General features: G+C 38.8%; 1 long non-coding RNA gene across 1 annotated transcript; it reads right to left on the bottom strand.

Annotated features, from left to right (window-relative positions):
* Positions 1-12,389: 12,389 nt before the first annotated feature.
* Positions 12,390-47,183, bottom strand: LOC122185497. Its single transcript, XR_006180891.1, has 4 exons — positions 47,122-47,183; positions 17,805-17,901; positions 14,924-15,046; positions 12,390-12,441 (listed from the first exon to the last, which is right to left on the bottom strand). It is a non-coding gene; the product is annotated as an uncharacterized LOC122185497 (long non-coding RNA).
* Positions 47,184-72,089: the final 24,906 nt, after the last annotated feature.

Consider the following 72,089-nt stretch of genomic DNA (forward strand, 5'->3'; position numbering starts at 1 on the left):
TGCTTTATTGTTGTTAATTTTTGCTTGTAAAAATCTACAATGTTTGCTAGGTTATAAAATACTGATTTATTTTGGTGATTTACTTTGCAGCAAATTGAGGCTATATGAAAGCTGAAAACAGCTTCACTTAAGCTAATTATGATGGTGGCTATAATGACTCAGATAATTGTATTTGTTTGACATGTACACTGTAAGTCAGAAATAAACCCCTCTTCTGCTACACATCCTCTCTATGGAGAGTAAATGTAATTTAAACCTTGTTAAGAGCTGCCACTTCTCTGCTTACGAAAGCTGTAAGGTGATATGTGCGTGAGTCAATGCCTTGGAAATCGAAGAATCACAAGATTGCAGGGGTTGGAAGGGACCTCTAGAGGCCATCAAGTCCAACCCCCCTGCTAAAGCAGATCCCCTAGAACAGGATGTACAGGTAGGCATCCAGACAGATCTTGAATAGCTCCATGGAAGGAGACTCTACTACCTCTCTGTGCAGCCTATTCCAGTGCTCTGACACCCTTATTGTAAAGTTCTTCCACATGTTTATATGGAACTTTCTGTGTTCATATTTTAGGCCATTACAAGTGTTTTGGGCAATCCTAGCTTGCTTATAAGGGATTTAAACCAGTAAATGGGAACACCATCACATCCTGTGTTTTTCCACAGAAAGTCAAAACAAAATTAGTAGTGCTTGTCATAATAAAACACTGACTGAATTATTTTCCTTTTTCTGTACCTGTTGAAGCCATGGATGCTCCTAGCAAAACCTGCTTCTGAAGAGACAAGCATCTGAGCAGAATGTCCAGAAGTCTGACTCCAGTCTTGCAGTGTGGCATGGAATATAGACAGCAGTCACAGACCTGACCTATGCCTCAATTCAGGCTAAGTTCATGTCTTGCAGCTTCAAGGCTGTTCTCGTGGCTTTCCCAGAGAGAGAATTCGACTCCTGGCATGCACTGTCTGGAGATGAAAGTATACTGCTGCTTATTTTTATCTCAGGATCAAATGATGAGTGGTCACATCTGGAGCAGGATGCAGAAGATCTGAATAGAAGCCCAAGTTCTGTCACAGATGCACAACAGATTTTGGCATGATAGCTCCTGATGTAAATACATTCTGGCTAACTTTCAAGCTAACCAGGTGGGATACCTATAGATGGAAGTCCTTGGGTAGGATTCCCAGTCCCCAGCCTTCTGTACTTTTAAATCTGTGCTGCTCATGGTATCCAGCCTCGTCAGCTCCAAAACTAGGCAAAATGAGCCAGAATCATGGCATCTGCAATTTCATATTCCTGCATTCTGGACAGACCATGTGGGTGAGCTCTGGGAGCCAGAGACCTCAAAGTGCCAGAGAGCAACCATGTCTCTTGGTGTTTCCTATGAAACTGAGGACTTGAAATCCCCAACTTTAACTTCAATACAGATCCTTCCACCTTAAGCCCTTTCCTAGTGCAATCAATATTCTGGTCAGCTCTACCACTAAGAAAAACAGCTGCAGCATGCAGGGGAACATATTTTGTTTTCCCAGGTCCCTGCGCTGATGTTTCCCAAATGAAATTTTCGCTGACGTTCAGGCATAAAATCTTGAAATTAAAATGAAATGTAATTGCTAATGAATGGAAAGCATTACTTTCTGGCAAGCTCTATTTGTACATACAAAATGTACTAGACACCTCAAAGTTTCTTTCATGCCATCTCAGATTATTTTCTTTTATTGTTTTACCAAGATCTCCAAAGCCAGCTGCTTAGGGGTTTTCACTGCCCAAATTCCCACGCGTTATTCCATTTGACGCTCAGATCCCTTGAGCAGCACTGAAAAATTACTAAGCCTTAATAACTGCAAGAATTCCAAACAATAGCTACAGCGAAGGAACTGGTCCTGGCACTAAAAACCCATGAATATGTAAGACAAATTGTATCTGGAGAGATAACGGGCGACCAGAATCGTCTTTCAAAAGATATACAGTGTAAGCTGCATACTCCTCAACAGCTCAAGGGGCTCACAGTCAATAAATTTAACAGGCTGCAACCTAAAAAGTCAAAGCTAAAGTACAGTATGCAAATACAAGCTAGACTGGACTCTTCTTTTCTACCTTAGGACACTGTTAATAGAGGGAAAATGACAAAATAAATAAACAGGAATACACGGGATTTGACAGAGTATGTTTTTTTTTTCCTTTTAACTTCAAGGCAAACTATCAGACTATTTTGGTTTACAAATAAATCTAACAAAGAACTTTTATCAGTTTGCATAAAAGTCCCATTTTCAGCACTAGAAAGATTAAGCTTCAGAGCCTTTATCTGTGTGTGTATGTGAGGGATTACAAAGGAAGTTGTGTAAATAATGACCTTGCTGAAAACAGATTAGCTTCAATGATTATATAGTAAAATAGTAACATTTTCTTCACTTACGGATTAAAATATCAATTGACAGTTTCCATAAACAAGTAAAGCTCATGGTTATTCAGAGTAATAGGATAATGACAGTAGCAGTATCTGACAGCCCCATTTCTGCCTCTTGACATTATTTATGGTATTCTGATGCTCAGTCTAGGGAGCTGGATCCTCAGCTTTGCCAGATATGTTTGCTGTGGTTTAGTGTTTATGTGACAAAACATTTCCTTTAGGAATTTCCTTTATTTTACAGTTATGTGGTCACATTAAATACAAATGTATTGGACCCATCATGTTCTTATGGTTATATTCTTTTAAAGTCAACTTTTCAAGACCTACCCCTACTACTCTCAGGTGACTAAGAGCACATGCAGGCTGATTTCTCACTAGCTTACCCCTCATACTGACATTTACACTTAGTTTAAAATGTCGGTCAAAACTGAAACAGCTGGACTATTCCCACTGAAACTCTGCTTTTTTTTTTTTTCTTTCCTCTTTCTTTGCTGTTTCTAAAAGCACTTGTGATGATGGAAACAGCATACATGGGATGGATACGGTGTTGGATACGGCAGGCCAGGTCTCTGCTCTGACTCAAAAGGGACTCTTAGGACAGAAAAATCCAGCTTTGAGAGAGGCAGAGCAGAAGGAGGCTCTTGTAGTCCAAGTTAGTATCTTAATGCAGAAAGCAACAAGCAAATATTTCTTCTCTTTGTGAGCAGGTCAGTGTTTATGGGCACACTCTAGTTTGCTTGCCATTCCCAAACAAGATGGAAACAAATCAACCAAGAAATTGTCAGTTATTTGTCACAGTGCCCATAAAATTGTCAGCCTTCAAAAAATTCTGCTTAACCCAGTGATATCATTTCAAAGTCACGTGCATTGGTAGCTGCACGTAGTGAAAAACAGGGAAAAAAGCAGCTCAGTTTTCTTACCTCCATTGTAAAGTCAGTGGATGAAAGAGTGGAGTCAATCTGGTTCACAAGAGAAATGTTCCTATGTAAGGAACAGCACAGCACAAACTCATCGCAGGAGTCTTGGCTTGTAGCACACCTGGGTTCTTCATACAAAGCAAAGTGCAGTTTGTCTAGCATACATCCTGGCGGAGAAACCAGGGCTTTAAAGCCGCCTATAAAAATTATGCTACATCAGCAGAATTGGTTTAATTATGTTCAATGGAGAAAGACTTAAAAGCCTGAAATTCTGACTTCCTAAGTTGTCAATCATCTCAAAGCTGCAGTGAGTTACCATTTTTCTTGAACAATACCTTCTATTAAATTTATTAAGGTGTATGACATAGAGCCTGGGTTTCTGCTTTAATTTCATGCCAATGGAAAGGAAGATAAGCAGACAAAAAGGGGGGGACTGTGCCATAGATTTGAGGTGCTGGACTTTTTTTTTTTTAATTCTATCACAAAACTTGTTTTAGGCAGATCTATGAAAAATGTTTTTCCCAGATCTGGTCAATGCATCTTCAAAAAGGCTGTTAATCCTAACCGTGTGTATTTGTACTCACGCCATTTCTTAGCCTGTGTCTGTACAACAGTTTGCGAGTGCTGCGGAACAGGGCTGTAGGCAAACACTATGTAAAGCAGTCACATCCAGAAATGGTAGCAGTCTGTCTTCAGAAGCACAGAGCACAGTTCAAGCTACAAAATCCATTCAGAATGTCGAAAAAAATCAAGGAGATTAACTTATGTTGCACTCAGTGCTGCTCTAGTTGGTTTAAAACCTCAGCCATATTTACACTGAAGGGTCAAAATGGTAGAAACAAACAAAACAAATGAGCCTCAGCACCTGTGGTACATGCAGGTAATTGGGAAGAAAAAAAAAAGGCCTTAAAAAACAGGCTGCCTACCCTTGATCAATGGAGAAAGTGTCTGGACATCGCACAAGATATGACAGAGGAGCTCTCAATGTAGAAAGGCAATAGTAAGAATCCACCCAGCGAAAGCAACAAACTAATCTCGAGTCCAGTTAAAGCAGAAATCTTTCAACAGACAAAATCAATCCCTTCCACGTTTTCTCTGTAGTTAAGCTGAGGATACTATCCCACCTAGAGAGTGAAAAATACACACCCAGGGTGATAAATTTGCATCTTCGTATGTCTAGTAATTCACTTTTTTCTTATAATTACCTTTTCTCCCTGTTAGTTCCTCTTGTTTCTTTGCAGTCAATCCATGGATATTTTCATGAAGATGATCTTGAGAATAGAGACTGCACCGTCTTGTAAAGAGAAGAGAAAACAAAAGGTTTCTGAGGGTTATATTCACCGTACCATGCCCAAGGGACTTCACATACCATCTAACTGTACTGATCGTAGCAGGAAAAAGCAACAGACAGATGTAAATCCACAAACTAGAAAGCTGTTGAGCTTTTAGACTGCATAAGAAAGTGAAAGTCTAAATGTTTTTGCTTTTGTTCACTGCTGCTTAGAAGTCTTTGAGGAAAGACTGATGTTGCTTTTCCTTTACTTTTCCCAAAGTTTTATTTTCCAGGTTTTGGGCCTGCAAAGAGCTGTTTTTAAGAACTCTGGTGAGAATTTTACATTCTGAAAGGATGTTGAACATTTTCACTTGCTCCAAAATATATCTACTTGCATGGCTTATATAACAAATATAGCTTATCATTAAAAAATATGGTGCCACTACATTTATAAAACCAAAACCCTAAATTCTTCAGTATAAACTCCTTTACCTGTCAAATCTATTTCAATATAGAAAAATAATTTTAAGTATGATTATCATAATTTCCTTATGACATACCTTTAATGAAGGTCCAGGAAAGAAGTCAGTAGTATTCTGAGTATTAGCTAAACATAAGTTGATGGCTACATTACCTAGACAGTGTATTTGAAGTAGATGGGACTTGTCTCTGCTTTGTCCATCTCTGACCAATAAAAAAGCAATTACCAGAGAAAATGATAAAGTTAATATTCAGTAAGTTTGTAAACTGCTCAGTCAAATGATATCATACAGGTAAGAAAGGTCAAATAGAATTGAAACAGCATATTTAAGAAGAGTCACGAAGACCAGCTCTATCTACAAACAAACAGTGAAGAGTAAGATTTTCAACAGCCCCACTGAAGTTGAAGGGCATCCCCCACCGACTCAAGGCAGTCACAGCCTAAGCAGTATGGAATACTTTAACCAACCCAATTTCAAAATTCATGTGTTTGTTGTTCAAAATTATGTGACAGTAAATAATTTTTGTTACAGCAAATACTTATCCATTTTCATATTGCATAACAAAAGGATACAATCTCACTCTGTAAGATGCTCTAAACAGTGAATTATTTGTGAAGCAGTTCTATCATTACTTTAGTGGCCATTTGTAGTTCTTGAGTCCATGTCCTTTTTGTGTCACTGGTTCTGTTAAATTGCAGTGTTTCTTTTTCCTAATTGTTTTTCTATTTTTCTGAACAAACACGTAAATATAAATGCTAAGTTAGTGGTTAAAGTTTGTCTTCCCTTTTCTTCTGAACAGTCAGGATCTTTACAGTCTCTGTAAACTTTGGAGTATTCACTCAGTTGTGGTGGCCAGACCAGCAGTAACCAATCACTGACTAAAAATACAACAGTGCTGACATACAGCTATTGCCCCCAGGCCCACCATGGACACAACACCCTGCCCAGACATTCGGTCCTGAGCAAGCAGCAGCGGTTGAACCAAAATATCATGCAGCTACTCTTGCATGGAGTGCCTGGACAAGCATCTCAATTTCCTTGAGCCCAGAGGTCTTCAGCACCATGACATGGTAACAGCTTTATGAGAAAGCACTATTTCACAAGTGATGGGGTATAAACCTATTTTCAGAGAGCTGCTTGCAGTGCCATAAGTCTGTGCCATCGGCCCTTCCATCAAACTCATGTACATTCAAAGGGCCATGAGATTCATTCAAATCTTGGAGGCTTCTCTTATCAAACAACAATAAATGAAGCTCTGCAGGTCAAATCTTGATTACAAATTGCATCCAAGTACCTTCTAAACTATAAAACACTTGGGAAAGCTGAGAATCACCATTATCATTACATGCCACCCTTAAAAACACATAACACTTGTTCTAGGGAGGAAGTTACTGTTATGGAGACGTTACCATTACCAAGTACTTTTTACATCCTTTAAGGAGTGCATTTATCTTAATTGTTGTAAAACTAGATTCTGTTGATTTCATAATTACCAGGAAAACTACAAAATAAAATACACGTTTTGGGGGAGACTGAGAATTTGATGTAGTTTATAATCAACAACATTGTTCACAATGACAGATCTGAGTATACAGAAATTATTTCACGTCACAGCACTGGTGCTAACACTTGCTTTTCCACTTGCTTTTCATTACCATTGCAAAGTAGTTTTCATAGACAGTGCTTATTTTAGTCATGGCAGAAACTAATGAATTTTTCAGACTTGTGTCTGGGTTTTATTATACTCCTATACAATCTTTTATTATACTCCTACAAAATCTGGTTTTTATGTATTGTACTATCAAAGAGTGGGCTGAGGACGCCCTTACTTCCCTTTGAATCTTTTTTACAACTTTATAATTCAGAAATTTAAACTTCTCTTTACCTATTATGAACTGCTAACCTCTGCGTCTGGCCTTGGTTGTCCTGTTGGGAGACCGTCTGCATGACGGTCACATCCAGAGCCTCTCTTGTTTGGGCCCTGCTCTACTAAACAGCGTGAAAACAAGGCTGTAAATAATTCCCCGTCCCAGAGCCTGTAGTCTGCTATGTTTACGGTACAGATTTCAGGGAAGTAAAAGGACAGTTGAGTTAATTCATCTCAAGCTAACATTCATGTGCCTGCTCCGTACCGGAGTGTAATCACGACCTAAGTAGGTAAGACAAGAGAGAACAGATCGGGTACTAAATAAGTGATAGGAAAAGGGAGACTCATAATTCCTCCCTCCATACAGCTGACATGAACGTGGTATTCACAGCAAGAGATCCAGCAGAGAAGACAAGGCATCGAGTGCGAGAAGATGTCAGTCTGAACATCATTCTACCCTTCCTGAGAAATCCTTCTTCAAAGAGACAGGACCACCACAGAGCGATTCCCAGCCCTGCTGGATGTGGAAGCTGCTGGAGGATGTTGCCATAAGGCAGAACATGTGGCTGCCCTGGTGCCCAGGGAAGACAGCAGCACTGACTGGCTTTGTGCTGTTTGCTAGTAAAATAGAAAGGTAAGACATATGAAAGGGAAGTTTGTCTAGTAGATGCGACAGCGTATTAGCACCCAGCAAAAACTGAACACTGCTCTGTTTCTTCTGCTGCTTTCACTTAGTCAGTTCATAAATCACATTTCTTATTCAAAAAGAAAAAAAAAAGGCAAAAGAAGACAAAAATATTTCTTACCTTTCCTTATACGGATAACGAGAACTGAGCTGGCAGACACTGGCATGGAAGTGGTCTGACATAAAAGTGTGGAGAGAGCAGCATTAAGGAGAATACGCTGTGCACGCCCTGTTTGCTGTTTCTTCCTTGACCAGATGGGGTTTGAGTGAATGCCACCTAATCAGAAGAGAGGGAGAAAAGTAAAGACGTTGTAATGAAAGGTAGATACTGTGGGGACGAAGAGCTTAAAAAAAACCACCTTTGAAATAGTATAAAATTGATACTTTCACACAAACAATTATTTCCCCTCGCACCATCTATTGCTACAGATAAACACTCCTTGCCAACTCTGCACTCACACACCCACTCTCCTGGCCACGTCCCCTGGAAATGCTGCAGTGATAACAGCAGAAAGAAGATAATGCTGGCATTTAAATTTGCAGTTACTCAAATTAGCTGAGCTGCTACTTGCAATAGAGCAATAAATACTTCAATGGTCTTATTTTGGGAAGGAATTTCTTGGGACTGTGACAGCTCAGTGCTGCTCTCGGGGCAGGGAGAAGCAGAAATAATCACGTGGTCACTGCTGATCTTCTGCAGGATGCACACTCCTGGGTCCCCAGGACAAGCACGTGCATGGAGGAACCCGCCTTTTTTCATTACATTTCTATGACAGCCACCACTATAGCACCAGAAAACACACATAAGCTGGGTTTAAGGTACCAGCTTGGGTACAGCCAAGATAAAACTCGTTGGGGCCGCAACGTTCACATGAAAAGCTGGGTAAACCATGAGGAAATTCTTCACTGAGCTCCATGCTGGGGCAGAGTCACTGTCAGCAGCATGTGAACAAGCTAGCATGAAGGCAGCGTAAGTATATTGTGGCAGTCAAAAGGGATCCTCAGATATCAAGCACTGTGGGACTGGCAATGACAAGGCTGCATGGTCTCTTGTAAAACCGTACATCTAAACTGGTCGTACTGTGTATGACATGATAACAAGGAGCAGATGTAGTTTAAGCATTTATATTTTAACTTGAGGGTGGATAAACCTCACAACTGAGAGCCACATACTGACAGTCATAAGAAATGGACTGCGTATCTCAGAATACTGAAGGAAAAACTGTGGTTCCCTAGCGGAAGATAGTATGAAAGGCAGCAATGCACTGCGTGATTCCAGGTTTCCTTCAGAGTAGCGTCAGTGAGCAGCACTGTCCCCAGACCACTAACAGGTGGGAGAGCAGAGGGACCACATACATATCCCCATTGCAAACACAAAGAGGAACCACTTGCTGCTGCTTCTGTTGGTAAGCTGGCAAATACCCAATAAACACACAGACCTTGTCAGCTTTCCCCCAGGTTTTCTGGGGGAAAAAGTAACAAACGGACAATGGTGGATACAAAACATAACGGCAGTTCTACATGTGAACATTTTTGCTCCATCAATTAGGTAAAATTGATGCATGCTTTATGACACGTTGAAGTATTGTGACAACTCAGACAACACTGCAGAGCACAGATAACTTCAGGGTCTGTAAAATGGTTTGCATATGCATAGCTTAAGACCATACTTCAAGCAGCGTAATAGAAAATTATAAAGTGATTTTTAATAGCATAACCTGTAATTTATATTTCATTAACTACTCAAGTTGAATTTTGATACTGTAAAAGTACATTTTTTTCAGCTTTTACTTTCAGCAATCATCAATTTTTTTCTGACAAGTGGCACGTCTTATTCAATGGCTTTGGTCCTCTGTTTTTAAATAATATTGTTTTCCAGAATATCAGTATGACTGTATGTAGACATTTTTTAAAACAACCTAGTGACAGCAATTTCAATCAAAAATGAGAAAAAAAATAGAAAACTTTTTTTTTTTTTTTTTTTTTTTAAGCACTATGAATAACAGTAACTGCCGCAAGTCAGAAACAAGAAAGGCAAAGCCAGTACTGGGGTACTTTGGCTTCATTCATCCTGAAGTTTGTTACTTGCAGAAGAATTACATGGGCCCTATGTATAGAAGTTAATACTGCAGTAGATCACCATTGCCATCTCCTGGTAAATAAACCATATAACTGTATTCTGAGGCTTTTTCTAAACAGCCATATATTGTACAACTGTAGAGAGATTACACCATAAATAGGCAATAAAGGATTTAGGGTATTTATTGTGAGCCTTTCATTGCATTTTTATTCTTTGCTCACATAAGACCTTTACAAAGAACTGCATTACAGCTGATAAATAGTGGCATTTGTTCCAATGCACTCTTTATGCTGGAAAGAAATACCACTAGTTATGACTCTGTAAATTAAGGAGACGATGGGTATTGTTGAGATTGAAACAAATATCAGGGCTGTTTAAGAAAAATGCACCATAACCAGAACAGATACACTCTCAGAGAAGAGGCATTAGTTTCCAGTGTATTTTGATGAGAAACAAATATGGGACTGTGATGTGGTAGTCACAGCCAAGGCAATGTCAAACAACGCCAAGTCACATCATGAAGTGACAGTAGGGACAATGATAATCTGTCATTTGTTATGGTATTTTTAATCCTTTTATTTTCTCACTGTTTTCATTGTCCTACCCATTGTTATTCTCTATTCTGCTCCTTCCCACTTGTCTATGCTCCCTTTTGTCTTTCTGCTGCTAAGTGAAACTGTGTGTGTGTGTATATATATATATAAATACATACATTAATGTACGCATATAAATAATATCTCCTTTCCTGCTGGGAGAGGTCAGGAGTAGGCTGACCCCAAAGACAGTCTGACAACCCCCCAGAAGTGCTGCTCTGCCCCTCAGCAGCAATAGGTCCTCCCCTTGCTGTGCAATCACTCACAAGCACAGGAGGAAGGACAAGGAGATGTGTCTACAACCCATTACCCCTCAGAGCAGAGGGCAGTTTTCAATGTGATGTTGAGCCTTGGTAAATCATCCTTTCAATCAAATCAGTAAACAGAGAGAAATGATATCTAACCAGCAATAAATTTCAGACAAATTCAGCAAGAAGTGACAGACTAGTCAAATGTCTATGCTTTATACTGCGGTGCTTCTCTCTGCAACAAAGTGATATCCTTTATTTGCAGATGCGTACATACTGTCAGCATTGCCACTTAATAGGACATTGGACAACCCCTTTAACAAGTGTTTGCTTTTTCCCATAGAACAGCAATGAACTTTTTGAAGGCAAGGATGCATCGTGAATCATAAAGGTGGGAAAAGACCTCTAAGATCACCAAGTTCAACCAGCAACCCATCCCCACCATGGCCACTGACCTTGGCCCTCAGTGCCACATGTCCATGGTTCTTAACCACCCCCAAGGATGGTGACTGCACCACCTCCCTGGGGAGGCTGTGACAGTGCCTTGATAGCCTTTTTGAGAAGAAATGTTTCCTAATATGCAGCCTGCAGGAAGAGTGTCTACCTCAGAGCAGCCTCTGCAGTGGTAACAATCCTGTTGTTTTTTCTCCCACCCATCAGCTACACACCCAACACTCCAGTAGATGAGGTCAACTGCCAACCTGAACACAAGGATGATAGATGATAGATAGGGCAGAGGTAATTTAGAGCTGCCACAGTGTCAGAAAGAGTGAAGATTAACTGAAGCTCATAAACAGCTGTGACAAGTGGCAGGGTGTGGGACACCTGGAGGAAAAAGAATAGCTTGGAATGAGAGTGAGAAAAGGGTCTTGACAGGATTAAAGAGTGGTCTATTTTCTCATCAGCTGCGTACCCTCATAAGAGGACTCAAGCTTGGAATCACAAAGGCATTACAATCTGGAGTCCCTAGCAGATTACATTTAATGATCTTAATAGCTATTAAGACCAAAAGAAACTAGAAGATACAAGCTGAATATTAGACTGTCCCAGGGGATGTGGAATCAACACGCAGTGCTAATGGCATCCACAGTCGTTCCTATTAGACTGTGCCTAGAAACTTCTCCCTGAAGCACCACTTCAATTATGTATTTATTAATTTATTTTTATTTGCTTTAGCTGTTCTCCACTCTTTATAAACACACGTGCTTCCTACTGAAAATAATAAAATCATCTCAGTGAGTAAATGGGTACAAAATCTGAGCTCTAATAATGAATGGGTAGAATTGGTAGCATCCTTTAAAAATGGCAGGGAAAAATACAAATGCCCATACTGTGGAGAAGGAGAAGATGAATACAAACTAGAAACTGAGATATATTATACTTCATACAACTGCAGCTGAAAAAGAACAGCCAAGTATTTGCTGAGAAGAGTACACATATCTTAAGGAAATCTGGGACTAAAACACACTAGCAATAAGTGGAAAATGTGATTCCCACCCCCCTCACCTGTGATGGTGATACCCCCAACCCCACTTCACTTGTTACGTCCACAGAGCCATTTACTCATCCATCACCATCAAAGAAAAGTCATTTTACAATATCCAACCAGGCAAGAGTAGGCAATGTGGACACTGCCATCATGGGCTGGCAAACTTCGGACTTGAAAAATGAAAGTTCAGTGATCCTGCACATCAAGTGCGTGTAGTATAAGAGTAGTGAGTGTTGCAGTTAATTGCTGCTGGTGCTGGTTCATGAACTTTTTGATCTCTGCTTACTTGACAGCACACACATTGACGAATAATGCTTGCTTGTTATCAGCACGTGTTGTAATCAGTAAAAGGGGATCAACTGAAGGCAGACTCAAGTATCATTTGCACTGCTTCCAGCACTAAATTTCCTGTCAAGAAGGAAATAAACTTTGACTACTGTCTTATATTTACGTTGGCTATTTCCTTTCAGGAAACCGTTTGACTTGACATGCTAGAGTCATTAACAGCAGCTTGACTGGCATCAGTTCCTACAAATCACCCAGCTATAAAACGTAAAGCGCGGGGATTCCAAGAGTCATGACGTTTGCAGCGGTGTGAGAAGAAACATGGATATCCTCAGCTCTTCAGGGATTATACATGCTGATACATTACAGATATACATATATACGAGAGAGAGGTGCACACTGCAGTCTACACTAATTATCACTTTCCATTTCCAAGGCTATCCATGCATCAAGAAAGGAGAGAAACTCTCTGATCTTTTTTTAATGGTTTTAAGCTCTAAAAATCAGAAGGTGGAAAATATCCCTAAGCAAGTTCTTTGCACAATTCAAGTGAGGGCTGCAAGACTGACCTCCCCCTTTCCCTTGAGACTGCATTTTCAGTAATTGTGCTTAAAATATTTCTGAAAGAAAAAGAGGGGGCAGTGAGAGAGGCAATGAAGATAAAATAGTATTTCAAAGACTTACTGAAACACACAGATCAGTGCTGACTGTTCCTCTTATCTTTCTATTTCACATTTTTGAGGATTGGGAGTTTACTATTATGCACTGCATATTTTCTTTAATGTGCATGGATGGGAAGACAAAGATTCAAGCCTTTACTTTCCAAAAGGAGGACATTTTAATACAGTCTTTGGGACAGATAAGTCAAAGGTACATATGAGAAATGCAGAAAAACAGAATTGACTCTACTATCTAACAAGACCTATATAGCAGGATTATACTCCATGGCTTACAAGAGTATCGATCTGTGTGTACTCCTCAGTGGTGTTACATTCATTTTAACATTGATCTCCATTTCATTATACCACTGCATCATGCACTCTCAGTGTCATCTGAGTGCCACTCTAAAACTGAGTGTCTTCTGTTGCTGTCAAGTTCTACAAATACGTAGTGCAGCTTGCAATTCAAAATATCAATTCCAAAGCCTATTTGTTCACACACATACTCCACATTTAAAGTAATACCAAGGACCTACCACATCTTAACCTCCAAAGAAAGTTAAATATATAGTGAAGAAGACATCTGTAAATGATTTTGCTTGGAGGAATTTTTTTTTATTATTATTATTATTTTTTTTTTTTTACTCAGAGCATTGTTTGTGTTGCCTTTCAGAGAAGCTTGAAAATACCATTTCTTTCCCTAACGGCTTCTTTCTATTCCATTTGGAAAACATTGATTTTGCTTTCCCTTGTGATTCTTATGCAGCAGAAGTAAACATGGCTCTGTTTAATATATGTTCAAGTCTGTGCAACGCCATCAAATTCACTATAGCTCTGGGAAGTAAACCAGTCCCTTTGTTGGCTCCTAGTATTGCTACCACACAATGCAAAATACCACCATTCCTACATGCCCAGAGAAGCTACTGGCTTTGTGGATTTGCTCGTGCATGCTTTATTCCTCAAAGCACATGGCTGGGCACCAGGGCCTCATAAATCCTGATGTCAGCTTTAATAACGTGCTGTTGCTCAGTTGGAGTACAGTTACAAGGATACATGGTCCAAAAGCTAATTGCACAAACTGTAGTGCATATATACAAGAAAAAATAGCCATTATACATAATGTATTAACAAATCAATACACACACGATCCTGGGCTTATCACCAAAACCTCTGCTCCATGTTATGCTTACCATTCTGCCACTCTAAGCTCTGCTGTCCTCAGGCTTACAATTATGAGGACACAAGCCCATAAAAACCTGCAGCAGCTGCCTGCAGGGATTGTCTCCTTCCCTGCTGAATGTGTTTTCAAGATCATGTGCAGACTTGTTAGTCCCATAATTCTGGACAAAAGACAACTGATCTTGCAGCCAGATAATAATGCCTTCCTGGGGAGCAGGACATCTCCACACTCATACCTCAGCCATTCCACAATAATCAGCCTTGATTTCATTGTGAGATGTAATTCTGAGTCCTACCCTTTGTACTGTTGAAAAAAGGACAATATTTACCCATCAGTGTGGAGGAAAACGGCTAGTTTTACCCTCCTGTATGTGTCACAGGAGATGTGAACTTGGGAAAAAAAAAAAACACACCTATTATACTCTTCATGGTTCTCAATTTTTTTTCCTCTACAAATTACCTTATTCTGCCTTCATACGAGTCTCCCTTTTTCTTGTCAGTATTTCTACAGTCAACCTATGTTCTCCCAGTCATTCTTCTGCTTTAAAAACAGCAGTGCCACATTTTACTGCTGCCAATCCAAGCCTCAGCACTTCAGCTACTGCATTGTGGACCTTGATCCAATGTATAAAGATGGGAATCTTTCCAAGGACATCCTTAGGCACTGGCACTAGATCTGACACTATATGGAGGGACGAATTTCTCATATCCTTAGGTTAACTTCTAAAAGAAAAAGGCTCTATCCAGCGGGAGAGTTACTTACCAACCTGATATTTTATGCATTGAGCTCCAGAGTGTCGCAAGATGATTTTAAGTATCGCAGCAGACAGCATCATTTCGTATAGTGAGTTAGTTCTTTTAAATTGTTACCTCACTTACCACTGAAGCACCTAATCAGGAAAAGAACAAAAAAACACTGTTTATGCACTGCTGTACCACAATGCACTGCTGCTCGCATCTCAAATTCCTTTTCTTTTCTTACAAAGATTAGACCTCAAGAAAAACGGAGCGCTTTTGTTTGCATTCACTGCCCTTTTTAATTGAATAGAATAGGAGCTGACAGACTAACACTGCAGGAGACGTTATTTCACTGAAACTGCACATAAAAGATTCAGTAGCTGTGTAAATGTAAACATGGAATTTATGGAAAGGTGTCCATCTTTTTAAAAAGGAATGGACGTGCAATTCTGCCCTGCAGTTTTACAGCATTAACCAAAAAGCTTCATTCCACCTGCAGCAGTTACTGTTGTGGGCATTGGCTCACCATGGATACATCGTCCCAAGCAAAAGCAAATGCTGGCCAATTCCAAAGACACTACTTCAGACACATTCAGTATTTCCTCATTGAGTCTGAAAATGTGTGCAAGGCTACCCGCATAAGGATGGGGGCTTGTGGTGGCTGCATGTTCTGCATTAAGATACTGAATCTGCTAATGCCAATCCTACGTCAAACAACTTGGTCACCTCTGCTGGTTAGCAGAGCATCCTTTTCTCTAGGTTGTGCCTAAATGATGGTGGAACTGAAGAGGAGGAAGAGAAAAAAGGAGATGTCATTTCACAAATGATTCAGTTACAGCATTCTTCTCTCTCTTCCCACTTATTTCTCTGAGTATCTGACAATCGAGAAAGGTGCAATTATCTAAAAATGAAGAAACTGCAATATTAAAAGAAATAGACTTTTAGTGGAGAGATTGAACATGAAATTTCAAAGGATCATTCATCAATGTGTTGCTTACATACTAGAGGTAATCTCTGAAAATCACTAGAGTTATACTACTGGGAAAAGACAGTGATTAATGAGATCCTGCCTCTGAAGGACACATTTTAGGTGAAAAGAAAAAAGTAAAACAGACAAGTGGCACGAGCAAATGAGACTTTCTCTTAATTGTGGTCATTGTGGACTAGATCACAGATGGGTTATGGGACCACACAGTGCTGAAAAAACATTCTGGGATTTCATGCTCTTTCAGTTTGTGAATACAGCAAAGAAATGACCAGGCTACACGGTCGTCATAGCAATGTAAACATTTATTTAAAACACAGGTCTAATGCTGGGGAAAATTGCATTGCCAAGGCTCTAAGCAACAGTATATTGCACAACTAGGTCCTCCCATTCCTACTTTTTAGAAGTCTTAAGTTCTGCTGAAGAAATATAACCGCTTTCTTTCCATCAGCATACAGCTTTTGTGTGTGCCTCAACATTTCAACACTTCTTTGAATTTGCAATCTGCCTTCATTTTACTTTTATTACCACTTGTCATCCAACTTAATCCATGGATATCTTATTTCCCCTGACTCCACTATTTCAGTTTCAGAACTCTGCAATTGAGAGAGCTGTCTGAGGAGCTCCAACTGAGCCCTGGAGAAACATACACTCATGTCCCACAATTATGGACTTCATTAAGAACATATTTAAGTGCAGAAATGAAGGTAGGGTGCACATATCCACAAAGATGATCACTGCAAATGAATTAAATCAGTGAAAGCAGCAACAAATCTTTACCAAAATAGTTGCCAGGCTCCATTATGGTACACTCTTCCATTACATTCACAGCTCCCCAGAACCAAAATGACTTTCAAAAGTTAACTCATTAACAGTTATCTTAATAACAACTTTTGGACAATAATGACTGTACAGGATTGCCTGGGTGGACATGGACATCTGCTGCACGTTCAGAATCAATGGCTGATGAACTCTCAGCTCTATGTTTGGATGTGTGACACTCTATTATAATAGACAGTCAAGTAGCATTAATTTAACTAATTACCTACTCTTCCACTCTAGCATTCAGCCAAATTAGCTCATGACAGAAGGAAGATGCACAAAGACGAGAGGAGGGAAAGGAGATGTGTAGGAGAACAAACTGAGGGGAAGCTTTCAGCATTTACAAAGCCCTTCCCCAGTGCACCACTAACACTTGTCACCAGAAGAGAGGGAAAGCTCTTTTCTTTTTCTGTGAAACCAGGGGTCTCCGGTAGTCCTTTGTTTGGGTGCAAACAAGAAGCAATTCAAGTCAACTGATTGGAATTTCCTAGCTATAAGGCCAAATAAAGAAAGCGAGCATTTCCTCCCATGATAACTGCATCCCATCCCTTGGATTGTTGCTTTCCCTTTCCCTCGCAGCAGGTACTGAGAACAATTCTCACCTCCAGCACTGAAGGAAGCAGAGCTTGTTTGGAGAAAGAATTAAAACCAAAGCAAAGAATATCATTACAGCAGTGCTCACTGCTCCTGCTCTTTTTAATGTGGTGCTGGCATTTTCATTATAAACTCATATTTTCAGTTTTTATAACTCAATAATAAAAAGTTGCTGAGGGCTAAATATTGGCAAGCAGCTCTGCTTGCCAAAAATGAAGCATTTCCACAGCATGGAGGGAGGGCAAGAGTCTCCATCTCTGCTTATTTCACTGGGAAAGCAACTCTAACATCATCAGTTCTATACCAACAAGCAGCCCCTACCAGAGCCTTTGCACAATGTGCCAGAAGGCTCATAACCACATGCAGTTGCAAGCACAGCTCGCAGCTCCTAAGTCCAGAAGAAATCAAAAGATCAAATTTCCCCCAAGCGTCAGGTATGATATTTTCTTTTTGTCTTAGATTTTGAACCAAAAAAAAGAAAAAATATATACCCCATTGATACAACTCACCATAGCCCTCCAGGTGTTAAATGGCACTTGTACGAAGCAGAGCCAGTTCTCTGCAGGATGGATGGATCACAGTGCAGGACTGGGAGCTGAGTGCTGCCTGTAACAGAAGGAAGAAAAGCGAGGAATACTGCTAAAGTGACATACACTCTTGTGTAGGGAATAGGAAAAGTTTCATTAAAAAAGAGACAAATAGAACAGCCTCCACTTTTTTCACATTTTCAGATGGAAAGTGTAACTATACATATCCATATATTTTTTAAGAACCCAACTCTGCGACCTTGCTATGACCTTATCACTCCACTGTGATAAAAAATGAAATACAGCGAAATAACATCTAGCAGAAATAACACAAAGACAGAACCAGAAACTGCTGTCACCTCACACCCATTCCCTCTCTTTTCTTACAGCTCAGTGCTCACATCTGCATGAACGGCTCTCCAAGTTAACAGCTTTATATCAGAACTGTGCTATTTTAGACACGCTATTTATAAGCTGCTTTTTAATGTAAAATTAGAATTTCACCAAAAACAAACAAACAAACAAACCACCAAAAACAACAAATCAAGATTTTACTAAGAAGAATATCATGCCAGGAAAAAAATAAGACAACAAATGCAGGCTATACTTCATTCAAGGCTCTGTCTTGTTAAAGATCTAAGTGGTGTATACATGGCTTTGTGGTGTGATGCAGTGGTTACCAAGGAAATCCTTATTTTTTTAAAAGTTTAGTGAAGACAATGCAGTCACACACATAAATAACCTGAGTCCCTGGCAGGCTAAATTGTACAGTGGCAGACCTGAACACGTTTACATGTTGGTTTGTTTGTTTGTTTCTTGTAAGCAGATATTCTTCTCTAGTAAGTCTTCATGAAGAAAATTTCGTTAGATAGTGATTGTAGTTTTTAATTGCACGTGCTGCCGGCTGATATTAAATTACATAACCTTTAAAGTGTCATAATCTATGATTCCTGAAAGAGTGACCCAAGTTGGGGTAGATGAGAGTTTCCTGAAGCATTTCTTGTGCTAAAAGTTGAGGTTTTTTTTTATTTATTTTTTATTTTTTTTTAAGTTTTGCAGGAACATCACTGGAGATGTTTATACCACAAAGATTCTTAACAGCTTCAATAACACAATCAGAAATTTAGCTTGGAAAAAGCATCAGCCATAGGCCTGCCTGATGGATCTCATACATATGTGCAAGCCTGGAAACCAGAAAATTCACTTATGTCTTGATTAAGGGGGAAAAAAAAAAAAAAAGAAAAAATAATATTCTTAAATTTGATATATTAATATTGATATATTATTGATAAATATATATATATATTTTGTGAGAAGTGCTCGATAGCATACAAGTGCCTGCACTGGGCCTGACCAAAGCTCCAGGTAATGCAGTATCTTGTCTCCAGCAATGGACAAAACAAGACAGCCATGAAAGAGTCTCAGCACTGGGCAGACAGGGATGAAATACTCCAGCCAGGCGCTCCCCAGCCTCCAGCCATTTACACTTCACAGACATCCTGGGCAGGCAGTTTCTACTCTGCTCAGCAGCCTCACTGGATTTATTTCCATAAGCTTGTCCTTGAAGCCCAATAACCTTTCAGCTTTCTCAGCATCCCAGGGCAAGAAGTCATAGGACTGAGCCTCTGCAGTAGTCGTTACAATATTGTAATAAATGTAATGCTGCTTTGATGAAAGGCTAAATGACTAACTCGGCTAATGACTGAACAGAAATAATATGCTATGTACAGTCAAAGGTGGGTTTAAAATGCTTGAACAAAATGAATGGAGGAAGTCAGTGAAAGGGCATATTTAGCTGAGTGGCTTTTAGAGGCTCCTCTCTAGGGTAATAGATCATACCTTATGAGCAAGTTCTTGGAGAAACCAGCGACACAGCTCTCAATAAAGCTAATAAACTGAAGCTACTTTCCCTAGCCCTCTTGCTTTGTCATGAACAGAGATTACGACTTGGAATTTTGCAGTGAAAGAATATCATCTCATGTCTTAATTTGCCTTATACTGGACAAACAGGATCTCTCCACAATGATGTTAAGCTCATAAGGATGAATATGGCACTCCCAAGCTCCCACTTATCGTTTAATCCAGTGCACATAGGTGCTGCTCTATTGATGAACAAAAAGACTGTCCCCACTTGAAGATCTGACCACTTTCAATTCGTAAAGGTTTGAAAATGAATTTGAAAGTAACACATCTTTCAACATTATGTAACTGAATTTCTATGCAAGCTGTGTGAAATACAGGAAGACAGCCTTTTTTCTGTCCTCACAACGCCTGTCGCCCTGACTGCTGTGTGAGAGATTTTTAAAGAAACAGACCAGCAGAGAACATCTCACTGTTCCGTATTTTACAGGGAGAATAACACATTCCTTCCAGCTGTCCTTATTAATTTATAAACAGCCATGATCCTAGGTTGTTCTGGTCATTCCAATTTATGATCAGAATAAAATTACTCTCAATTGAGAGAAAAAAATACCTCTGCTCCAAAGCTTCATAGTAAGTGATAAGTGTTCACTGGACCGTAATTATGTCTTTCAATTTTTCCTATGCCGTTCCAGTGTTTTATTTTTTTTTTTTTTAATATAAGCTTTTTAATTAAGCTTTAATCTTCACAGCACTAAACTAAATTAAAGTATCTTTATAGCGTTGCTTTGGTAACTAGTAGAAGGAGGAAAATTACCTTATCTGTTTTTTCACCATGTTGCAACTGTAAACATCTCAGTTGTGGTCTTTAATCTGCTCACTTTCACTCAAAAATAAAAATTAAAAAAGCAGTCACACCGAAACCAGTTATCACTGCTGGAGCCATAAATGGCCCACAGTCCTCCAGCGGGATCTCACTGTGCAGCCAGGAACACTTTGCTCAAGGAGATTTAAATACAAACTAATTAAGCAGGACACAAATAAGGCAGACCTGAGTGAAACAGCAGTATCCATCAAAGGAAGTTCCCACCTCTTCTTACCCTCCGGTTCCTTCAGCAAAGAAGCTGTAATATGGCAAGTTATATATATAACCTCCATATGAGGTTCTGGAAGCTTCCTGCATATACACACACATCTTTAAAATCTATCTGCTACTCTTCTGCAAAGTCATTGCCCCGTTTTCTATCTGGACAAAATATCACACAACAAATAGAACTGACCCAATTCATTGCCTAAATATGACCTCATGTTATAACAGAAATCGGCTTGAGACATGAAAACACCTGCAATAACTGAAAAGCCCATGCAGCTCAAGTATTGAGTTGTGGAATGGGTAAGAGGAAACAAGTTATTAGACCTTTCTTTTAGTATGATCAGAACTGTGGTAAGCACTCCTCACTTTCAGAAAGAAAAAAAAAGTTTCAGAAGATCACCTTACAAAATGTTACAAGCCCACAGGGCACTGTCGACAGCAGCCCAAGCTTCTGCTGCCTCTTTGGGAGCAGCCCTCTGGACTGAGCAGCAAACAGCCATGTCACCACACTGATGTGTGCATCAGCATCATCTGAAGGCACAGCAGGACATTGCGCATCTGTACAGATAGGCTTATCCAGCCACAGGACATAAAACAGCACACATCCCATTGCCCTGGCTCGGCTGCTGATGCAAATCCTTCCCAGCCAAAATCCTTTCCTCCAGTTCTCATTTGCAAGGAACAAACATCCAGAGCCTGACAGCTTTGGAGAGAGGACAGACTGCAGGCAAAGCACTACGGAAAAACCCATGCACGTGCACAGCTGGCTTTATTAATGCTTAAAAAAATAGAAAAAGGTTCAGGTAATGAAAGGGCTAAAATGTGCAGAAGTCCCCCCAAAAAGCCATTCTACAGCTCTGATTGCAACTTGTTTTGAATTTTCTGCTTATTTCCCACTAAATCAACATGAAACATCAAAGCCCATAAACCTAAGGCATATAATAAAACCTTGTCTAACAGTGACAAAGTCAGCATTCACCGAAGGTACATCTCCCACTTAGAGATCCTAAATCTGAGTCTGAGCTGAGAATGACAGAACAGGCAGCACTGAAATCAAGTTGGCAATTGGTTAAATTTCTGTTTTCCCACTCTGATAGACAACAAAATGGTTGAGTTTCAATTCATTTAGAGACGTAAGAAGGATGTCAGAAAAGAGAATATACAGATTAAAGACCTAAGAACTGTCAGCCATTGAGCGTAAAAGAAGAAAGAAAAGATATTTTATTTTGCACCACCTTTCTTACAATGTGCTGGAAAAACCTTTTCGCTCAAGTCCCGTGCATTGCATACCTATCTTAATCTTTCCCAAGCAAACCAAGGAAAAACAGATTCTTAAACTAAGATTAAATGTTGGCCTCGTAGCATAGTAATTAAGTATGAACTAATTAAGAAAAAAGAAGTCCAGTCATACAGTAATCACAAAGAGGACTTTTCCCCAGTGTACATTACCCCACACATCCTACTTAGAGCCATGTAAGCACATGAGCTTATCGATCTCGCTGAGAACAAATGCAATCTCTTTCTCACGTAATGACTTTTTCCCCTAAGGAACATTTGAATGTAAGGTATATTTAAGCAGCACTTGAGCAAAATAAAATTACTCTGTTCAGCACACAGATTATTTCAACAACATACCTGCGTCTGTAATCAAGCCAGAGGCTGTTTGCTGATTGCTAATTGTTGCCATCATTTTTTTTTTTTTCACATAGGAAGAAACAACAGTCCTATAAGCAAGTGCCAACAATGGTCTCAATGGGTTGGGGTAGAGTGGCCATCAGAAATCAGTCAGGGCAATGGCTGGGTGCCACTGAGTGTGTACTTAGCAAACATAATTATTTAGAACCTCAGTGTGCTTCCATGTGTCCTGGTTATTGCTGCCACTGCGTAAACAGCAAACATAACTCTCGCTGAGCAGGGACCCGGGCTGCAGACTGAGGGCAATACATTAACCTACAACTAAAGTGCTTTCCATCAAGAGCATCCCACAGGATTTGATATGATCCATGAATTATAAGAGCAACAGTGGCAGCAGCTGGATTCCAGCTGTTCACCCACTCTGACAGATGTTCAGGGCCTAAGTTTGCAGCACACTGTATTTAAGCAAGATCCTTTTCCCATCCAATAGAACAGTGATTTCAGAGAGGACAGCCTCGTCTGAGAGAAAGCTGAAAAGGCAGAAGTACAGCAACTCAGTGGTTAAGGCAGCTCCCCAGATATTTCTTCTATAGCATACACTCAGCAATTAGACATCCCCATGAAAGGCAGAAAACTAACACTGGCATTGGCCTTCATGGAGAAGCATCTCTCTTCTGCTGTATGTTAGCATCCCGCAAAACATGCTTACAATTTTAAAATACTAACCATTGAAAAAAAAAAAAACAGATTTCATATTAATATTTGACAGCCAGACTGTATAGGGAAAGGTTTTCTCTATAATAAATGTCACCTTTGTAATATTGTCCTGAAAAACTATCCAAGGAAGTGTGTATTTAATACAGTGAGCTCTACTGCATTCTCCCTATTTTCAATCTTTCCCATATATCTAATTATCACCTTTTCAGTAATTGAAGAAAATTACTACGCCAATAATATTGCTTTTCCTTTGCTGAAATAATAGAAATCAAGAAGCAAATTCAGGAGAATCCCATTCCTAAGGGTACTGGATTACCTCTGTCTACCAAGAACTCCTGGACCATGGCCATTAAAAGCTATTCTGTAGATGTTCCATGGTGATGCAAACAAGTCTGGCTATTTGAAACCCCTTGTTCTTTTGCTGCAGATTCTCATTCAGAACATTGTGCTTCCCCTATCCTTAGTTCCCATTTTCTTCTTCTATCCTTCTATTCATAATGCACTTAAGTTTATTTTTAGCCCCAATAAAGAAGTCTCTCAACATCATACTTTCATAATTTTTCTCTTCCCAGCTGCTGTATTGTAGGGGAGGTCCTATTAGAAACTCAAGGGTAGCAGTTCAGTCTCCCTGCAACCTCAAACAACTGTTCCACAAATGTGATACTTTGCCTAGTAAATTATAATGTGATTTTCCTGTTAAATACATTTATTCTGTGAGATAATTGTCAGAAATGTAAGATGGTCAAACTCCCCCTTGTAGTTAAGGAGTTTCCAGGCAGAATCACAGATTATTTTGTTGCTGCTGCAGTTATTGTTTTTGCAGTAAAGATGGGACCATCTGTTCTTTTGAAGATGTGCCAAATCAGTTGAAAATAATTCATTCAGGTAGTCAGTGAACCGCAAAAGCTGATGGTTTAAGGATTCAGGGAGGTTTCAACAGGGAACACCAAAGCACTTTGCCCAGCTTAGCTTAGATTTTATTTAAACAGGGGCCTCTATGGAGTTCAGAAATGTAAAAGCTACACAAGAACAATCCTCTCATTCTATCTACCTCATTCTCATACAAACCTATTGCAACAAGAATTAACAGCTATATATCATAACTAGCTTACACTACTCAAAGGATAACTATAATAACAATGACCTTAATATTGTCCTGCATGTCAGAAATATGCTGAATGTCCAAGTCATGGCTGTTTCATAGTTGTTTTATTTCACCATTTGTTCCTCTTTTGGCAAAGACCTGCACTGATAGCCATATGTAGCATGAGTATTGATAGCAAACATCTCACTGCTGGGGACAGCTGGGTAGAGCAGTTGTAGTGCATCAGAAGCAGAACAAGCAGAGAGCAGGAAGGAAAGACGTGTAGAGATGGGATTGGAGCTCTTACGCGTATCTAGAACTCCTTGGTCAGTTTAGACAAGATGGCAACATGCCTGGGAAGTCCTGAGAACACACACACACAAAAATCTCACCTGAGCCCTCCTCACCCATCATCATTTGTTATGGCCTTCTGAATAAAGAACTGTAAGTTAATATTAGAAGGTATCTGACAAAGAAGAATTTCTGGGGATTTCTCTGCTATGGGTCTTATAATGACAAAGAAAAGTCCACATGAATTTATGATGTAGTCAGTTAACTTAATATTACTCCCAGCACTGTGAAAGAAACAATAATAGCTAAATACAGTTTATTTCCTCACCTTTTAAACAGATCATGATCGTACTTCTTAAGTAACAAAAAGTAACATGGCAGTGTTTTTTATGTAATAGATTGAAAATAACTGAGCACAAACATAACTGATATTAAACAGTGCTTAAAAGTAACAATGAGAAAAGCAAAGAAATAACATGGCATACAACCAAACTGCATTACACCTTCCCAAGCTGTGACAACAGAACATTCATTACGATGTTGTTAAATAGCTATTCTATCAGTAGTGGTAGCATTACAATGCAGTAGCTTAATTAAATGAAGTTTCTTTCATCCTTTATTTATTAGATTTTCAGGCCACACAAATGAAAAAAAAAAAAAGATTTGCAGCTCTAATAAAGTACCGTAATTCCCATATTTCTTTCATATATTAGTAATCTGTTAGCTAATGTGCATTTGCATTTTCTATATTTTAGTCCTGATAGATTGGTATGTCACTGCAAAACACAAAAACAGAGAGCAAATCAAAATATTTACAACATACTATAGTTTCCTGTACAGCTTAATGTCATAATTAAGTAACAGCTACGCTTATGAATTAATTTGGTATGTTTGCAGGTCATGTGGACTTGTGGTTTATTTAAACTACAATTTTCACAAGAGTTATTAGCCACTGTTACAATCCTACATGCTAAAAAAGATTTCAAATAACTTCTCTGTATAACATACTGGATTTGAAAGTTGCTTTGTCTCAGAATTTAGATACAAATGCCTTTTCCTGATGAATAAAGAACACCAGATTCTTACTTCAGGAACTGTGATTCAGCAGATATCCTAAATAAAGCCTGTCGATGGTGAAGTACACACAGTTATCTCTACATTATCCTCTCTGCACTTTAAACTATTCTTTTTTAATTAAAAAAAAAAAAAATCTAGATTTCTCTGTATATTTATACTTTGGTTGGTTATCTTTAGGCAGATTGGGATTTGTGTTGTGTGAAATAATCCCACTGAATACAGATAAAGAGGACAAAGGAAGCAGAAGGGCAGAATTCAGCTCATCCCCACTTCCTGCAGCACGATGTGGGGCCACATGCCGTATGTTCTCTGTAGAGTGCTGCTTCAGCAAGGCTTTCCTGGGGCTTTCCCCTTTCAGATTTGGGATATGAGTCTCCCACACTGAGCCAGCCCCTGTGCTGTGTGCCACCTCTTCCTTTTACACTGCTGCTCAGCCTTTACCTGTTCACCCAAGATACTGATCACCCACCATGGATGCAAAGGGAAAAGCATGCACATTGCTTTTCATATTGATCTTGAGACAAGATGCTTGCCCACTAATAGCAAGGATAATGCACACACCTACAGTGCAGTATTTTGTGGTTTAGAAGTCAAGAAAACTATTTGAGCTTGGCTAGGGCACAAGCTCAGCACAGTCTGAACAGAAGCCTGTTCCAATGTAGAATTTGGCATTACTTTAGGACTGGCAACTTAAAAATACTTAAATACTCACTGGCAGCAAACTTCTGTTTGAAAGAAGTGGCTCCTCAAGGTACTTGTGGCAGGAAACTAACTACAGAAAACATACAATTTCCTGCTTGAGTGAAGAAAAGATGAGCAATGTATAGGCTGGTGTATTAAGTTAGACTGCCTATAAGTTAGTTGAGTTGGTCTCTGGCCTCAGGCAATGCAACACTCAGGTTAGGAGAGAAGAATAACAATCCCTGGTTAACACTGGAGAGACGTACTTGAAGGTTTTACGGATCCAACCCCCACTGATTTTTATTCAGATAACTGTTTCAATAGCAGACAGCTTAGTTGTGATCAAGCCCAGGTCTTATGCACTGTAACCATGACTGAGGGCTACAGTCCTTTAACTAAAACTGGAGTCATCAGCAGCATCTTAAAAGAAATGGATTCATTTCCAGCCCGCATCAATTCCAGTTAAATAAGATTGTCAGCATAACAACTTCCTGGCTGCATGTAGCCCACAGTTGGCAACGTCAGAGGGTTAATAGGCATTTAATTTCAGTTCAAAAGCATAGTCCAGTAAATGACTTCATCGGGCAACTCTCATTAGTAAAAAATCTACAGCCACACATTCTAAGCAGTAGAACTGATGCCGCATTCCAGCATTCTGGAAGTGAGTATGGAATGCCTACACCTCTTTGTATACGAATTGGACATCTCTATTCACAGTAACTCAATGCAAATGCACACACGTGCAAATCAAGGGAACTTTTAACTGAATAGATAATTATGCCATAGGGAAAAATTTAAATTCGTCTTGTAATTTGTAACAGTTGCACTTACACAAAATTGACAGCTCTGGCGTAGCAATGACACAAATCAGCATCGATAAAATCATTTAGTTTCAAGAGCGCAAGCAAATACTTAAGGCAGATCTAATCAGCCTTTCTCAGAGGACAAATTCCCTTCAAATGCCTTGGGATGTCTTCAAAAGGCATTGAAAATCCATGCCTTTGGAGAAGAGGATAGCAGGAAAAGCTTTTCAGTAAACGAGAGTGTCTGCTGAAAAAGTATGGGCAGCCTCAGTCAGATGTTCTGCAACAATACAAGAAGCGCAACCATGGGACAGACCCCACATGGATTTAAGAGGTTGTTGCTCAGCCATCTGCTAAGCAAATGTTCCAAAAACACATTCATCCATCCCAGCGCAGAAGGGAGCAAGATTGCAGAGAGCTTTTCCACATACGCGAGGAGCAAGCAGGCACGTACCACGGGAGTGCCTTGTGCTTTCCAGAGCACCGAGGTTGATTAAGCCTTGTTGGAAACAGAGCTAAAACAGGATAATGGAATCTTATGTGCTTTAGTTCCTTACTATTTTCTGTTTGCCAGAGGCTCAGTGTAAATAGCAAGCTTTGTTACTTTTTTATTTTACTTTTGGAAAAGAAAAAACACCGGTTGCAAAAACATACACTGCATTTTAACCTTAATGATGTTGAGCCCAACACTTTAAAGCGTTCATTTCGCTACCAGTTACCTGTTTTGACCCAACACCTACCTATCACAAGTGCAATTTAGAAAAATACATTATTTAATTAATGTCGTCCATTTGTATGCACAATAACTCCCATTTGTATGCATACAATTCACTCGGTCTGTGGTCTCTAGCTGGCAAATAACACCACTTAACAGCTGTTAAATAGGGTAATCACCTGTTGTTATCCGCAGGTAGCTTTAATTCAAATGTTAATTGCTCTCAGCGCTCTACTTACAAACCTGCCCCAATGTCAAATACCGAGTGTGCTGCACCAGATGGATGGAGGGCTCAAATGGATTGCATTTGTCCCTCTGTAGGAAAAAAGCAGAATTATATAGAACTCTGCTACCCCAGAGTGCCACGAGGAAAGGATGGCACAAGAACTGAACAGCGATTGTCTTTCGGATAGCAAGAATTGTTGGGAAAAGGAATGAATGAAAGGACTGCAAACAGGACGTTAAGAGATTGCCTGAGCTGGTGCTTCAGCTTGCTTACTACTGGAATGGGTTAACGTTCACTGTCTGTGAAATCAAACTGAGAAAATTCAGAAGCAGCTGTTGCAGATGTACACCAAGGTCAGCCTAAGCAGATAGGAAATGAAAAATAAACTGCCTGAACAGTTCAGATATTTGCAAAAACTCCAACTGGAAATAACAAAGTCTGATACAGGTAAGCTCATTTTTGAGAGAATTCTTCACAAGAACACGCTCAAACGTTGCTCTCTTTAGCACAGATACCTCAAAAGTGCACTGTGCTACTTACTCCTCACAGCAAGGAACTTCCAATTATTTTTTTCTAATTTGTCTCCAGTTTACCCAAGCTCTCTGAAGGCACAGTTTCATGTTGTGCTTAATTTCATCAAGCTGCATGTAGCTGCTAAAAGTGATGGCTTAATTCTGTTTCCTTTCCCCTCTTAACTCCATTGACATGTCCCTCACCCTTTCCCCGTATTAGATTTAATCATTCATCGTGGCTATAGAATGTGACTCACCGATCCGATGGGAAACTAATTTATTTGGAGGCAAGATATATGGGTGACAGTCCACTGTCAGACTGGATTAAGCCTGGCGTGGAACAGTGCCCTGAATTGTCCTGTGTTTTTTGCTGCTATACAGAGAAGTTCCTGGTTGCACAGCTGTAGGCTTTATTTTAGATCCCACGACTGTAAAAGGGCCATTCATTCAGTAATTCTGTCGGATTTTCACACTGTACTAGAATGACTTTCCTGTGGTGCTCACTGAAGGCATGCTTTTTGTAGGGAATAAGGCAATCCATCAGTTGTTTAATAGCAGAATCTCTTTGCTCAGTTTCTACCCTTTGATCTGCTCAGTTTAAATAATTCCGTTAGGTGCCAAAACTCCAGCCCCAACAGCCCACATCTCTGGAGGGTGTATGTCTTGCCACTGAAGTCAAGTGTCAACCTCTGGGAGACATTACTAGCACAGGGCTACTTTTCCTGCCCCCAGTGTATTTCCTAATTAAATAAGTGATAAACATCAATATAGATGAAATCTGGCTCTGAGAAAGGAATTAAAGCATATAAAAATCAGGTATTAGATTTGTAAGAGGCACGGATTTCTTTCTAAGCTCACTCCAAAGGGCAGCCCTGACCTTGGAGAAAAGGAGCTGTTCAGAATCCCCAAGCATAAATCTCAAAAGAAACGTATGAGGTAGTGCCCAGTTCTCTGATATTGTGCTCATGCTAAAGTGAGGGAGAGATGAAAACTGTGACCTATTAAACCCAGTTGACTTCATGCTTTGGTGCATTTCTTTAGTGTCGTAATTGAGCTGAACTTTCAGTAACAACACCTCTGTGAATATTCATTTTATCAAAATCAATTATTTCAAACATCAGGAGGAAAGAACTCTTTGAATAGTTACGACTCAATTTAACGTATATTTCATTTCGAGGACTGTTTTTTTTGTTTTGCTTTCTATCTCTTGCTTGCAGGAAAGGGAAAAAAGGGACAGTTTCATCCTCACAGCAAGTGCTAATGTATGGATTATTCTTCCTTCCAGATTTTTCTAGAAATGAGTCATGACAATGCACAAGTGTAAACACAAACTTTTTCAAGAGAGGAAACGAAAGTACATATCCCACTGTCTGGGTAGTTTTCTCCTTTCTGTTATTGCACGTTCAAAATATCGGCGGGCACCACGCAATCCCAACCTGCGTGACAACTGCATGATGTCTGATTCTCTTTCAGATGGAGAATAGAAAAATAAAGGAGGAAAACATAGCTGTAAAGTTTTGCATAAAAATAGTTATGTGTAAAAGCATATTTTAAATATAAAAAATATATATGCTTACTCAATCTTGCATGACAAAACATCCAAAAAGCTGAGCGGATAAATAAATGCAACTCTTAGTCTGCAAGTTCAAAACCAATCCACATTACCATGTTATTTCATCAAAACTTGAAAACATAATAGTCTACTTATTTCTTTAATTTAATATTGACTGTATTACCAAAAAGAAGCCAAAAATCCTAGAGATGTCTTTTTTGTTCTTTTTCATGAAAAGGTACATAACTTTGTTTTTCTTCCCAAAGATCACACCAAAGGTATCATTAAGTACATTCCACTCTGAAACCATGAAATAGAACAATTTAGTCTTCCATCACTAATACTAAAAGATTAAAGATGGCTTAAAGTAAAGATATGAAGAGATGGGAAAAGTGAAACCTCTGGGACAAACCATGGCTTTTAGTCAATTCCTGAAGTCACAACTCATTTTATTATGATTTACATGAAGCTTCTTCTATCATTTGTATTACTGTACAAATTAAGATCCTTACTCATACCCTTCCTTTTCTCCTACAGGTTAAGTTCAATGATTACTTTGGCTTATACTGAAGTCATGTAGTTAGTATAATTCATTCAGGACATAAGCTCATTGGAGAACCCAATGCTTTGAAAATCTGTTGATGGTAATTTTAATTCCAGAAAGCATCAAGCTGTGTCATGCAGAATGTAACACAACTATTAAACAACGAAGACCGTTTCTCTATACTATCAATCAGACCCATATTTTGTTTCCCTAGAGTCACACAAGGAAGAATGCATCAACTTTCAGAAAATCTGACAGAAAGATGAAAAATGGAAGTTTCAAAAGCAGGCTTCTCTCAGGATCCTCTATTTTTCATGCTACTAGAGATTAATTAACACTCACCGGGCTTAGGGTCGTTCTTGACAAGAAAACAATGGTGAAATGCAGAATACAAAACTACCCTGAAACAGCAGACTGGACCTCCACCTTAACCAAGATCTGATACTCTGTGTAGAAATGAGGCTATGGGCACAGGTGTTAGGTCAAATGATTATTTTCCATTTACCCACACATTTGCAGAATGCTAATATGAAGTTGAAAGATGATTAAATACATAAATAGGAAAGCACAACCTGAGAGCTCTATACTGATGTTCCCTAAGAATATTGAGGGCGATGAAAGACATTTCAGGGTGAAACATCATTCTGCCTGCTTTTCAACATCTACAGCACATATAGTCCTTAAAGAACACCTCTCCTATTAGTTCAGAATTGGTAGCAAGCCTATTCTATTACTTTTAATTTCAAACTTTAAATTTATACTGCAAAATGAAGTAGGGTTTTCTCTTTCTCTGTCATTTAGTTTGGGAAAAAACAGACTGAGATGTAGGAAGATCCTGACGCAGAACTTTGTTATTTTCATAGCTATCACTGACCTCAAAAACTCTTCTGAAGTAAATGGCAAAGCACAGAACAAAAGAAAATTCCCTAGTTGCCATCAAACATAGCAGAGGCAACGCAGTACGAACAAGGCAAATCTCAAACACAATCATGAAGTACCCATGCAATGGGATTACCAAGGCAACAGCCAATGTTAAAACACTGGGAACAGGTTGGTTTTTTTTTTTGTACAGTAGATTCCTGATATGAGGAACCCAAGGTAAATGAACAACCGACAATGAGAGGCATACAACCATAAGAAAAATTGATTTGGGGAATAAAATTAAGGATTAATTATGTAATTTAATATACAAGTATACTATTAGACCTCAGAAGATTTCAGGTTTCAGATTAAAAGGCATCCTGATTTGCAATTTTATCTAGTTGCATTTAATAATCTACTGATGTCAATGAATGTGGAATAAGCACAACTTTAAAGCCAATTCAGTTAACAGAGGTGAGTTAAGCCATTTCCACTAGTTTTGTTCAAAAATTCTGACAGAAGATAGGAGCAGTAGTTGATAAAGAAGAGAGACATGACAGCAGTTCTGAAGACTAAGACAGCACAAAGAGATGAAAAGAGAGCAGAGAAGAAATAAAAAAAAACAGAACAGGACATAAAAGGGCAGGAATCATGAGATGGATGTTTAGAAAGGATGTGCATCTGTTGAGCCATCTCATACAGGAGAGTGGGAAAGCAAGTAGATGACAGCAGAAATTAACTGAAAAGTTTTTTTTAAGAGGATTAGGTGGTTGGTGGGAAGAATCTACCTACTTTACATTCAAATCAAACACTTCATTAAACTCATAATCCTCCACTTGATTGTGGTCTGCAAGTAGTCAAAAGCTTTCATCACATTTCCAAAGCTGCTCCATCTCCTCTAGTCAGGAATAGCTCAAGGTAAACTGCTCACATTCTCCCCTCCTGGAAGTGCATGGAGCTGTTCCTGAGCTGTACTTTGGGAGATGGACACTAAATATTAAGAGGTCTGGTCCTAGGGAGCAATAGGCCTGCCAATTAATTTGCCTTGTATTGGGCACAACTTCTTTAACATTTATTGTATCTGCAGACTTCTATTGAAACAATTTTATTGTTCATTGTTGGCTAAACTGAAATACGAAAAACAGCACAGATGCATAATTCAGTAAGAAGACCAGAATGAGACTCAAATATCCCATGTCTGATCACTCTTAACACTGCTATTCTAAAATGGGCTCCTAAGCCATGACCTTACCGGCGATCACTTTCACAAAAAGTGATCAATTAACCTCAGTATCACCATTCCCATTTGACATTATTAATGTTTAAACTCACGCCCCCCCAAAATTCAGTCTGTTTCTTGAGGTTTCAGTGTAGTCTGCAAAAAAACGTGTAGACAAACAATTGGCTTGGTACAAACAACTGCAGAGAGGAGGTAGATCTGAACTTTATGTTATTGCTTCTAACAGGCTAAAAACTAACAAACTTTTCCTCATACCTAGAGAAGTAGTAAACTCCTCTTTCTCAAGGCGCTACCTAATTTTACAAGTAGCCCTTAATGTTCTTGAGTTGACACTCTTCTTTAACAAGTGTTACTGAATTATAAAATTATCCACACTACTGTAGCTCTGTGTTAGGGGGGAAGCAAGCACATGCATGTACACTACCTCAGAAAATACGTGAAGGAGGAGAAGGTACTCATGACCAACAGAATCATAGCATCATAAGGCTGGAAAAGACCACTTAGATCACTAAGTCCAACCCCAAGCCATCCCCACCATGGCCAGTGAACACGTCCCTCAGTGCCACATCTCCAAATTCCTGAATGGAACCCTCCTCCAGGAATGGTGACTACACCACCTCCTTTGGCAGCCTGCAGCAATGCCTCAACACTTTTTCTGAGAAATTTTTTCTAAAATTCAATCTGATTCTTCCCTGGTGCAACTTAAGGCCATCAATGTCACAAGTATGCCATGCTGTAGCCAAAGCTGGCCGCACCAGCATGTTCATTACTCAGGCCAGAGGGATGCAGATAGGCTGGCTCTAAATACTGTACAGCATGAACATGTGCAACCACCACCCTGCATTGCTATCAGCTGCTAAGTTTAAGTTCAACTGATTCAGTTATTAACATTTTCAGCAATAGCTGCAAGTTTCCAAGATCAGGAGTCCCTGGTCTAAATATTCTTTAAAATTATAGTTTAACATAGAAGTTTAGAACTATAAAACACCAAAGAGAGAATCATGTTTGGAGGCAGGAAGAAGTTGAGGGGAAGACTCCTTTTTCCTTTAAATGACAAAATTAAAGCTATTATTAGTCTTCCAACATGAACAAATACTTCTAGCTCCTGAACCAGCTAAGAACTTATTACCTGTCAGAGCATTAACAGACACACCAAATACACTTTACAGACAGCAATTGCTGATAAACGCTCATAGAATAAAGCGCTCAAGGAGACATGATGTGAATCTGGCCATGTCCGTCAAACATTCTGGCAAATGAAATATTAAGAAATGAATCACATTTTAATCTACAAGCACAGAATCTTTGGAGTACAAGAGTAAAAATTGGTTCCCTTTCCTCATTCCCGCAGAAAGAGTTATATTTTCCAGAACAAAACACCAGAGATTTTTGATATATATTTTTTTTAATAGAACAAGAGGTTTTCTTTTTTCTTCCAAGATTATATAGCTTTTCAAATTGAGATCTCCCCACAGTTTTATTTCTTTCAAAATTTTGCAGTGTCACAGACTGTGACGGCATGACACCAGTTTTGCTTACTGTTGTTTGCAATTTACCTGTTTCAGATTAGGCAGCACTCTCATAGAGCAGAAAAAAAATTCCAACCCAGCTAGTTTAAACTTAAGGAGATTTGATCAGCAGGGGATATTCTTTCTGGAGTAAGTCTACCGCGATAGAAAGAATCTTTTTTGTGCTACAACAACAACAACAAAAAAGGTATATATAATAAAAGATTTCAGAAGCATTGTAGCATGATCTTTGCCAGTAAAATTTACTTTCTAAGGAACAAGAACAATAAAGAGGCAATCTTCAGCATCACTCCCTCTAACCTGCCATTTCTGATGACAGCACACGCATCCTGCTCTACAGAAGGGAACTGCTCTTCAAACGCTCACAGATGTAAGCAATTATTAGGCTGCACTGCCCACATTTAAAATCTGGTACGACAGACACATGTGCCCAATAGGGCTCCATCAGCAAAGTACACAAATAATGCTGTCTACTGTCCTGCCCATGTTGTGCTCGCCTGTTTATCATATCCTGCTTGGGTATTTGCATCTTCCCATATACTACTGTTACTACAGTTTAAGATCTCAGTGGTAGACATTTAAGAAATTAAACTGCTAGCGGTTCTTTATAACAACAAATAACTGTGGAGTTTAACACACTATTTCTCCTGAAACTCTCACATCTTGAAATATATGAGCTGAAGTGTTTCGGCACTCATCCACAAAGGGCCCAATGTTTAAAACACCTAGCTGTAATACATCAATTATGGGAATTTCTTATAAATAGAAGCGTGAATTTAAATTGTGAATCATATTCATTATGAGACTACAGTTAATTCTGCCATCAAAGTGAAAGGCATAGTATTTCCCCATTCACCAACAGCAAGACTTCCTCTAAGCCATATCTTTCTGTTCCTCAAGAAAAATTCTGAATCTTTTCAAGTTAAAATAGTGATGGAAATTCAACTATGCTGGGAATAAAATCCATATTGCTCTTTTCTAAGGAGGGATAAGCCATATATTTAACATTAATCACCTGTTAAAGAATAAGAGATAAATAAAGAGGAATGTGCAATTCAAAAATGAGACCTGCTCCCTAATGGTAAGGACTTGATTAAATAGGTCAGGAAATCCTAAAAATAATTATTACTTCTCTACTTACAATAATATCCAGTACTAAATGGGAACTTGTTGCCTGGATTCCCTTCAGTTGCAAAAAATTAATTACAAATCTTTTAATTCTTAAAGGCTTAAATTGACCAAAAGAGAAGCGTAGAATGAGGATGTCATTAGCCATTGTGAAATTGAACCGATGATCTATGGGAACTCCTATACTTTTGCTGTGGAAGGTAATTCTTGTCAACTTTCACTGGAATTAAGCACAAAGTGTTTGTGCTAGATGTAAAATAAAAAAACAAAAAAAGTAACAGCCCCCCACAGACACACAAATATTATAGTGTGATAATCTGGTTTCATTATTCCTTCCCATGAGAATAAGTTATCAGAGAATTACGTTTTATATGTTTCCCTTCACAAAACAATTATTCATATATCAAGACATTAACTTACTATAACAATCTCTAGCATCCAAAACTGTACGTCCTCCTCAGCTGGGAGATAAAGGAATGCTCGACCCTGGTATCTACCTGCACATGTCTGTCTTTACACTTGAAAGAATACACATTCAGACACTTGGTCATATATTGAAATGGAACTTATTGTTGCAACCTGTTGATTTTCAGTCTCCAGCAAAGCATCTTGAAATGTTTGTATGAACATCTGCACAAAACAAAGTCTACAAAATGCAAAACTTATTAAAAAAAATAAGTCAACACAAAAGTAATTGTTTCAAAATGCTAAATCAAGGTAGATGAGGGCAGAGCGGAGAGGCACTGGCACAGGCTGCCCATAGGAACTGTGGATGCCCCCATCCCTGGAGGGGCTCAGAACCAGGTTGAATGGGGCCCCGGGGCAGCCTGTTCCAGCGTGGAGCAATCAGCCCAGAGCAAGGGGGGTAGAACTGTATTATCTTTAAGGTCCCTTCCACCCTAAGCCATTTTATGGTTCTATGTTAGGCTCAAATAAATTCACTGCCATTGAAATTTGGTTCCGACTTTGCCATGTATGGGTTTCTTAAGGTCTTTTTCACATGTAGAAACTTCCCATTTCCTTTCAAAGAAAACGAGTTTCAGGATGTCAGCTCTTCGTACAGAGAAAGCATTTGTTTCTAAAGAAAGCTGAAGTTTTTCAGTATTTTTTTTGTTTGTTTGTTTGTTTTTTTCCCACCGAAATCTGAATTCTGGCTTATATTTTAAGGTCAACCAAAAAGCCCAGTCAGTAAAGAAGAACAGAACAAAACATATGAGCAGTGAGATGTATAAGAGTTCAAAGGGAACAGCACAGCATAAAACTGACTGTATTTCCATGAAATTTCTCCCAAAATGCTTTTTACTTTACAGCACAGGATTCAAGTCCACACTGCAGAAATGTTCCTTTTTTAATAGAAATGAGCCTTAAATCTTCTGAATGTATATAATCTAATTTAATCAACTGTCACAGGCAATTACTGAACTTAACCGTGATATGAGTTTCTTTCATGGAATTATAGAATGTCTTCGGTTGGAAGGAATCTCCAAAATATTATCCAGTTCCAATCCCTCTTTAACAGCACAAGGCCCACATTCATATAAGAATAGTGCTCTGAAGTGATCTTACTACACTAAAAGTGACAACACAGATATTCAGCTGGTACAGTTTAAGAAGAATTATGTCAGTTTGCCAATGTGGGGTCCAGTCACTGCCAGGCACATAGAGCAGTTGCTCCTTTAGGGATTGCTCTCAGCAGTGCTTAATAAGAAAGCAGTCAAAAAGGAGTGGTAACACAAAGAAGTGTTAAGGCAATTTATGTAATGATGGCAAGAAACGCCATTTAATATACATAACGGTTATCAGCCACAAGTTACTAAATGCAATGAAAGAGACACTGAATGCAGTTATTTGCACACAGACAAATCACATAGAAACAGAGGCAGTCCATTATATACATTTGAAATTTAAACTAAAGGTCTCTAGCTTTCCCTCTTCTGTTAAATCTAGAGGATAATTTGTAATTATAAATCTGGATAAAGTCAGCATTTATCATTAGAATAGAGTGAAACACCACTGCATTTTGGACTGGGCTGTAATACAGGTGTTGACAAAGCAGATTCTTTGAAACTATGAGTTATCACCTGGACTTATCTAGACTTAGCATCTCATCACAGTTAAGATTTAAAGGCCAAACTACCAAAGCTGCATCAAAGGTGTTAAAGACAGCCCGAAAGACTTCTGATGGCTAATCTGTTGCATTGTTGTCACCCAGATATCAGGTATCTTTTTCAGCCTTTCCGCATCTGAATGCAGTTAGGAAATACAAGACAATGACATCTGCAGTGAAGATCTGCACTCGGAGCATGACTCCTTTTGTCCCAGCCCTTTGTCTGGAGAGCCAGCTCCCTCAGTATGCATCAAGAGCTCCAGAGAGCAAATCAGATTTCATGCAGCTCTCAGGTGAAGAGGCCAGTAGATAGGGGTTAACATCTGCTATAAATACCCGCAGGACTTCCTGGCCTGAAACTCAGGAAGTGGTTGCTTTATGCCACTATACTGCACTGAGACGTGCCTCATTATGCCTTACTGCATGAAATATTGCATGAGGGGCTGCATGCAAGGAGTAAAGCACTTGGATTTTCTTACTACAGAAATGGGCTGTGGAAGCACACATACATGAGAAGTATGTCAAACCACCAGAACCTTAAAGCACACCAAGTTCCTATTCTTATTCAGCTCTTCAGTCAAAGCTGGATTATACACTAGGACACTGAATTTATTAAGGGTTATATATAGATATGATCTAATGCAACAGACTGCAAAAAAAATCTCTGAAAGATCAATTTTGATTTGGATATTGAGGTCACAGCCTGTCCCTATTCCATTAAAGAATGTGTTTTTTTTACTGAGTTCAGCGGAGCAAGAATAAGACTTGCATTTACTGTTAAATGAACACTCAACTGGTATTCTTCGCAGCACTTTGAACAGCTATTGGAGACTGGCAGATCACTGGGAGGCTCTGACCTCCACTGCAAGCAACTGTCAGCACAGCAAATTCGAAAGCTTTTTCTTATCTTTCTCACATAGCTGGTAAATACAACATAGGAAACTAACTTTACTGTGTCCCCTATGTGGATTTTTATGTGGGGATTTTATCTGAACAGACGTACAAGAGATGTTTACAGACAACTAATTTAAACTATATTCACAAAAATTAAGTCAGAGAGGCCTTGATTACTGCAACAATTGATGGAAGTATAAGTAATAACAGGTAGGACAGATGATACTGAAAAGAACTTCAGAACAGGAAGGGAATACCCAGAGCAGTGGGAAGAATATGTCACATCAGGTTTTAATCTCACATTAATGTGAATGTATGCTTTTAATAACCTTGGTCACACATGTTTAACCTCAGAATATGCACCTATATAAGGAAGGGGCTGAAAAACATGAGGTGGTTTTTGCTAGAGATTGCAGACAGTCTGCAAAATTCTGAAGATGGATTCTTTTTTAAGTCTAGTTTTTTTCTGATTGATAGCACGTCAGCCTGTATATAAAACATTATTTTAAAAGGAGATCTTGTTTGTTTTGCAGATGTGTTATTTCTTCTCTTTCTTATAGCACATTGGCAAAACCCATAGTAAGTATTAACAATTATTTTAGCCATAGCACGGAAAAGGATTGTGGCTTTCCCCATTCCACTGCATCTTACCACTGCTATTCAGGAAAGGAATGAAGACTCTGATATTCACATAATGTGAAAATGGGATTCTAAGAGATGTCGTAAAAGGGTGAAATAAGTGAAAAACAATATTATTTTTTGCTGCTGGTAGAAGAATATGCCAGCATCCTTCACATAATTTCTGCATGCTTTCATCAAACTAGAGGGTGAACATTTGAGGGGAAGTAACTTACTGTAAAGTACTAAAGATACTGTAAATATGCTAAAAGTCTGATGAATTCAGTAACTCATTACTACCTTGCACAAGGTAGCAAGCTTGTTTATTGCAGCATCATCTGAACCTTGCTATCTAATGTGTTCCAGCCAGAAACACACTGTCTGATCTGGAGTAAAGATTCAGCCCTTTTACAGTGCCTTGCTAATAAAAGAAAATACTCAGCAGAATGATTTCCAGACGATATTTTTCTTAGAGTACGATGTACAATTCATCAGCCGCAGAAGTGAAATAATAAAAGACAACTTCTTTATTTCCAGCAGTCAGATCGTCTCTCCTTCACTGTTTCAGTTCATGTAGTGATGTGGCATTAATGTGCCGTACTTTAAGAAAAATAGAGATAGAAGTCCTGTATCTCCTTTCATACCACTCCAGTTTGGAATTAATTCCACCATCTTCAGTAAAAGTGCATCTGACAGGTGAAACAAGGCCAAGGCACATACATGTATGAGAATGTAAATAATTCTGGACAAATAAAGGTTGTGCCTAAAAATGGTTATGTTAAACAGAGCTATTAAAACACTGAAAAATTTGTCACTGCTCAAGAAGTTCAGTTGTACCGAAGAGCATTAACAGCAAGCCACCTATGCGCTGTCTCCACTAGTTCAGATATGAATGCATCCTCCCTCAGCGAAGGCATTACTTTTGGTGATACCATGCTACTCCATTAGTAATGGTTTCTTCTCCATCAGCATGGTGAATTGTTACAAGAGTGTACATCTAATTGGTGGAGGAGAGTAATGGCTACCAAGATAGTGGCATGTGTCAACCCTGCCACCCACCCACTCTGTGACCTCACACCAGCCCTCTGAGCACCTCAGTTTCATAGTTTGTAAAATAAAATAACAGTGGTTCACTTGAAATCAGTTTTAGAGACTTGGCTGAAAGGAGATATGATCCAATGAACAAAGCAAGCTACTGAAATACAGAATTAAACTCCGAGTCTTATCACCTCCAAAGATTGTACCATCAGGCAGTGAAATGAAAAACCTAACTGCAACATCCTTTCATATTCCTATACCTAAATAAGCATGCACAAACTAATACACTAATTTATACACCACAGCATAGGGGTTTTCATAGTACAACAGATGCAAATTATTTGTGAACACACCAATTAGAAGTGGGTATTTCTTGAGGCTAGCTAGTTTTAGTGCATCCTATGTCACCAAATCATTTTATACATGACACAAAACTATTTCACAAATATTCTAGACAACTTTTCAAATATATGAGCTTCATACAAATTTTAAATTTAGTCTAAGTCCTCTCAATGGAGCCAATAACATTAGCTAAAATTGTTTCATTCCTTATCATGAAGGAGTAGAAAGGCAGAACTGCAGGAAAATACTCACTCCACTAGGAAATCATTGCATTATTAGTATTATTAAAAGATAAAGAGCATTAGATAGACTTCTTAAAAATTATGCAAAGAGAAATACACTATATATGATCATGTTAGAATCAGCAGTTGAAACAGTGGGGTGAATAGCGAAAGGAAGATTTTCCAAGCCAGCTATTCCCTCTTTAATACAACCACCTAACTTATTTTCATGAAAACCCTATTTTTGTCTACTTTTACAGAAACAGGCCCTAATTTCTATTAGAATTGCACAGAAAAAAAATAAATAGGCCCATTTCTGTAACTCAAAGAGAGGAAGAGATTCTACTCTTACTTTTAAGACACTTGGGAGATGGCAAGCCTTGTTGCCCTTCTTGCACCCGCTCCAGCCTGGAGCTGCATCATGAACCTTCCACATTTTCAGAAAGGATTCATTAAGAATCTCCAAACAATTAAGCTTTTGCTTTATGAAAGGTCTCACAAGTTTGATGAAGTATTTTAATAAAAGCCTAGAACTGTAGCAACTGAGGGAGAAAGTCATTAAGCCCTGACCACGTCTATATGCAGAACTCGTTTTGTGTAATAAAACAGACTAAGTGCTTCACTGTTTGATTATGAAGAGGTGTAGCTTAAATTTGAAGTGAAAACCTAAGTCTAAACCACACGCTATTCTCCACTTGGTTCTCAACACCTAGGTGACTACTCTTGGGACTCCCACCTGCAATACTATTTGCCACAAATAACATCTATCTAATTTAGTGTTATGTAACCAAGAGAAATATGAAGGTAAGGCTGCTATAGGACTTGAACGTGAGGATACTGTAAGTTAATTTCACTCTCAACACTTTAATCTATTACAGAATTTAAATGCAGGAAAGAGAAGTAATAAAATGTATGTCAACAAGTCATCAGAAAAATAGAAGAAAATGTAACAGCACTTGAAAATAATGAAAAGTTGCAGAAAAAAGTGAAGAGAAAATACAGATTTCTTCACAGTTGCACGTGAACAAGATTAGAAAAGCCCAGCAAAATTACTTGAGTGACAGCTCAACCGCCATGAGATGCAGCCCCGCAGCTGAAAACAGAGTTTGAATTTTTTATGACTTTTACTTTCCAGTCAAAATGAATTAATGAAACAAGTAATGATCTTAAGCTACACAGGAAACTGAATACACTCAGTAAAATTAGAAGCAAGCTTGAAGCATCCTTTGCCTGAGGCTATAGAAATGATGGATGATAGTCTGAGGAATAGTCTTTGCATTTTGGGCTACTAAATAAGTAATCTCATTAATCTTCTTGCAGATTTTACCTCTTCTGTTTTATCTACCAAAAACCTGAGAACTTTGGATGCTCTGACGTGAGCCTTTGATATTGCCTAATACTAGTTGGATGCAATGGGAGTAAGACAATTACAAAGGCACTGTGCAATGGTAGCTCTGGTATTTCAACAAGTGGGTATAGTAAAAGGGTAAAAATAAAGCAATTCAGAAATGCGTATATATATACACACACACACACACACACACATATATATGCTGTGCTCTATGATTCTAAAGACAGAGAATCAAGAAAAAGCATTAGGCATGGGAGAATAAAGCAGGAAGAAGGTTAGTGCAAGTGACAGAATTCAGCTCTTTACCACATTCTTTGGGAATGACACTGAGCAGGCTAAGATAACTAATTTTTAATTTGAAATTTAATACTTCCAGAAATTAAAGGAGTTAAATCCCAAAGACCATCAACAGGAAAAGACTTGGCTGAACCAGCAGCCAAGATTGTCATAGCCCAAATCTACTCCTAATCCTGAAAGCCTGCTACCAGTTTTCCTGCATAAATGAGCTCACCAGCTACAGTTCTTCACGATAATTGATATTCCAAAGCACACAGCAAATTTGACAGACACAAGAAACGTTATCAAACAGGGTCAGGCTGAGATGTCAATTGGTTTCACATAATTAGGAAGAAGAGCCAACACCTTGAAGTACAGTAGAAGCCTCACCATGCAGATATATTACTGAGAAAGTTTTTGGAGGCTGCAGCAATGGGTTGCACAAAAGCCCAGAGATTTTCATATTCAAAGTCCCAACTGCCTACCTACATAGTAATCATAGCAGATGGATAATGTGCTGTGTTCGGTTTTTTTAATAAACATGTCAAACATTAAACACCCCGTTCACAGATGTACAATAATAAAATGTCTTTGCTATGATTTGAGGTTATGCTGTCTTTAAAACCATAGTTTTTACAACACAGAAAGAATGCAAGTGCTGCACACACCTCAGCCATGATTCATTTTCTACCTTACCTAACTCTGTTGGAATAATTTCAACCCCAATGATGCTGGCCAAGACTTTAGCTGTGAAGCATGAGCCATAACATGAGTGATAAGAGCTATGAGACTCAATGTGGTTGAGGTTACTTTGCCTTACGACATTCGTTTTGCACATCTTCTACTTGTGGTCTTTGGAGACCTCGCAGAATATTCAAAAGATCCTTTATGTTCCTAGTCTACACTTAACTCTGCCTAAAAAAACGTGTTCGAAGTCACTGAGCTTCATTTGTGTTCTTCCCACTTGTGCATTCACACATTGCAAGTAGCACTCTCAGCATGGGAAGAAACAGCTGAGGGCAATATTCTCAACAAATTAATACTAAGACAAATATTTAATCTTGAGCAAAGCAGATCAGATTTAATCCTTAAAGCATTTTTATGTCAAAACTAGCATTTCACCTCATTCCGAGTTAACTCAAAAGAGATTTTTCACAGCTGAAACAAGCCTATGAGCTAAAGGTCCAGCCACCAAAAGAGCAAAACCTCCTGCAAGCACACACGTCTTCTCCTCAGGCACCTGATGTCCCTGACACACACAGTCCTCTCAAAACTGAGATACTTCCCCTCATTCACTTTTCAGTTTTTCTTAAAGAAACTTTCAATTTTATTCTTTTGCTTATAGAAAGCAATATATGGTTCTGTAAAAATATTAAACCAGCTACTTAGGGCTTCTACTCCCTTTTGGTACCGCTGGCAGCCAAGAGACAAACTGCCCAAATCCAGCTGCTCCCAGCATATTTCCTTTTAAGCACAAATTGCCTTAGCACCACACACCAAAACATCCTTCCCTCTACGTCCTTAAAATTATAGAATCATGAAGGTTGGAAAAGATCACTAAGGTCATCTAGTCCAACAATCAACCCACCTCCACCATGACCACTAAACCAAGTCACTCAGTGCAAAATCTACCCTTCACTTGAAAACATCCAGGGATGGTTAACTTGTCCTTGGCACATTAGCTTGCTAGTATGGAAGCACATGAGCGATCAGATAGCCAGGACCTTTCTACTTAGCAATACTTTATACGTGGGATTTGGGGGATTATTTTATAAACACAGAATAATTGGTTCATTAGCTGAATGTGCAGTACTTGAGAAACTCGGCCAATTCTTTCAGGTTTCTTTATCTTTCTGGTGACAGGCAATTGCAGCACACAAGTTACGGTCCCAGAAATCTCACTGCTTAAACAGTGCTCAGAAAGCAAAATTAATTGAGAGCACATCTGTAATAAGGAAATGAAGCCACAGTAAAAGAAAATAAAAATACCTGAGGTCAAAGAAATGCAGGGCCACAGCAGGCTCTTTAAAGTCAAAAGCAAGTGACTCACTGAAATTAAAAGGCACTTCTGCCTCAGTGCTGTCTGTGGTAAGCCGATATTCCTGCCTTCTCTGATGGCTGATACATGCTTGGGTTTGGAGTGAAATGTGCAGTATGTATGTATGCACATAATTAAAGAGAATGTAATATTTTCTGCTGCTCACACTCCCAGGCAAAGCAACAATACTACGCAATTTCAAAACTAAGTCTGGCAGGTTGACAAACGGATATTAATTTGCCCAAAAGGTAGAAATACCTGTTCAGAAATTATTTAGTCATGACTGAATATTAGAACACACACAAAAAATGTAATGCGGATATAATCCAATTGAACACTTTTTTCCCCTCAGACTGATTTGTTGGGTTCCAGTGGTGACCAGTCCCATTTACCCTAATGACTTACGGCTTCTCTGAGAGTAAAGATCATTTTTCTGCACTCACATACATGATTGCACCACTCAATCATTTAAGTCTTGTTTTAAATAACTACAGCATGTAGGAGCAGAACATATTAGACTTGAGAAACACAGAAATATTCATAAAAGACAAGGATTTTCCCACTCCTTCCTATTCTGTGATTTGTTTTGTCCTGAAGGTACACATTTGAAGGAAGCTGTTGCTCACCTGCTGCAGGTGAGCACCTATGTGTGGCCTTCATCCTCCAGCACTGAAAACACAGTTGAGGATCTGTAGTGTGTGTCTTCCTAACCCAAGAGCACTAGTAAAAACAGAAGGAGGTCTACCCAAAAGTCTCTCCCTACATCAGTAATGTATTTTGGTACCACGGTTACTCTTGATGAAGATTGCTTGGTGAAGATAAGGGGAAGATAAGAGAAGTCTTTATAGAAAATAACTCACTGCTTTGAGAAGAGCATTTTAAAACAACCTTCTAATCACAAGACTATTTCAAAAAGAAAATAAGAAAGATTCGAGAATCCAAAAATCTTCCCTCTATTAAATAAAAATATTCACTCCGTTAAAAAGAAGAGCAACAGTAAAATGTCCAGTGATCCCAATGAAAATCTTCAACCCCCTCTTCAATCTTCTAACCTGTCTATCACCACCACATTATAATCAACCAGTGGTTTTGTTTCAAGCCAAGGATCAAACTGTGATGTTCTGTAGGTAGTACTGTCATGTGCTGAAGCACTTTTCAATCACAAGGCAAGTTCCTTTGTTCCAAGAACCTTGTATTGACCATAGTCCCTCCCAGCTAGATTTCTTCTTATATTCTCTAGAAAATGCATTAGTGTCACATCAAATGACCGAATTTCACACCCATTAGGTGGAATGAGCTTCATTCATTCTACTCTCATTACCAGTAAATCAAAGCTGTTCTTTTCCACAGTGGGAGCTTGAGCTCCATCTTATAATGCTTTCTACCTCTTCAGAAAGAAAAATAAAATATTCCAGCCATCACTGGATTTGCTTTTGGTTACATCAAGAAATATGTGCAAACCATCAAGAAGCTTTAGCTCTGCCTTTGCTTCTGGTGGATAGCCACCGGCACTGAATTCCCATGGCAGCCTGCAGATCCAGGATGATCCTGTTTAAAAGGACTGAATTTTCAAGAGAATGTAGGACAAGAAGTCCTTTTGTAAGCTGCTCACTTCCAGCTTTCCAGTCTCTTTCTGCTAGATCTCATTTGTTTTTTGTTTTTTTTGTTTTTTGTTTTTAATTTTTTTTTTTTTTTGCAAGTGTGTGCATGTGTGCAGTTTTGTCACAGATAAAACCTGAGAGCTAGAATTTGAATAAATTTCAAGTCAATCTGCACTGCCTAGTGGTGGGAAAGGCTGCTTCTCAATGGGTGCAAACTCGTTTTTCAGGTTTGCACACAGCTGAGAATTCAGCAAATTAGTTACCCAGGGCTTCATCACTCACCTGGGTGAGAAGCTTCCACCTCATTCAAGAGGCATTTGTGCACATGCCAGCCTTAACACATAGGGCTGAAAGTATTGCCAAGGAGGTGGATTAAAGAGGAAGGTTCTGAGAAAAACCGCAGCAGTCACTGCTTCCATAGCAAATTAAAGCCAATGTATTGGCAAATAAGATTTAGCAGGCTTGATTCCCCTTTATCAAACATGAAGTGAACTAACTAAGTGTGGAATTACAGCAGGACAAGAGGAAAGTTGTCAAAGTGAACAGGATGAAAAAGAAAAATGGAAAGACCAAAGCAATGAGCGAGAAACAAAGACAGCACTGAAAAACAACTGTAAAAAATGACGTAGAGTAAGCAGACAAGAGGAAATATGTCAGGCATAGCGTGCAAAGGACAAGACGGTAGAAAGGAAAGGGGATCTAGTCACTGACCTAAAGGCAATTTCTTCAAAGCTGAAAGAGAACACTGCATTTATATATATTTGCCCTTCAGGAAACTAAACAAGTAAGGAATCAAACAAGGCAGAGAAATCCTAGGGATTGGAAACAATGCAATACTAACATTAAAATTAATAATGGAAAAGGAAATGAGAATAATATTTCAACTTTAAGTTTTCTAGAAGTATTTAATGATTAGAAGGTCAAAATGATAAATAGATTAGGAAAAAAGAAGGTTTATACAATTAAATGGAGGACAGACGCAGTGGGCATTAGTTGCTGCTGCTGCCATTAGCTCAGGTAATGCCTGAAGCGGAACTATCAGAAGTCAGAAGGCTATGTACCAGGAAATGATTGATCTACATCTATTTTAATGTTATATCCTCTAATATACAGGAATATAGAAGCTACAGCGCAACATGCTCTACAACACTCTCTATTAGCAACTGTAAGGGTAGACAATGGCAGGTAGAGCACCTTTAAACCAGTTTCAGATCACCCAAGAAAGGCAGAAGTCACGATCTGGTAATAAAGGAAGAATCACTCACCCCATTCTGATGATCAGGGCTTCTTGAACATTCCAAAAGAAACAGTCTCCAAGTTGAGGTGCTTCCCTTGCAGTTGCCAGCCCCTAAATGAGGTTAGGGAGAGATGAAACCTGGTTCCACCCCTTCCCGTCCCACAAGTGAATTGCTTCCACCTGTGCTCACAGGACTGGCTGTGCCCCTTTACCAGGTGCTCAATCACTGGTTCAGGTCCTGATCTAACAGTTCCCATACAGCAACCAACATGAGATATGCTGATAGCTTATGTTTTTCTAGCAGACAAAAGGAGCAGAAATGAATCTAAATTTTATTGATGCACATTTTCCTCCAACAATGTTTTCATAGCTTGAATCCTTTATATATATATACATATTACTTATCTCATCCCAGAGCTAAAAGAAACATAAAACTCCTATAACAGTTTTTATCTGCATGTTCCTGTTATAATCAGTTATTTCCATTCTAAATTTAAACGAAAAAGCAAAATAATGTGTCAAAAAATTGTGATGGATTAATTCTGGAATCCAATACACATAATAGACTTTACAGAGAAGACCAATTAGTATTTTTCTGTTGGTCCCTAAAGCCTCCCATCACACTTGAAAATGCTGCACCCTCACAACACAGCAAGACACATTCTCCTCCCCTTTATGTTTTCCCCATAGTAAAGGTCAACATTAACATTATGGAATTTCACGCACTGTAGAAACAAGCTTGAAATATGTAGGCGTGAGTTCAGTTACTTGCTCTGCATAGTGGATCTGTATTACAAATTCTGCTCTTATCTCCTCACTTCTAATACCCATTGAAACTTCAGCTACTACCAGCACAGCTACTGACTGCAGCTCTTTATCCTTCACTTTCCTGTGATTATTAAGCCATCAGCACCCAAATGTACTCAGGCAAAACACAGAAGAGGCCACAGTGTACCACTTTTTAGGTCATCAAAATGGGGCTGGAATAAGACTAAAATAATGAATAATTCTTATAAGGGCACATTGTGCTGGATTGGCCCCTTTTGTGCACTCAGGAAAAAAAAAAAAAAACAACCCTACAGACTACTCCATAAATTTTCAAAGGTACTGAATTTGAAATAAAATTCATTTCAGGCAGGAACAATTTATACTCATTGGATAGATCAGCCAGTTGATGCCAGGAGCATTACTTTCAGAAGACTATGGGGAGCACCGGGTGACGTGCATCTCGTGGAAAAAAACTGAATTTCTAACATTTTTCTTTTTGAATGAAAATGGATAGTTTTATGTAGCAGAGATGTTCATTCTCAATCCCAGGACAGAAAATAATCATAATTCACTGTAAAATATAAGGCATAGGCAACAATTATAATCAGCAAATGGTGATCCAGACAGACCTATTTTTATTCACAGTTACGGTACAGCACAAATTGTTATGGAAGCCCTAAGTTTTGTCAACCAACACTGGGCTGTCTCTTTGCAAATTAGTTATTGTGCGAGTTCTGGATGTGGCAGGCACAAATTATGCAAAAGAGGTTCCCATGATAAGAAAAGGATTTGATTACTAATGTTTAAATAAGGATCCCTAAGCTGTCTCTCCTCCGCAGGAATGGTGTTAAATATTTGGCAGCAGGATGACATGTCCTGCATAATTTAAACCTTTCAGTTTTACTGGGCGCATAACATACATTTGCCTGCAATTCATTGGATCCCATGCACACTTTCAACCAGCATTAAATATAAATGTAGGACGAGCCATTGCTGTATCCACCAACTTCTCTGCTTATTACTTTATGTCTTTATTGTGGACTTGGCTTTTACTCCACGTAGCACATCAGCACTTGTGTTTTGTGTATTTCTGGAGCAAGGGGCCTCAAAGCTTGCTGTTTGATCTCTCCTTCTGAATATCTCCAGTGCTGTCACACCCACTGAAGGCAGAGTTTACAGCTCCCTAGCAAGCTTCCATCCTTCCCTGTCTGGCTCCAAACTACCAGCTTCGGCTGGTCTGAGCTCACCTCATGTTTTGAGAATCAGGAGGGAGCAAGAAGATGACAGGATGTAAAAGAGACAGTGAACAGGAAAGTTCAGTATCTATTTAACAAAGGCATGCCATGTCACCGTGCAGTGACAAACAGTTTTTCCATGCCTCAGCTGGGAGCAAGCAGTTAAGAGTGAATTTCAGTTGATTGACTCATTCCAGGTCTTTTATGGAAGAGTGATGGATATTAGTTCTGATGTGTGCTGACATTGCTACATCAAATGTAGTCTGTCTGCTTCCAAGATATAAACAAATTTTTCTACAATTGGCTTTCCACAATTATGATAATTTGCTTGGCCTCCAAAAAAGGATTAAGTAGCCCCTACCTAATGGTTTCAAATTATCATCAAGAAAGTTTATAATTTCTTTTTGGTCATGTCAAACTTCCCAGATTCTTTAAAAAAAAGTTTTATATTAGATATGTCTGATCATCCTAGTAATCTATTTTTTATTGCAAAACTGAAAAGTTCAGTAGTCAAGGTCTCCTTGGAAAAAAAGAACAAACTTTCCAGTGAAAGATGAGAATAAATGAGGAATGAATCTGTAGAACATGTAGTTAATGTGAAATCCTGTCAAGCATAAAAGAAAAGACAGGTAAAAGTATGAGGTATGAAAAAGCAAACAATAAAGTCTAGTATCATCAGGGACATGTCAACAGAAGTTGATGTTTATATGAGGCACTGTCTCCAGGACAGGGATTGTACAAGACTAAGTCCCATTGTAGATTTAGCATCCCCATACCTTACAAATACTAGCTGCTTACAAAATATTGATTAATATCTGCTGTAAGACTAAATAGCCTATTTGCAGATACTTCGACCCAAGCCATCAGTAACGTGGACAGAGCACGGTCCTATAATTTGGCAGCAAATGTCATGAGAACAGTCTCACACATTTCATTCCATCTGCCCTTTTGGACCATTAGTAGAAGCTCGGATGGGATACAGTGCAGCACACAAGAAAGTCATTAGATGCCTGCCTTAAAGCAACTGCATCGCATACGAGCGTCTCTATGTTTAGCATCAATAAAGGTACTAAGAGAGTAAAAGTTAAAAGCATTATCATGCAGAAGATTTTAATCCACACCTATACAACAGAACCATATGTTGCCCTGCTTTAACTGAAGCATGCTCATACACTTCTGAAGTGATATGAAAATGAAATACTACCGGGTTCCGGATAAGCGCATTCTGAGTTTATGCCAACACAAAGTATACAGCAGTTTGCATGAAATGCAACACAACAGATTGGGTTTTCTTAGCATATACAGATACTGACTGTACTTGTAAACCTCCGCTCAGACGCACATTTTCATCTCAGATCTATTTGCTATTCTAAACTCATGCAGCTGAGCATATTAGGCAGTGGACACACTGATAGATGCTCTTGACTAACTTAATTAACACAAATAAAGCAATAATATTTAGTTCTCATCGTATTCCTATAGAGTATTGCTATTTCTCACCAAGTAACTGAAAAAATAACAGATTGTAATCCAGGGTTATTGCACAGAGCTTTAAAAACTTCACAAAAGCACTTAAAAACATGCTATGTTTTGACTCTGAAAATTTAGGATAAGTTAAAATGCCTATTATGTTTGTTTTCTTGTTTTTCTTCAGAAACAGAGGTAGAACTTCAGCAAATGTGGATAAGTTTAACAGTGCTGAGAACTATGGGATCTGCAGATCTGACCTAGGATGTCAAAAACTATTGTGTATCGAAACATAAAAATTCCTGATGTTGTTTTCCTTCACATATGAAAAAATCGAACAGTTCTCTGCAGAGTTAAGCAGCCAAAATTGAAAATTAATTTCCAGTACTACCTATGGTTGCAGTGGACATCACCAATTTTTCTTTAACCTGAAAAACCTCATTTTTTTTTTAGTAATACAATAATTGCTAGAGATGGGTGAAAATCATTAAGACCTTTTTCAAAACAAGGTGTAACTTAAAATTCTACATTCTGTGCTTACAGCCCCAACATCTAGCACCTCTACAGTTGCATACAGGCTGCTGATAACAGTAATAAGTTTTAAGGAGCTTCACAGAATAAGTTGCTATGTCCAGACTTGTCTATTGCATGTAATAAGGACAGTTCTACAAAAAAAAAGTCATTATTGGAGCTCCAGGAATCTGGAGAACTATGGCAGACTGCTAATTAATTTTGCCTCTGAAGCCTTCAGCAATAATTGAATCAGGGAGTGACATATGCCTTGAAAAGCAAAATGCATCTCCCTGCTGGACTTAACAATTTTCTTAGTATATTAATAGAAATGTGCTTTATTTTGGGGAGGTGGGATAACTCATGCATTCATGTCCTTTTAAAGACAAAATACAATCTATTTTTAACAATTTGTGTTTTCCACTGCTGCTTATGAGAAAGGTTTTAAGTCTGATAGCCTTTCTGAAGTGCATCAGAGGTGATAACCATGATTATAAGAGCCATTCTTCTTGGAAAAACACATTACTAGTCCAAAAACCAAAAGGAAAGTTACAGAAAAGAAAAAAATAAGAAAGCTGTGGAGAGAGAAAAAGATGGAAACTTTAAAAAATATATATGATGAAAAGAAATACTGGTAACTGCCTCATATACAACAAAGCATATGCAATTATTGAGCCTTCTTCAAAAGCAAACTGAAAAACCTATGCATTGGCTGTTAAAAATGAGACTATACATTTCCATAATGACAGCACCCACAGGTTTCAATGAATTCAAGAACTCATTGCCTAGATGTAATATGTACAATAAAAAGCATTTTCAAGACGCCTTTTCTCTCTTCTCCCCTAGACAAAATGGGGGAAAAAATAGCTGTGAAAGAACATTGGCTGAAGATTGCACAATCCTACAGAGCAAGCTTGGATCTGAAGTAGAAGCACTGTTTTTTCTCCCAGATATACCCTCTATTTTCATTCAGTTTCATAAAAACATTTCAAGCTAAAAAATTATTAGATTCTCTGGTCAGTCCGTAGTGGAACAAAGCCTTTGTTTTTCACTCTCATTGTAGATGTCCATCCTGGTGTAGCCCCAAACACCTGCCCTATTTTTGTAGTGTTAAACATCAGCCTGCCAGGCTCCCCTGTGTACATTCACAGCTCCACAGTACAGCATCTTGCAGGCTTGCAGCCGAGGCTTCGAACAGGTAGGCCACCACTGCACAGGTCACACTGGAACATGTCCTTCTGGACTTCCATCCCACGTCAGACTCACAGCTCCAGGCAAGGACATGAAGCCACATCCACTACGAGCCTGAAACAGCCTCCACTACACTTTTTAATATTTCAGCAATGTAGAACCAAGACCTTTCAGAGAACTTCTCTCTGATCAGCACAGCAGTTCTAAGCACCAACATTTTGTTCATTTGCCATATGCTAAAATGGTCTTGGTCTCCAAGGGCAAGAGAAAAGAAAGATCAAAGTCAAGCCCCACTACATAGATCCCAAAAGAGAATTTGTCACAGTCCCATGTTCCATCTATTACCTTCAAGCATAAAGCAAATGAGAAAGTTAAGAAAATTATGGTTTAATAGTGTATGCAATTAGCAATCAGAGGGAATTCATCCAACAAATTTTCCAGACATTGTATAACTTTTTGGAAGACACAATTAACACTTTGCACTACAGTCTGCTCGTCTGAGACATAATATATAATTACTTCTTGAAGCTATGATGACAATCCATCATGACAGCTTTGTACCCAGAAGCAGAATCTCCCTCATGCTCATTCATGGAATTACCACACAGTTTTGAGAATTCTTGCTGGCATATAAGTGCAGAAATATTTGCCTGATATTCTCAGTTCTTTCCCTCAATTCCACACTATGTTTTGTCCAGTAAATAAAGTAAAAAAGCACTGTATTTAATCTTTGTACATCTGAACTCCAGTCCAGGAAGAAAGCTTGCTGCAGTAGATGATCAATCACAATTATGATGTCCACACAGTCCAAACTATAGTCTAGGATTCAACGTCAATAATGTATTGTTGACTTGCATTGTATTTTAGAAGAAAGAAAGCACATTTTAAAGAAGAGTTCAATACTTAAATTTGAAGAGCCTAAATAGTTTTGTGTCTTTTATTCTGTTAAGCATGTCTGTCAATACCAGAAATCTTCAAAATCACTCATCACATATGTATTTTTTTTAAGTTAAAAAAATAAAACACAAAATATCGAATAGTCATTTATGGGAACAAAGACCTACTAATCGAGAGCTGTCAAAATGTCCCCTCTTCTGTTTGCAGACATCCTGATAAATCAACATACACAAGCTGTTGAGTGAGGTATTACTTTTTGCTTCCATCCATTGCTAATGTTCTACTAGGTCTATATTTACACTGATTCTGAAAGAGATGTCCAAATCACTTCTGCATTTTAACTATGACTCTTCCCACTCACGTAAAAAAAAAAAAAAAAGAAATTAAAAAAAAATTAAAAATTAGACTGAAATTATTAAAACGATGGGCAAAGAGCACAGAATTTTTCTCAGTGTAGGTCAGCCACAAAAGGGAAGAGATGTGAAAGCAAGTTGTTACAATGACTAGTACCATAGTCTTCTCAGAGCTGATAGGAAGGAAAGGCTGAACTCAGGTTTCTAATTTAAATAACAAAAGATAAAAAGGTTGCAAGTGTTACACCAAACACGCCTGTAATGGACTGGGGTTAATTAGGCCGAGAGAAACAGCTTGGGCTCTCCATTGTGCTTGAGCTGATGAAGACCACAGGCAGCGAAGAGCACGGCAAAAGGAGAACGCTGGCATGCTGGCAGGACAAAAAGGTCTTACATAATGTTTAGGCTGCTGGCAATTGTAAGACAGCACAGTTCAGAGAGAAGAGAACTGGCTCAGGAAACGTTGAGGCCAGAAGATACTTGTTATTTTAAGACACAGCACTTCCATTTTTGTTTTCCCCAATTGCAAAAAAAGAAAATTCTGAATTGATAATTCTAAATAAATCATAATAACTTCATATTAATTAGTTGCTAATCATAGTAAGAACAATAGCTAAGTGTGTATCTGTCAACTAAATTTATATATTTAGATAGAAGTATCATTTCTAACACTAAGATTTCACATTGTATTTCCATGCATCATGCTCCAGTCAGAAAAACAAGTAACCCTTCAGTTATAATGAACTGGCTGAAAGATAACCCTTTGCCCACGCTATGGCTAAATAGCTTGCATCTCCTCAGTCTAGTATTACAGCCTGAGCAAACTGTTTACGATCAATCCAATTAAAATGGTAATTTCAGGGGGACTGGCAGCTCTCCTAAAGAGCAAAGAGTTCTACTTTACTTGATGTCTCACAGTTAATAACTCTGGATGCTTGCTGATTTCCAACTGCAGTCATTTTCCATGATATTACATTGGAAATATTATGCAAATACAGCTCCATATTACACACACACAAAAAAGTTAAAATATACCCTTATATCATTTTAATGTAATTATCACATCTCACTGAAAAAAGGTGAATAAGATCAAAGGAACATGACAGTATAGACCAGTGACAGCACTGTCTCAAGGAGTTCTGATTTGATGCTGTCCTGCTTGCTAAAGCAAGTGTCTTGTTGGGTCAAAGAAGATCATCCAGCCCCCAGAACAAAACTTCAGAGTTGTGTCATAATTTTTTTGCTCTTTTTGGATTTAGATAGTGTACAAATCCTGAAGAAAAGCTTTGCTTCAAGTTGCAATTATATAAATTTCATAGCTTTTACTGCAAATCCTCTGGAACGGTTTGTGCTAAGCTATAAGCATAAACCAGTAAGCAGTCGTCACAGAGATCTATTAATAGATATTTTTCTTAAAAAAAAAAATTAAAAAAAAAAAGGACAAAATGCCATTCACATCAGCAGTGATGCACAGGGCATTTTGAGGGATGTTAAGGGGAAAATGTCAACCTGAAATTTAACTTCATTTTGATTATGTAGAATAAACCCAGGGCCAACAAAAATAATCGAGTTTGTTTTGTCTTGATCACTCTTTCCTCTTCTCCAAATGTCTGTGTTTTGTTAGTGAATCTGCTTTGCACGTGTATCTGTCTCTGCTCAGCTTGTTGTTATGTTGATGGCAAGCACCAGCAAAACAATCACATCATTCTCTGCTCTGTGGCTGCACACTCACTGCACTGGCTATGCAGAGAGCAGCAGAGCAATGTATTGATTTCAAAGAGATTGCAGTCAGAAACCAAACAGGCACATACTCAAAGAAAAGCTGGGATGATAAATGCCATCTTAGTTCAAAGGTCTTCTGAAAAGACCTTTCAAAATAAGTATTACTAAAGGAGTGAAAAAGCTACCCAAACACCTTCAAGAAGTTTTCAAAAAAAAAAAAATTATTATTATTTTTTTAATACTTGGATTTTAGTCAGTTTAAGTGCCTGGTGTGCTACTAATCCTAAAGATGGTCAAGTTACATGACCGCAGATTCACAAACATCATTTTGAAAGCCTTGCTTACACTGCTGCTTGCAAAAGCTGAAGCCTGGCTTAGCTTGCAGCTAAGTAGCTGAGAGCAGTATAGCTGCAAGAAAAAAAGAGCTCACCTGGGCTGCAAAATCCTTCTGAAAAGCAGAACAGATATTTAGATTGCTGCCCTGCACCAACACCAGTGCTGCAATGGCTAGGAGTGCCCAAGCCAACTCATTGTCATTATGCACTAAAAGCTCTCAGCAATGAAATGTTCACGTACCACTGGTCTTTAAATACCTATACATGTAGAGACTGCAGAGCTCACTCAATCAGAAGAAAGTAAAGAATTCTGTGCCAATTTGCTGGGTGAAGATATATGCAGCCAGCATAGCAAGGAAACTGCAGAACCTTACCTTTATAATAGCACCACATATAGACATAGTAAAGAGGCTTTTATTTTCTGTTAAAGCTCTTAGAAATCTAACCAAGCAGTTAGTTGTGTAAAAATAGAAGGCCCATAGCTCACAGAAGTTACGTATTTTCATAAGTTCAGGGTCTTAAAGTAGGCTCTCATGAGTGACACATTATATTTCATGAATCTTCAGCTGCTTTCTTTTACAATGACCTATTTGAACGTTCAAGAATTACCTGAGACACTGCATGCATGCTGAGTGAGGGCCCCAAGTGATACATGAAAGAGATTCCTTGTTTAGGACATATCAGGAACACATTTCCTAACATCATCAGTTCAAGTCTTCATCTGCCCATATGCTCTGGTTCAAAAGGCCTCCAAGAGGAGATCAGTATAAGAAGCCAGCCTGGCTCTGATTCATAGCAATTGTTATTTAAACAACATAATAATTAATATAAAATATTAATTTGTTAACATGCAGGAGCTGGGAAAACTGAAAGAGACACAATCTCTGATAAGGTATGCATCCTTCCATACAGGCATAAGGAATGGGTGCCTACTTACTGCCTACTGAGAGAATAGCTATACCACTCTCACCAAGAAATCGCAAACAGCAAATCACAGTCACCAAGAACAGGCAGCTGTGAAGGAACAGAAGAAAAATATGAGAAGCAATAATGAACTCAATGCCTCTTCAATGTATCTGAAATATTCTGGAAGTGGTAGTGTAGGCTTATTCTGATTTAAACATGCCCAAAGCAGCAGATGCACATTCAGCATCAGTTTGAGCAATGACAAGAACAGAGCACTGAAAAAATTTTTGGAAGAGAATTGAGAAGACAGCTTTCACTTTACCACCAAAGTTTGGGATGTTACGACACTAAAGAAACTCAGTGTGTTAAGGCAAGATTTTATAGCCTATGGTTTTGTGGTGTTGGGACTTGGCTGCAACTGCATTTACAATGTATGTGTATATATAAAAAATCAAACTCTCCAAGCAATTAAATGTCCCAGTAAGAATTCTGCATTTCTATGTTATTCCTTAGCTCCAGCAGGATCTGCTGTTATTTTTATTAAGACAAATCCTGTATGCTGGTAGGAACACATGGGCTCACTTCTAATCAGCTGAAAAATTACAGGGGGAAGCAAGATATTCTAAGGCAGATTATAAAATCAAAAAGCTTGTGTGGGAGATTTGAAGTATTTTTCCTGATTAAAAAAATCTACCCTCTCTTCTCTGTAGCAGGAAGACTTAGCTGAAGTTGGGGGCATGAAGTTTAGAATATCTCAGGGTTTTGATAGGATTTTTTTTTTTTTTTGCATTTAAAGAACTTTTTCTTCCCTTTCTTTCTTACTGTAATTTTTTTTTCTTCTAGAATTTCTTATTCCCTCGATTACAATACTTCTAAGTTCTACGCTGTATATACGGATGATTATTCCTGTAGCTATTTAAACTCAAGTATTGATGAAGCTTTGACTATTCTAAAGTGCTCTCTATTTCATAGACCGATACATCTTTGCAGACTTTTGTTAAAGAGCAGTATTTTCCACAAAATAAAAAAGCAGAAAGCCTGAAAACATAATGTATACGATAATTTCGTGTTCTAAAAATCACATAAACACCATAATCTTGTCTGCCTTCAGTACTCACATGGGATTTAGAATGTTTGCCAACTAGAAAACAGGAAGACAGGAAGGAAATGGATGGTAAAAACCTCACTTATTAAGAAGGTTTTGCCAGCATTACCCAGACTTGAGTCCTGAGTACCCTCAGGAACAATTAAAAATCCAAGCAAAATGTGATAAAAATGGGGTTATGGAACTGCACTGGGGAATAAAGCCACCTAGACAACTGGAATTCAGATCAGAATTCTCAAAAGAAATGCTAGTAGTAGTAGCATTTGGAAGGGACCTTTAAGATGGTCTATTTCCAATCCCCTGCTATAGGCAGGGACACCTTCCACCAGACCAGGTTGCTCACAGCCCCATCCAGCCTGGCCTCGAATGCCTCCAGGGTGGGGGCATCCACAGCCTCTCTTGACAACTTGTCCCAGCATCTCACCACCCTTACAGTGAAGAATTTCCTCCTAATATCTAGTCTAAATCTATAGCCTTCTTTAAAGCCATTTCCCCTCATCCTGTCTCTAACACTATTACAATCATCCCTCTCCAGCTTTCCTGTAGGCCCCGTTCAGGTACTGGTAGGCTGTTATAAGGTCCACCTCAGAGCCTTCTCTCCCCCAGGCTTAAGAGCCCCAAATCTCTCATAGTCTGTCCCTGTAGGGGAGTTGCTCCAGCCCTCTGATAATCTCTGTGGCCCTCCTTTGGATCTGCTCCAACAGCTCCATGTCCTTCTTGTGTCCACCTGGACACAGTACTCCAGGTGGGGTTTCATGAGAGCAGAGCAGAGGAGCAAAATCACCTCTCGTCCTGCTGGTCACCCTCCTCTTAATGCAAGCCAGGTTACAGTTGGCCTTCTGGGCTGCAAGCATACATTATCTGCTCACGTTGAGTCATTCATCAATCAGCACCCCCAAATCCTTCTCCTCAGGGCTGCTCTCCAGCCATTCTCTGTCCAACCTATATCCGTGTTGGGGATTGCCCTGATTGAGGTGCAGGACCTTGCAATTGGCCTTGTTGAACTTCATGAGCTCAACAAGAATACTTAAAGCAGTGAGGAACTAAGGAAGAGAGGCAGAAGTATACACTGCTGGCACCAAAACCTATAGGAAGTAGCTGTTCTTTGTCACCCTTGTGTGGAACCAGTCTTACAACACAAGGACCAAGAGACTGAAGAGACATTAACTAATTGTTTATGGGATATGTAGATTTCCATCCATTATATTCAAAGTCACTGATAAAAATTTAAGAATTACTCCTTACCTCTTCTGACAGCAGGATCAAGCTGTCTGCAGACAAAACATTCGAGCGAAAAGATGAATGAAAAATTTCAGGAGACACCCTTCTGAGCCACATACCATTATAACCAATCTAGCAACAAAAGGATATCTTCACAAAACATATGACTGAATACCTAAAAACTCCTCCAGTTTTACTTCATGCATATGGTCTTTCAGCACTGTAATTTATATTTCTAGTGCTCAGTTGCCCAGATGGGCTTTTCAAATATCCTTCTCACAGCTTTCCAGGTGTTGGAAATAAATAAAATACTTTATTTCAGGAAGAAGAAAACAGAGTAGGTGCAAGTGAAAGTTGACAATACGTAAAGCAATAGCCATTACAAAATGCATTGTACTGTTATTATTAAGCATGCCAAAATGTTCTGTATATTATTCAAGTGTCACAAATGACAAGTAACTGATCAAAACTACTTTCAGTAAACCACTAAAATCAGCTGTTGATTGCAGTCAATGATTCTGTCATTGCGTCAAAAATCAGTAAAGAAACTATGTTATGTATTAGCATTACATCCATAATTTGCCTAGTAGGCCCTCTAGACATATTATGCCCTAATATCCACAACGCACCAAAAAAAGAGGCAAGAGAATCAAAGAATAACAGGTGAGTAAATGGCTACCCCTTTGCAGAGATTCAGGAAACAAAACTCTAAGTTTCCTGTATGAATTATGTGTTGCGAACCGTTTTCTGGCCTCTAGTCTACAACATATTAATTATTCACAGAACTTTTGAATGAAGGATGGAACACATGAGAAGCAATCCTGAATCCTCAGCAGCCTCACACAGAGTAGGCTCTGCCAACAACCAAATCACTGGGAGAAAAGCATGTTAATTACACTGATTTTGTCCAGAATATAAAGGTCCAGATCCACAGAAATTATTTCAGAGATATCTAAATGTCCGAATACATATATGAGAAGTGGAAAATACACTGTTGCCCTTATTTATTTGTTTTTGACAATAATGTGGATATGGACAGAAAGCTAACTTTTGAAAGATATTGGTAAAAATAATGAATTGTACAGAACTGTAAATTTGACCAAGAAGACAAATGTTCAAAAGAAATTTGGCATTCAGAAGAAAATGAAATTTATCCTTAAATTATATAACAACATAATTTCCAAAAAGGAATCTAACACATACACACATTTCTATTAGGACATGAAGCATAATTGATGGTAACTGCTTTCAAATTAAACTCCCCTAGTCACTTTTAGAAAGAGAAGTCAAAAACCTGCATCTAAAATGAAATCAAGCACATTCTTTTTGAAATGCGCAGCCAAGCTTTGGAAAAGTCCGATAGTTTCAACTGTGGATTAACGAATTCAGTTGCTGAAATTTTAATAAAGCCAGGGTCATCCGAGAGGCATGAAGAGCCTGCACTGTTCAGGTGTTATTCTTGATATTGCACAATGTTGCCATTTATAAAGCAATATATATATCCACTAATGCACATTTATAGACACATATGTATATTGGCATGTAATACAGAGATAACCATGGCCTTGGGTCTTAAGTCTAGATTAGATCTAACCTGAAATTTACAAAGGGCAGACTTCATTTCCCAAATCTGTGAGAGCAAGCAGGAAGAACTTCGGCAGAGTTTTATTTCTGAAGCGCCTTCTAAATAGGAGTACTACTACTGCTTATATTTCTGTACTGTCAGAAGTGGGGAAGGGGAAGTGAAGGAGGTGTCTGTTACTTGTTTTTACTCTGAGGGATAAAAATGAGCCCTTAGAGACATTTTAAAAGGGAAGAAGTTGCTGTACAAACCACAGAGCGGTGAGAAGTTCAAACAAGAAGCATTTAAAAGTATGTGAAATAGATTTTTTATGGTACTATTCAAGAAAGCATGTCCTGTACTTAAGAAAAATAGGGCTTCTTTTAAACAATGCCAGTGCTTAACGTCAGGTTGCGTTTCAACATGAGTGTCTCATACTGTGTTTCAATATGAGTGTTGAGCCAATTGCATCATACAAGAAACTGGGGTCTTTTACACTGTTACCATCTCACTTGCCATAGTCCTACATAACCTGCAAACCCAAAGAGCTGGCTTAAAAGAAACACATTTTTGCTCTGCTTAACTCAGTGTATTTACTAAGGGTTGTGGGTTGGCTTTGGTTTTGACAGAAATAAAATTATCACAATCATTCATTTCTTCCAGTACCAAAAAGACCTCCAACACATCACCTGATGTGTCACGTGGCAATGCATCTTCAAATACTGCAATTTTTTTTCTTTTGTTCCGCTGAGTGAAAAGTCTGCCCTGTACAGTGCTGACGTATTTGAAAAGAAAAGGTAATTAAAAAATACCCTCCTTATCCCTTTACTCCATATTACATACTTGACATTCCTAAATGGGAAAAAAAAAAATCCAGTACTTACAGATGTAACACTTCTCTACCACAGTGTCCCCACTTCTAACAAAGGCACTGCAATTAGGCTAGCGTTTTTCATGTGATCAGAACTGTAGCTAAAGATGTTAAAAGTATATGTTAAACATCTTTGCAGCTGAACTAGAAAAAAATAAAACAAAATTTGCAAAACGATATGTTTTCCATACAGAGGTGGCTCTTCCATGGGGCACCTGCTAAGGACAGTCAGCAATTGAGACCTTATCTCTATTTATCATGGAAATGCTTTACTGGAGCTTTGGTACCACCTGATTAATCTTTAGGCACTGTAAAAGCATACAATTCTAAGCACTGTAAAATATTTTTGTTTCTTCATGTGAAATCTTCCAGGAACTTTCATTCCTATTGGAAAATGAAACACATCTTTGTCACAGGTGACAAAGATTTAGATTTTGCTTGCCTCAGGTGTGCACTTCAGAGGCTGAGATTTGCATCCATTTGCAAAGAAGAAAAACAATGGATTATTGCATATACACCTGGATGCAGACAGCAAGCAGTAACTGTCACAAGAAAACTTAGGTATACATACATAGACTTGGACACAGACAGCAGGCACGACCTGCACTAAGGAACAGCTTCAGCACAGTGTGTGGGTGCATCGTTCAGCAACTCCCATGCTAGAATCACACCAGAAATTAAGTGATCCAGATTAAGACCTGACTGCTGTACATTCATTATCTCATATACCTTATTATATCATGTACCTCACACCTAAAGCAATTACTGTGTAGAATGTGACAACTGGGTATTATATATGAACTCCGCATCCTCCTAATAAACCTCACAGTAGCAAGTTTTCAAGGAATTATGCTCTGGGCAAGGTTTGTCTGGTGAAGCCAAGGAAATAGTTCTAACATTTCCTAAATGTCCCTTTCTCTTTTCTAAGTTCCTGTTTCTCCTTGAGACTTTCATAGTCCCGGAGACAGCTACAGACTCCTCTGTGTATGGGAACTGCTGAGTCACGGCCTGAACCTCTGATTGATCACCTGAGGTGAGCCATGAGTCAGCCAGAGGAGCACAGGTGAAGGCAATTCACCTGTGCTACCGGAAGGGGTGGAGCCAGGCTCCACCCCTCCTGGACCTATTTAAGAGCTGGCTACCAGAGGGGAAGGATCTCTTCTGGAGATCCTCCTCTTTGATATCTTCTAGTGAGCTCAACCCAAGGGTAAGCTCTTCTACTTATTCTCTTTTGTGATCCTTGTTTGCCTTACTCTTTTGATTATATTGCAATTATAACATCTTGGTTATACAGCTTTGCCTTACTCTTTTGATTATATTGCAATTATAACATCTTGGTTATACACCTCTGCCTTATGTTTATTCACTACAGAAACAGGGCATTGTGTGACTTATCACAATGAGCCCGCAAGACTTGCATGTTAAATATTGACTGCCAAATAATCACAACAAGCCATTCCTAGTAAAAGAGTGAAACAAATAAAGAAAAATATCAACTCAGAAAACAACTGATAAGCTGTTTGAAAACATTATCTCATCTCAAAGGAACATCCATGAATAGAAGACTAAATTCATCACTTGTTCCCTGAACTAGTGGCTCTGCTCCAGGAGATAAATTAATCAAATTATTCCAGAAAGAAAATAAGAAAATTCATTTCAAAATGCAGACAGGCCTTCAAAAGACTGTTTGTTACAGGCTTTTCATCTTTACCTGGTTTCACAATGTTTCCCAGAGTTAAAAACAACTCAAGACAATAGAAAGACCTTCTCATATTTAAATCAGCATTGAAACATATTATAAGCACATAAAAAACAAATGTTAAAACCAGACCCATAATATATTTGTATATCACTGAAGTTAATGTGTTAGAATGGTATGAAAAGTGTTCAATGAAATGATACTGAGCCCTGGGAGACCATGGTTGTGCTGTGTTAAAGGCTTACAGCTAAGCCAGGCACCTGATGCTGAAGGGCAAAACAGATATTTTCCTACCTATGCAAAGGCTTGCTATTGCTATGACGCTTATAGGAAACTGAAAAGTTTTATGAAAAACACAAAACGTAAATACAATTTTTTTTTTTTTTAAGTCTGATTTTTTTTTCTTCAGAATGCAGCTACTCTCCACTTCAGTTTTACTGAACTTGAAAGAAAATATCTTAAATCATCCCCTGACTGGAGAACAACCCTCTGCCTTTCTTGTGGTGCTCTATCTTCTCATGTCAGCATGGTAGGCTCTGCCTTTAGCAGAGCATTGCTCCTGCAGACAGACAGTCAGATTATAGCAGAGAAATTGCTTTAGAGAAAAATTCACTTTGGCAGGGAGCTTTTTTTTTTAACCAGTTGCTTCAAGGAAGGTTGGGATACAATGGAATACAACCAGAAACAAGAAGGAAACTAGAAGGTTCCTGAGCAGAAGAATTCCAATAGAGTTCTCTCGTGTCCAACAATAGCTCACTTCTCATTTCCATGATTGCAATTAAACATTCAGAAAAAAAGCAAAAGGAAGGAACGGATCATTTTTACATTGCTGTTCAAGTAAAGCCATGGAGACATAAAATTGTAAAAGCTTGACACTGTGATAGGAGAATTGGACTCCAAAGTACCACTAGCACAGTGATGGCCATTTGGCAGCTTTCTCCTCAAACTTTGCTCATCCATATGCAAGTAAACACACAATTCCCCTCTCATGTTACTGCAGCACCCAGGTGTTCACCTGTACTCTTGTGCTCTCCATGCTGTGCGCATGCAAGCTCTCTCCAGCTACCTCCAAAAAGCTGCCAGTTTTACTTCAGATTTCATAGAATCATGGAATTGTTAACGTTGGAAAAGAGCTGTAATATCAAGTCCAACCATCAGCCCATCTCCACCATGCCCACCAGCCATGTCCCTGAGTGCCACATCTACACATTTCTTGAAAAGCTCCAGGGACAGTGACTCCAGCATCGTTTCACTACTTCTGAGCCTCATCTGCTGAAACCACTGAACGTGTTTGCCTTTCTTTTCCATGTTCTTGGTCTATCGGATACACAAGTCTAAACCAGCCCTGAAAATAAGAATCTGCAGAAGGGGTCCTTTTCTCCAGCACAGCATAGCAAGCAGAGCCCAGAAGGAAGACAGGGTGCACATCCCTTTTTCATGTATACTTGATAAGTTCCTTGGGACACACTGAGTAGGGCAACTGAGACTGTGCCTTTCTCTATTCCATCCACCTTATCTGGTGGCTTGGTTTCTTTTCCTGATCACCAAGCTGACTTATTTTTATCTGTCAAGAGAAAAGCTTAGTGATATACAGCATGTGTGTTGAGTTACAACAGAGTGCAGCTCTGTGCTACAGAGGGCTATCCAGCTGCCTTCTCCTGTTGGTGCCTTTGAAAATATTTTCCAATGAATCCCTCTTAAGTAATCACTCCGCCAAATATCAGTTGTCTAGAAGAGCTTGGTTTTTAACAAAAGGTCAAACAAAATTGCAATGAAAACCCTATGGATACTTACAAAAGGTCACTTAAGACAAAAGGGACTCCCAGCTGAAGCCCAGGTTACACCACAGTGCGTATATTCTGTAGACTACCTTGTCAGAGAAAAGCTTTAATTCAGAGTCAAAATTGATGCTTATAATTTTCTCTGCACAATCATCCGTACACCCAGTAAATGAAACAGCCACATCCAATGATGTGATTTGCAGACTGTTACTCAGGCCTCCAAATAAAACACTCTGTTCCACAACTGTATTGCTTATGATGGCAAATAAAGCAGCAACATGATGAGGCTTACCGAACGGCAGTGGTCTGTTTATATTAAGTTTTTTGAGAGCTGGCCTCAAGAAATGTTTATTCAGTTCTACGCTGAGCTGGATGAGCATTTCACAGTGAATAATTTATTCGATTAATTTAGGGCCGCAATTGGTTTACAAAATTCCTTTGTGTTGCATTCTTTGGCCACTCTGTTCGTTATTTGAAGTTGCAGAACAGATGGTTTGTTCACGTATATTTCTGCCTAATGATTGCTCGTAAACTCTGTCCTGGATGGCGCTTCAAATATTTGCTATGCAGGATCTGTGACTGGATTTTTAACTCACTGAGCATGGTCTGGATTCCTAACTCCCTCTTTTTTTGTGTAAATGTGCATGTGAGTTCACTAAATATTTTCCCAAACCACAGAATGTCTTCAAAGAAGCATCACTACATACACAGGAACCGATGAAACTGTCTACCAAGCAAATGAGACTTGACAAAACATTGAGAAGAAGCAAGTAACTGAAATATAAGATGCCCATGAAGAAAACACCTTTTTCTGTGTTGTTCAAAAAAAAAAAAAAAGTTGCTATTATTGCCAAGAGAAGGTTAGAGATGGTCAAACAGGATGGAATTAAACCAGGTAACAATTTGGGCAAATCAGCTGCTGGAGGCAAGCATAGCAAGCATGATTCGTCACTAGGTCTGTATAAGAACAAGAAACAATGTGATCTAATCAGAGGTACATTTTACTACTAATTATGTGCTTATAGATATTTACCTCTGCAGCAGTATCAGAGGCTGTATCTTGAATTGCTTTCAATGCCTTTCTTCACCGATTAACAGAGCAAAGCTGTTGATGTGTGGCTTCCACTCATTTTTACGCTGGTGTAACATTGCCATCTACAGGACTCACAGCACAGAAGCTCTGCATTGCTTTAAGACTAATTTCGCAATCAAGGGTTATAAACCACTGAAGTTGAAAATGTAAGTGTCCAAAATTAGCCTTGTTTGATCAGCGTGACAAACTGCTATTTTACAAATTACCCAGTAATAGTATGGCTCACCAACAAAAGTAATATATTAAATCAGCTACTACTGTCTAGCAAGTTATAAAGCCATGGAATTTCCTTTAATCTAGATGAATTATTCATTAGGACAAAAAGAAACAATTAAATACAAGGGGCTCCTGATTTAGTTACTCATCAGAAATTGGCATAAGTTACATTTTCATGCAATAAAATATAAATTTATATTGTTCAGATGGTTCAGGGAAGTCATTCTCAACATCAGAGGAAGATGCTGAGAACCCCCCGCAGCAGGGTCTTCAAACTAGATTACCTTTAAGATCCCTTCCAACCTAAGCCACTCTGATTCTATGATCTGTCTTCTCAGCTTTGAAAATTCATTATACAGAATGGATTGCTCTTCATCAAGACACGCTATGGATATCCCTTTGCAGGAACTAAATACGTCATCCAAAGAGATGAAGAAGCACATAGCAAGAGTTTTATTTCAGGAAGCAGCTTAAAAAATACCAGTTATTTAACTTTTTCTTTTTTTTTAAATCTCAGTGTTTTTCAAGATGGCAGCATTTTATTTAGAGATGCTGGTCTTCTAGTGCTAACTGAAGCTGGTTTCACAAAATTTAGCCTTCTGTTAATGAAAATGTTTTCAGCACTCAAATGCTATGTTAGGAGAAAAAGCGCCCCGAGAAACACCACAAATTGAGGTGATATGTTATCAAAAAGCCCTGAATTACAGCAGCTTCACTGAAATCTCTCTTAGTGTGACAAGAAAGAGAAACAGAATTAAGCAGTGATCAATAAGAACTGGGGAAATGCTAGAGAGGTCATAAGAGGCAACTTGAATGGAATAATCTGATTGAAAGTGTGATCTTTGATGTCAGTAAAAGTGTTTATTGACTTTAATTCGTGGAAGAGAGTATGCTGCAAGACATTTTCATTTTTGAGAATCAAATAAAAAAGTAAATCAGAAGGGAAAAGAATCAGGAGCAATAAAACATACAAGATATCTCAAATTTGAGATGAAAGCTTACTGCGCATGCAGGAAAGTTAGAGACTTGAATTTTAGTGGCTCTCTAGTCATTGGTAACCACTAGATGGATTTTGCCTCCTTAATTTACACCTAGGGGAAAAAGACGCCACAGGCAGTTGCTTAAAATAAAAATAAATAAAAAAATAATCCCATTGACCCCAGCTGAACATATTTCCATTTTTCACTTCAGTGGTCAAGCCAGAAAATCAATTGCGTTCACAACTCTATTTCAACACTCTTAGTCCACTGTTCTGAAGCAGAATGGGGGAGGCGCCATTCTGCTGCGTGCAGAGGAACATTCTAGTTTCAGGTTTCTCTTCTGACAGCATTATACAGATCTAGTTGAGACAAACAGATGAGGCAAATAAGCTGATTTATTGCAATTTGAAAGCTAGCAGTCTCCCATACTTAGGCATAGCAGTAAAGCTGCTAGCAGGGGGCTGTCAGCATTAAGATATCAAGATTGTAAAGAGACTCCAGATTGAGCTGATGGCAGTTGATACTTGATGTCAGGAGCTCAGCTGTGAACAGACAGCATCTGTAACAATGCTGAAGATGTTGAGGGCACAAATTCATACATTATCCTGCCACTTAGTTTGCCCCAGCTCACTCTTCTGTTGCAAGCAGCTGGAAAAACACTATAGGCTCCAGAGAGCAAGGCAGTAAAAAATCCTCTCTGCTATGACCAAGAATTGACGGACAGGTTGTAGAATATCCCTCTGCAGTATGGAGTACTGGGAGCTGCAACAGCGATGAGATTTGTCACCACAGCATCTTTGTCCATGTTATTTTTTTGTTACGACTGACACAAAAAGAAGGAAGCTGCTAGCAAGGAAGCGAATCCACTAGCCTGAGTGGATTCAGTAGGGGCAGAATTCTTCACCTTGTCAAGGTGAGGCTCTTCCAAAATAATAATAAAATAATTTATTAGCTAGGATGGGGCTGTTAACATTAGTCTGAAAAAAGAGACAAGGGAGAGCAGCTGGAAGCAGCATTAGAAGGGTTTGGCAGGAGCATGCATCTACTGCATGTTTTGTAGAGACACAGACCATGAGGGAGGGCACATCCAGCAGTTACTCAGTAGATGTCCTGAGAAACGAAGGCCAAACCTTGTGTTCACAGCTTCTGCTGCCAGCCTGCCCTCTGTGCCACGTGGCCACTGCTCCCTGGCAGCAGCTCAGGCAAGAAGGCCCCAGTCGCCTTGTTGGTTTGGTGTTCTGGATTTATCTGATGCAGCCTTCCCAAAGGGCAGGCTCCTAAGCACTAAGAACCCATCAACAGTTCTACCTGCTCAGCAAGCAAAGCTGCTTGCCTATCACCAGAATCTGACTTCACCAGCAATGTCTCTAGTATCTTCTGATGGATATACTAAGCTCCTCACTAATGGTACCTGTTCTATTGAGGCTGATTGCCATGATTTAATACAGGCTTGGGCAGGAAGGCTGGAGTATGTTAAATTACAGTAATTAAGGCTTGTTCTTGAACAAGCAATGAATAACACTGCATTGCAATTGTAAAATACATTATATTTTACAATTTATATTTTACATAAAATTTGAACTTATACTGGAGCTTAGGGGGTAGGTCTTTTAGGAAAACCTTGCAGAAGTTTAGTCAGTTTTCACACTGTTAATCCTAGAGACGGACTGGTTTTCATTAAATGGAATGAAAATGTTGTTGAATAGTTAAAGCAAATGGCTTTCCATGCTGAAGAGAAAATAAATTATCTAACATGAGGTATTGTGTTAGCCATACAGAACTGTCAAATAAAAGAAGGGACTGAAAATAAAAGGGTCCAGGAAAAAGAAGTAGTATCTACCTGCACTTTTAAAAGAGAGAGTGGCTAATTAGAAAGAGAAAAACATATACTTAAAACATGATTGTTCTTCTTGCATTCAAAGACACCCTCAGATGAAGAGCAAAAGGGCAGTCCTAACCAGAAGCCCCAGGGAGCCTAAAAGCAGTGAGCCAAAGGAAACCTTTCTCTCAGTGCCTGTGGGGAACAGAACCTGCTCTGTAACAGATGGTCCCTGTCTGCCTTCTGACATCTTTAGCAGCTTTAAGATGAGGCACGTCTGTGCTCGACTTTCCTTTATTCTCTGCCTTCTCTAACAACATGACCACGTGTAAACAGCTCTCTTTGGAATAAAAGTTCATCCAGACAGACCTCCAGGAATGCTGTTGTAACAAGGCACACAAGGCTTTACACTACAGTGGTTAAGACTTCAGATTTACAGCCATGCAGAGACATTACAGTTTGATACAAATAATGAAAATTCATTCTCCTATGGGCTGAGTTTGGATATTCACAGCTCCACCTGGTTCTGCCTAATCATGAATGAATAAGCAGTTGCCCTGTTACAAAAGAACCAGCCAGCAGCATGGGTCAGTGAGGAGAGAGGGCAAACTTTTGACTACAAATGGTAGGAACAGATTTCAGCAAGACCCCATGTACTGCAGTCTGAAAGAACGTACTTCTTCATTTTGGGTAGACAATTTTTCTATGACAGAGATACACTGAGCAACTATCTATACTGTCCTCTGACTAATCAGTGACAGCTCCCAGCAAATGCTCCATCCCTCAGCAGCCTTCAAGATAGGTAGCTTCACAGCTTTACATGTAGGAAGTGCAATTCCAGAGACAAAAAAAGAGCCATTGGGTCTATGTGCCAGACAAGGGGAGCAACATTCAGCCCTCCTCAGGTCCTGTTAAGGGACGTTGTCAGAGTTCTCAGTCCAATTCACCTACTTCACAACACAGCATTAAATACATTTGTGGAACTAACAGCATAAGTGCCTTGTCTTGGTACCTGAGCTATGGTCTGAACCCATCACACCGAGCAAATGCCCACCAGCACAGGCTGCTGTGCCAGGTGTATATAATAAAGACCCCATCTTTATTCCCTTGCTCTTCAGCAAGTTGCAAACAATTAGAAATTATTTCATATTTACACTTTCCTGTCTTTCCTCTAAGTTTAACAATCCAGCTCCCACCTCGTGATAATGAGTTTCAAACGCGTGGTTATAGCTAACTCATATTCAACAACTGCTGCAAATATATGCTGCAAATATATCAAAGATTTTCATAATATCGTCTCTGACAGCAAACAATTAATTCCTTTCATAATAGAAGAGAGCAAGGAAAACTGAACTCCTAGAGTCCCTCATTAATCCCTGTTGTAACTTGATGCACTTTCACATTACATCAGGAAATACACCTGATCTATGACATTACTCAATTTTGAAGTGACTATGAAGAGTGCCATTTTTGTCATCCTGTGAAAAGCCCCTCAGTTTCCAGGCATCCTCATCTCAACAGAGTGACAATGTCAAGGGCTAAATTTCAAATATGCTACAGCTCCAAGTTGACCAGCTCTTTTATATAATTTACATAAAGGTCAGATGCAGTTGTCACCCCTGATGTGTATTTTGCACAGTGATTTTCTGAGCCAAGAAGAAATTCACTAGAGTACGTTGCTAAAGTGAGAAAAATAACGTGAGAGAATGGGAAGAGGCCACGTAAAAAATGAGACGATCAGGTCAGAAGCCCCTGTACATTTTGATTGCACTGGCATACTTGATCCAACTTCTATAACAGCCTTACCAGAGAAGCATTTTTCCTGTTTGGATTGCATTAAGAAGTGGAATTAGCTTCATAAATATAAATCAGTTAAGTATAATGCAATATTTATGCCTGACTTTTTCTCCTTTAGGATTTTTTCTCCTCTAGGATTCCATTTAAAAGGGAATAACAAGAAAACCTAACACTCTCAGAAAGAGAGTGGGTTTACAATTTACGCTAATTAATTTTCCTATTGACACAAAACTAAACTCCTCAGTTTATTTGATTGCAATGTGAAGAATAAAAAAAAGAAAGCAGATTAAACTAAATAGATTTTTTTCTGCAACTGGTAATGTTGTAAGAGAAATCACTATGCTTCACCAACCACATTAACTCTCATTTATTCATTCCTCCACTGCCCAGCATGCAGGCCACTGCCAAAACCAGTCCTAACTCCCAAATCCCCACAGAGGTATAAGCAAGAAAAATAGTTCAATTTATTTGAAGCTGTGAAAGGTTCCAATCAAGATCATTATTCTAGGCACTACATAAAAAAAAAAACAACAGCCCACCCCTGACCAGTCATTCTGTTACTAAAAAAATTGTTTGGAATTTGCCAAATTAAAAACAAACAAACAAACAAAAAATCCAACAACAAACCCTTTCACCCAAACCTTACCATTTGTCTAATTCCACATATCTTCATTGAGGAGACCATACCAAATTCATCATTGTTCTAACTTACTGGGTTCCAATGTTGCTACATCAAAACCAAAACCTGATTCCACTGAGGTCCATTTCAGAACTATTCATCAAGGATTTGCAAATATGACCTGAAATTTTCTTCCAACTTCTGCTGACTCAAATTCTTTTTGGCATTCAAGCAGATTAATTTTCTCTCTTCCCATTTCTAACACGTATGCCTTGTCTCATTTGGGCAATAGTAAAGGTTCTATACAGCTAGAGCCAATACACTGCGTTATGTCTGATTATTTTAGAGAGGCAGAAAACATTTGAAGACAACTAACTCCATGGACCTACTCAGGCTCTGTTAGTTTTGTCCTTTTCTTCAAAGTATTTACTCTTCCATACTACAATTTAATTATTCAGTTGGCATTTTTATACTGTTAATAGAATTTGCCCATCATATTGATTAGCTTACTTAGTTCAGCTGGATTTACACAGTAAATAAGATTTCTTTGCAATTTAAAAATCCCCTTGCTCTAGTGACTAAATTCCTCTCCCCCTCACCCCCCCCTCCTGATTTTAGTAGAAACAGAAGCACTAATTACCTGCCCTTATGTCAGTGTTCCCCCAGCAGCATCCTCCAGTACTGAACTGCTGGTTCCTTACTGTTGTCATCGTTAGCACTGGAGTATTCTTATAAGGAAAACTTCATTCAGGCAGCCTCAGGTTCTTACTTCTGTAAAAGAAAAATAATAGTTTCTGAATTAGAATCCGGATGTTGTCTGTCCTTAATGAGACAGTAGCATGATTAGAAA

Source organism: Lagopus leucura, unplaced genomic scaffold (genome assembly GCF_019238085.1).
Source record: "Lagopus leucura isolate 7727_CA_CO unplaced genomic scaffold, USGS_WTPT01 Super-Scaffold_100029, whole genome shotgun sequence".
Taxonomy (NCBI): Eukaryota; Metazoa; Chordata; class Aves; order Galliformes; family Phasianidae; genus Lagopus; species Lagopus leucura.